Consider the following 72,089-nt stretch of genomic DNA (forward strand, 5'->3'; position numbering starts at 1 on the left):
TCTTTTAAAATTAAACATATTCACGCACTAAATACAAAAGTATATATTTTTCAAAAAGAAAGGTTCAATAATCATAACTTATGTAATAGGTGTACAATCAACCATTTTGGAGAAAATCAAACGAAGCCCCTAATCTATATTTTTTTAAACAATTAAGCTTTTAAACAATTATTACTTTTTAAATATTTGGCCTTTATGTGGTTTTTTTTCTTAATCTCGAGACTCCATCTCTAAAAACTGTTTTGTTTTTGCTTGTTTGTTTTTTGTTGTTTTTCTGATTTTCTTTGATTTTTTTTTTTTTTGGATTTTTTTTTGATGATCGAATGATGACCTTATTATTTGAATTATTGACCAAATAAGGCAAAAAATGTTAACTTTTCAACTTAGACGCCTTTTATTAAATAATTGGTCAATAATACAAATATTTTTTTAGAAGACCGCTGTTGTTAATGTTATTTGCCCGTGTCACAGAAACGCTTTACACCATTCTAAAACACAATGACTCGGAGATAAATAAACTAACACTTCAGGTTCAAAAATACACCTCATGTGTGGTTTTGTGCACGCGAGTGTGGCTATTTGAATTAAAGTCTTAGTGGTAGAAAGTTCCTAATAAATCTTATTGAATACTTCATCAGCTACTCACGCACCAACACGCGTTACAAGCAGATCGCAACGGCTCATGCGTGCATTCAGCTTAGGGCATGTTCGGCATGCGCATAACATGCGTGTAGTGATTCTCGATGGCGTGCACACCTTTGGAGATGCTCGTGATGACACACGTACGTACATTGTGTGATGGGGACCTATTCTATATCACGCAAATAAACCATTCTCTACATTTAAAGGATTGGCCATATTGTCACATGTGCATTGTGCATTGTTGACTCGAAAGATTGTTTGACCTCAACTGTGTATCCCTTTTCTTCACTTTGAGCATCAATAAGCTAATTATTCATTCGCAATTATAGTAATAATTGATTTCATCAGGTCATCTTCAACACGTGATATAAAGTGACAGATGGACATCCGTCGTTCTTTTGCCGTTAATTTCAAATCACCGTTGCTGCACGTGTCACGAGCTTTATGAAACGTACCGTTGACGGGTGCGTGATAACTAGCTATGTAAAGAAGATCTTGTTGTCTTTGTAAATTAATATAGCAGTTTAAAAGATTTGTACATGATTAAAAACGCTGTAATATGTTAAATTGTCTTTTGTAACACACGGAACTATCTGAAATCATCTTAATTTGGATGACAACCATGCCCTGTGTATACCAATAAAATTTGCTGGCATAATTTGGTAAACTTTTTAACTTCATTCGGTAATATTTGTAACTGACACGATTAGATCAGATTAGTTCAAAGGATATATGACACTAATCACACAATGAAGATGACCCCTTCACTCTAAGAAATAAAGGTTAATTCTAAAAAGTTCTAAAGTTATCCTCGCAGAAGAACCCTTAATCTCTAAATAAACCAAATATGGTTCCAAGACCATAAAAGGGCCCCAAAATGTGATACAGAACTTAGACAACCTTTAAGGGTTCTCCAAAATTAAAGAACCTTTTTTAGAGGTTCAAGAGGGAGGGTTCTCCTGAAAGGACAAAAAAGGGTTGTATCTAAAGTGTAAATTGCAAGGGTTTTAAAACCTTAAAAGGCGAGTTTACTTGTAAACTTCGATCCTATTCTACCAAGTAAATCCACATTGTCCCAGTAACACACGAAAGTTAATTTCCTAATGGTCATGATGGTGTCTTGTTGTATAGGTCCACATCAGTTGGTTTTGATGGTTTTTTTTTACTTCATTGACAGATTCATCAGGTTTGTTAATAAAATATTATTCTTAAATTTTGCTTGACAAACCCAAAATTTGTTTTCTCTCAGAAATCCCCCAGTCTGCCGGGAAATTGGATGATCAGTTCTGAAAAAGTCCTCCGATGTGATAAACGACAATATCAGTGAGTGAAATCAAATTTTGGTTTTGTCATGCAAAATTTTAAAATAATATTTAAAAAAATTATTGTTATTATCTTCTTTAATGTCACATGACTGTATTAGAAATCATTAATTAACATTATTATGGCGTGTATGCCTACATCCTGACAAAGGCAAAGCAACTTTATTAACGTAACTAAATGTAAATGCAATTCAAAAGACAAGAGTGACACCCGGGAGTGACGTCAATACCGTAATTATACGTCTAATGTACTGTGCTTCATTATGAAATAATGTCATTGTTAATCAACTATCGGGATCAACTATCTTCAGAGTTCAACAGTTGGTTGCCTTTCACAGATCCTATCTCTAGTGGTAATGGTTTGTAGCGTACTGACAAGGTCTCTTCAGCATGTTCAGTCTGGACAGATGGCTTCGTGTAAGGCGCATGGCTTTATAAGTATATGTGACGGTTACTATATTTTGATTTCAAATATTCCGATATGCCACGTGCTGGTTGTCTGCGGACAAGGTTAGCTGTCTGTTGTATACACCCAATCAAAAGGCAATTAAACGTGTGAATCGAGTCAGTTTTGAAAAAAAACACAAGTTATAAAATAGATAATGTACTTGTATAGATAAGATCTTGAAGTGTTTGTTGATTTTTTTATTTTACCATTTTCATTTTCAATTCTTTTGTTTATATTATGATGACAACATGTTTGTATAAGGCTGTAAACATATCACGTATTTCGTCAGGTCATTATGTAATAGATTAAATTGTTTATGTCAAAAAACAACTGACGATATTAAAGAGGCAGAAATAAAAGAAAAGAACGATAGATGAAGGGCAATTAGAAAATGAGAGAGAAAGGGAGAAGAAAGAAAAGAAAGCAGAAAGAGACAAGCAACGTTATCAATTAATATGATGAATTAAAAGCAATAATGTCAAACACAAGACGGACGGTGTTCAGCTATACCCAGCCTTTCAATCATAATTTAATAATGAAACAATTTCAAACGCATTGGCTTTATACTTGGCGAACCTAATGTTAAAGAATTAACCAAAACCTAGTTTAATAACAGGGTCTGGCATATTTCTAAACCCTGTATATTTTCCGGGTATATTTTCGAACCCACAAATGCTTCAGGGGACAGGTCAAGGTTCATAAAATAAAGAACCATGATCTATAAACAAACATCAAAAGTCATGAAAAAACTGAGCAAATAATCATATACAAACATTTGAAGAGCTTTAATTAAAAATGGTTGATTGTTCTTCAATTAATGCTTTCTAAAACATAAAAGAATAATTACCACCAACTCCACCCACCTCAACCACAATTAGCATTTCAGGTAATGAAGGGTGGTTCAAATTTTTACTGAATGTTTTGATTTATGGTTACAAATTTTGATAATCTCTAGACGGTGTTCAAACCACGTGGCGAGCCCGGGGGTGCCACTCATATACCCATTGCATGTTGTCATCACTGACCAGACACTTTTATTTTTCACCCAAAACACTGACATGCCCAAGGGCTGAAAGGTAACCCTTACCACTGACCTGCTATGAAAAAAGGATACCCAAATCACTGACCACAGCCATGGTGCAAACAAAGGTACCCATATCACTGACCTTACATGTCCCAATGACCCTTTTCACTAACGAAGGTAGAAAGCAATATTTACCTAGTGTATTTCCAATCCCTTTACATACAATTTCTGTTATAATATGAAATAGCCTGGAATATCATCCTTAACACAAAATTGTGGTCATACACAACAAACAAGCTGCAATCATTTCATTGGTATCCAATTAGTACAAGTACATCCTGGGAAGATCATACACCAACAGGTTATTTGTAGCGATGGCAAATGTCACTTCACGATTTCCAAAAGGCATGGTTCCTGTCATATCTTGTTCAGCAGTCAAACGTATGTCGTAATCCATTCCGATTACACAGTATCTGTACCTTTGTACAAAATTCGTAGTCTCTACGCCCGTCTCTACGCAGCCCGCTCGGCAGCATGCACAAACATCACCGAGTTTTAATCATGGTACAAGACCGGGCACAAGACTAATATATTACACTTACAGACCCGGAAGTAAGAAGTTGTTTACAATCAGGAACGAAAACAGCGGCTGACGTCAAATGCTGGACTTTGATTTTTCATGAACCCAAAACGCCGATATCTATCTATTGTAAAAAGGTGCCCTTTTTCCAGAAAACACCAAAATTGAGACTCTTTCGCGTCCCGCGCGGACGTGGCCTATGCTTAAAAAGATACCCTTTTACCGCGAAATTTTGGTCGGTGATGACTTCATTGACGGTTCAACTGGCACCCCCGGGGTGGCGAGTGAAATTAGCTCGTGGACAATTCAATTTACCAACCTATTCTAAGACTTTCGTCACATATTTAACTGTGTGTTCTATAAGGACCTCTTGAGCCAGTACTAGGCATGTTTGTGCGCATAGGAATGCTCTTTTCATGTAGATGTCAAATATGGATTAAGGAATAAATCTAATTAAAATAAAGTTAGATTCTATGGACATAAATGTCATCACCAGCACTACCGTGACATCTCAGAAAGGGTTAAGAATCACTAAGATCTTAAAATCATCCTCATTTGCAGGACACGTGTCTTTAACCCCAATAGGACTGTACATTCACAGTATGACTTTTAAATATACTGGGTATTAAAACTCATGCCCAACAAGTTGAAGTCACCTTTTACGCTATGATTGTTTACTGGAGGTATAACCGAACTACGCAATTTGGTTGAGACATTTAGCTCATATAGTGCATCTAAGAAAGGGTTAAGCATATTATGTGCCCGATTTCTGGTTTGGATCCAATTCTGTTGTTTTAGGCAGCCTACCACATTATCGTGATTACTGACACGTGTATTGCGTTTTATAAGATGTATCAAATATCAGAAATAATTAAATCAAATATGATAAAATGTGTAACAATAAACAAAAAAAGTTGAACTTTTGACAGGTTTTATTATATAGGTCAACCGAACCATGGTTCATTCCATGTATACAAAGAGCGAAAGAGTAACAATCACAAATCTCATGTGAATCAAAGTTAAATTATATATTAGTATTTTATCAGAAATATGTGGGAAACTGAACTCTTTTTGAGAGAGCCAAATACACTCTTAAAACAGCGTGATAAAATTGACCCCGTAAGTAGTCAACTATGCCCTTTACCCCTAAATTGTCAAATACTACCACAAAAATGTCAAAATTTAGGGCTAAGGTGCATAGTTGATTACTTACGGGGTCATTATTTGACCATACTGTTTTAAGAGTGTAAGAGGTCGTGCATTGAATTGGTTTGAATGAGGAATACTACGGGAACCAGCGCCTTTTGTTAAAGGTCATACATGAGTAAAGTGGATAACCTCTATAGGGGGTGAATGAATATCAACTGAAATAACCCATTTTGTTCTCAGCCCAGTTTCGCAGGATACCATGCAAATAAAAATATATATATATATAAAAAATCTATCACATGTACATCAGCTTTAAACATGATAAAGCAAAAATTGACACGTATAATTACTGAATGTTCATAGAAAAACAGGTGAACGACACCAAACATGCCAAAAGCACTATACTGGCCGTCATTTAGTAAGATATATTCAGCAAAATTAAATCAATGAACATATTACAAGTTGAAACAAGTAACTGATAGATGACAAAGAAAGATAACTGCCTTTTATATTGCCAACTACTGTCTACTGAAGACATGACGACAATGGACTTGTCGAATAATATTAAGGGTCATCAATTGGGAAACAATACATCGTTGTATAAATTAAAAGAGTTCTAAGTAATTTTCACCCAGCATTTTATCAGTCTTTCTTAGTCAGTGAGAGTGGTCTAGTTCGTAGACCCATAATCGGATTGACAATCGCATGATTTCGGGTGTCTATCGTCTATCACACGGTAGGACAGTTGAAACAAAAATTCCTATCGTTTATTCCCTTAATAATAGACGAGACTACTCTATAATATCCAAATTAGAATCTCGTAGACTTTCAATTTGGGTGTTTCCATGCATGCAATTGTGTCAATACATCAATAAAATACAAATTGGACCATGGTGAAATTGTACTAATGGATATCAAAATGAAAAACAATAACCTCTAAGCTATCTACTGAAGATAGTAAAATATTAAAGTGGTTGTTACGTGTGCGGTTAACACGGGATTAAATTGAAATTTTAAATAGCCCAGATTACCATTAATACCCGTCACGGAGATGGGGTTAATTTCCGACAGAATCCTGTTTTCATTCTTTCAAAACCTTACTTAAAAACGCATGTCATCAACATCAACAAAAAGTTGTTCTTCCACTTAACCGTTTACAAAATAATTATATAACAATTATACACACAGACTTGTTATGTATGGAATATTTCTTCACGAAGTGCCAAGACTAACCTGAAAGGGGCCTCCATAAACCACACGGGTTAAATATCTCTTGCCGTCATTTAGCCATATCTATCAATATTACATAAATGGGTAGATGAAACAAACAAATTAAGTATAAATTGTTTACCTCCCTACACACAGAAAAATCGGACCTTCATTATGTAAAAAAATACCAAGTATAATGATGTTGTGTATAATTTCGACAATTTTTTACACAGGTTAAGTAAAATTTCATCAAAATGTTTTACCAGTTGTTATGTAATTTTAAAATGCACCTATTCGAAAGGCAAAACATACATTGGCCAGATATTTTGCCGAGTTTATGTAGTTTTTACCTATTTCAGGTAAGAATATAGCGCCGGGTCGGACCGAAAGCAATCATGGCGGACACGACGTCTATGTGATCGTGTAGCGCATGCCTCCTGAAACATCATTCAAATAGGTAGGTTTCGAAGTCATAAGTTGGAACCAAACTGGAGATTCGTTCGATAAGCTCATGTATGGATATCTTTGAGACATTAAAAATGGCTATATATGGGTTCATTTACTAGATTTATCAACATTGGAATTGACATTGCAGCGTACGTATTGCCGCGATCATGATTACGTGCTACGACATTCATTACAGTTACAGTACGATACTGGATACTGTATACTGGGCCCGGACACTGCGTGTATACATGGTATAACAATGTGTGTGTTGAGATAGATAGCGATGTAATACGATGTAGACGTGATAATGCATTGAAATGACTTTTGTAGGTAGTCCTACAGTACCAAATATGGGAATTAGGCTTGAAGCATTTCAGTGGCTTAGTGTATTATTCTAGCATTGTATCGTACATGTAATACATGCGAGAGAGAAATGCTTTACAAATTACATTGAACATTCACTCCCCGGCATTCACTAGATAGCGGGTTGAACTGATAAAAAGGAAAACAAAAACAAAATAAAATATTTCATGCATGAAATTGTATTGTTGAACGAATCTGACAGTTGACCAAGATCTGATGACTTCAAATCTATCATGAATTATGTTTCAGCATAAAATAAAACAGAAAGAAAGAAAGAAAGAAAGAAAGAAAGCAAGCCCCAATCCTACCTAATAATGAAGTATTTTTTTGCTTAACTGGTATGTTTTTTTTACAAATTCAAGGTTGTGTGAAAAATACCTATTTGTTATGGGGTTCATATGCTACATAAATGTTATGTATGTTTTACATAAGTTGTGTAAAAATACATAACAATTATGTAGTAAAATACCTAATAGCCGAGGTAAAAAGATTCTACATAAAAGTTATGTAAATATTTTACTTAATAGCCATAGTATTTTTTTACTTATCTGCTATGTTATTTTTACATAATTCATGGTTATGTAAAAAATACCTATTTGTTTGGGAGTTCATATGCTACCTAATGTTATGTATATTGTACATAACCTGTGTAAAAAATTTTCTGTGTGTAGCCCTTTTTTAAACGCAATTTTCAATCAGGTATTACCCACGCGTTACTTCACAACTCCAACATCTAAAACAGTTTTAAGGAACAAGGCTAACATACAGTCAAGAAGATGGAACTACTAGAACAATACGGAAATTAGAATCTTGTTCAAATTTCCAAAATGAGTAATACATTTGTGTCAAGACATCAATATCAATGAAAATTGTGTGGACCATTCGGTAATTAGACCTAGTTTAACGTACTTATTGGAAAACAATTATTTCTAAGCTATCTACTGAAGACAGCAAAACATTATCTGGGTTGTATTGTGTCCAGTAAACGCGGAATTCGGTTACAATGTTAAAGCAAAATTCATACTACTTCTTGAAGAAAATTATCTCATTATTAGCAATTTCACAGAGTAAATGGTTTTCAAGTGGTATATTTACATGATTCCCATATTTTCTAGCACCAGTCGCGAAGATGTGGAAGATTTCCGGTAAAGTCCCGGGTAAGTAGAAAGCACTCTTACGAAGAAACTTATGCCCACTTAGACGTAAAATGATCCGCTATAATTATATCAGCTGTGTTCACAAATTGCACATAATTATATTTTTATATACTGTAGATCGAAATTTTATAGTAAAGACATGGGAAAATATAAACTTTTTGAACGAGTCCATTAAGATTTATGCGATTTTTCCCGCATCGCCAGAAAAATGTTTCGAAAGATATCGGGCACGACTGATTTTCAAATGTTACGTGGTATTATTATTGGTATTGAAGTCATGCAATTTCTCTATATCACAATAAATCAAAAAGAAACAGTCACTAAATGTTAGTAAAACAAGTGTGGGCCACGCAAAGTATTCAGTGGCGAGTGGCGACGCCAGGAATTAATAGGCATATTATAATATCCAAATTAGAATCTCGTAGACTTTCAATTTGGGTGTTTCCATGCATGCAATTGTGCCAATACATTAATAAAATACAAATTGGACCATGGTGAAATCGTACTAATAGATATCAAAATGAAAAACAATAACCTCTAAGCTATCTACTGAAGATAGTAAAACATTAAAGTGGTTGTTAAGTGTGCGATTAAATTAAAATTTTGTATAACCCAGATTACCATTAGTATCCGTCACGGAGATGGGGTTAATTTCCGGCAGAGTCCTGTTTTCAGTCTTTCAAAACCTTAAAACGGATGTCATCAACATCAACAAAAAGTTGTTCTTCCACTAAACCGTTTACAAATTATATAACAATTATACACACAGACTTGCATAAACCACACGGGTTAAATATTTCTTGTCGTCATTTAGCCATATCTATCAATATTACATAAATGGGTAGATGAATTAAACAAATTAAGTATAAATTATTCATTTCACTAGCCCTTTGAAACGCAATTTTCACTATATAGCAAAAGACACAATCACTAAATGTTAGTAAAACAAGTGTGTACCACGCAAAGTATTTATTAGCGACGCCAGGAATTTGTTCAGGGGTGGGGCATTAGGGGGTAAAAGTGAATGGGGACTGCAAAAAGTGGTCATTATCGTAATTTTGGGTTTTTACTGGGGGCAACTAGGGGGAAAGAGTTCTGACTGGAGTTGCGCCCCTCCCCATGCTCCCATGGCGCCGACACTGTATTACTTCCCGCAATTTAGCAAGATATTATTAATCATTACAATGAGCAAGGCAACAATTTTGTACAAATAAATAAAGTGGTAAAAGGAAAACGAAAGTGAATGACTATGGGCATGTTGAATTACGATTATCATACACGCTTGAATGAATAGCAAGTTCCTTTTACAAACAGTTATAACTCCATCATAATTCAACTTTATCAGGCTAGGTAAAATAATTTCAAGAAACAAGTATTATTACCCAAGACGGAGCTAATTTAAATGGCAGAAAAAAATTGAATCGTATAGACTTTCGGGTGTTTTTTTTTCAACTGTCGTTCAAAATGTCCAGTGATCTGATTGTGTCACTATAATAATGACATTGGCAACTGTGTGTACCGTGTGGGAATTGGCTTACTTGACAGTACAATGTAATAATGGGAAATAATTATTACTGAGCTATCTACTGAAGAATATACGTGTGCCGTTATCACGGGATTAAATTACGATGTTAAAGCGAAATGACTACCACATATTGATTTGATTAACCTATATTATTAGCATTTTCACACAGTTAATAGCTCGAAAGGGACGTATATAATTATAATAGTTCAGATTGCCAGTACCCGTCATGAAGATGGGATTGATTTCCGGTGAAGTCTCGTTTAAGTAGAAAGCACTCCTTAAGAAGAAACTTACGCCCACTTAGAAGTAAATCCAATCCGATATACACAGCTGTGTTCACAAATTTTATCGAAATGTTTTAGTGATAAAAATGAAGTATATAAACATGGAAATAATGTTTTTCCTCTCTTACTTCAACATCCGAAAATATAATTTTACTAAAAAGGTGATTGTAAAATTATGCATGAAAGAAATTCCACGCGTTCCCTTTACCCTGTATAATGAGGCTCACTCGACAAAAGTAGAAAATAATATCAATTCCCGTAAACTTATAATAGCCAAAAGCAAACAAAGCTCATTTGTCTCGTCTTCGCCGTCATTTTTGTACTTCAGCTTTCTCCGCTCTATCAAGCGAGGCGATTCAGGTGCATTGGTCACGTGTACCGTGGGAGTATCCTCAACCGCCGCTCCCACACGCTTTAAGTCGTAGCCTCTCGCGTCGCGTTTGCTTACAACTGAAATTGCGCGGGTAACTTAGCCCTGGCCGTTAACTTAGCCCTTGTCATCTTACACCATTTAAGTGGTCTTCAATTCTTACTTAGCGTGTGTCAAGACCCGGCGGTTAGTTGGGTGAACAAGTGATTATTAGCTGAATTTATCAATCATGTTGTGGGCAAAATCGAAGAGGTTTGTGATTGAACTGAAACATTATGAGGGGAGTCGAGCATTGTACGTTTTTTTATTTTTATATCTTAATTTAGTAAAATTCTGACCACTCATACTCCTTTTATATTCATGTTATCACGTTAAAAAGGAAATAAATTTCATCGTCCTTTCACAAGTAGCCTACTACTCTTGCAACTATTATGATGGTAATGGATAATGATGATCTCCATAAGCATCGTCAATATAAAAGTAAATTTTTTTATTGAATTTATTGTTTAAAAGTTGTGCAGCTAACAGTACAGTCATTTAGCTTATTTTTATTCTGACCAACGGTTTTCTGTATTATAAAAATTCGAACCTCATCTTACCAATTTGCTTAAAAAATGAGATTTTATACCACCAGAAACCTCTGGCTATTATTATTGTGTGCAAAACATTTCTTGCAGATTCAGTTTCAAATTTGTATTCTGTTAACAGAATGAAATTACAATTGCTATCATGAGCAATGTAATACACATAATCACACTTATATAACTTTCAAAATCGGAATCAATTGATATCTTCGAAATATATACGGGGTTTTTTGTGCATATCTATTGAAAGAAAACATATAAAGAGGATGATAGAATTACAAAATACTTTTTAATGCACTTCATTGAACACATTACCACTTACCACTTTTGCTACATTCAAGATGAAAGCTTTTTCTCCAAACTTGAATTAGAAACACAAAATAATATTTCAATAAAAACAACGTTAAGGAATAAAAATCGTAATAAATGTATGTTTATGATTAACCACTTACCCGTATATTGCGTGCTTTATCGCATTTTGTATTGAAAAAAGCTTTGTTTCATATTCCAACTTAAAAGAAACATACAAAAACAAAAGTTACCATTTCTATATAATTATCTATCGTCAATTTTGTCACATTACATGGCGTCACTTCCAACATTCACTTTTTTCAATCCCACATCATTTGATAAGCGCTATACGCAAGTCGCGTGTTTCACACGTGTGGCGTTCATAGGAAATAGATGTAGTCTACATGGCTTGGGAACACGTGCGTTTGCTCTATTTAGTCTACATTCGCCTATGACGATAAAACGCACCTAATGCGCGTGCCATGGAGCAACAAATCGAAATATTAGCAAAGATAAAAAAATTGAAATGCAAATATGTCAACCCATCATTGATTGACTTTTGGTATACTTCGCTTGATTTTGGAAGGACGCGCATATCAATCATATTTTTCTTTCTTTGCAGTATATAAGTCAACATTTTCATTATCGACTCATTTTTGAGGTTTCCCTCGCGATTTGAAATATACATAATATGATTCATGTTTTGATTTCGCAAGATAAATATCTATTCATCTACACCTAATCGTGTATTTTTACAGTCGTTAATATTGTCATAATTTATCACATAAATGAAACCGTTGAACTTTCCCACTTCGCTATTTTAAACCAGATTTATTTGTTTCTATAATCATTGGTACGCAATATATGAAAGAATTATTAGCAATAATGACAATAATAAAGCAAGTAAGGAAATGGTCAGGCAGACAAACAAATAATACAAAGTATTCTACGTTCATATTACAATCCGCTTTCCTCTTTATCATAAGGAAGCACCTTATCGTCATGGGCAACCTGTATAGCTGAATACCAGTTACTTGCTTCTAAATATGACACATTTAAGGCTTCCAAGTTCCCGTAATATAAGATTTTTTAGTTAAAACCATTTGGTAGCACATTTTCATTGACATAACTGGTCTAATTTACAATGTCACACATTTTGTTTGCGTTTAGTCCCAATGGCTAAGTTGCCCTTTGGTCTATTCAACTGAATGTACGAAAGTGCAACTTTCAGAACTACATTATCTTCTTATGAGTTATTGAGACCGAACACAACGATGTTTGACATTAGCAATATAAAATCTAATCTACACAAACTATCCTGATGAATCTCTTCAAGGATGTTTGACATTGTAGATTGGAGCAGGTGTGTTAAAAACATACGTTACCAATAATGTTGATAATCGTGAACGACTTCTTGAGTTATTCTAAAAACTCGTGAACCCGATTACGGGATATCAACCTGTTGGGTACTGCCACAGAACAGGTTCATTTACTAGCATGACAGTAATGAGATATTTTGTTTATCTATATAATTGCCAGTGAATAGAACTGAATGACACTTGTCTGACAGCAGTATAACAGGTCGTCTTCTTTTGATCGACGACACGAGTTACACGGCCTACCCTTTATTTGTTCTTTTTATCACTTCAACCGAAAATGGCGCATTTTCGTATGTTTTATCCTTTGTCTTATCTAAACCGATCACCCGCCAAATTTTAGTACCGAATTTCATTTCCCACGGAAGCAAAAATCTGATAAATAAAAACATTGCTAAAATCGAGCGACGTTGTTTTTTCATTTTCTGAATAATAACTTCTTTTGTCTAAACTTTGACGGTTTGGGTAACCTGCTGCACCACCGACGTACCAGTGGCGCAACAAATATAGATGCACAAGTTTGAACCGTCGCTCATCAAACTTTATAAAAGAATCATGCACAAGTTGCACATAACCATACACACCATTGGAATTACTTATCTTATTCAAAACTTTCCGCCATATTAGCTCCCGGTGTGATTGCCATGGAAACCAGTCAATTTTTATAAAAGCACAATAAATCTTAACGTGCCATTTGAGTGTACAAGTACAATAGCCTGTATGATGATGTGCTCATGCGGAAAACATTAATGGCAGATTTTTCTGCTAAGGGAGAGTATTTTAGTGTGGGAAAGGCCCTCTGACTAGCACCTGCAATTGCATGTAGTAGTGGTGCTTTTACAAAAACAGGTATTAGCTAGATAATAAAATGATGTATGATGATCGGTTGTTGTAATGACTATTGTGTTTTATGGACATTTTAATTGCATGGCATCTGAGCCAAGTTGTTTTGGTTGGTGTTTTATTTGTGTTTGTGGCATGTTGCATTGTAATAGAACTTATATAGTTAAAAAAATAATTGCAGCTAGTGGCTCTCAAATCATTTTTTCAACAAAGCAAAGTATTACGCGTAATGAGATGCTGAAAAAAGAATAATGATAATTATAAAGGTATATTTGCGAAGTCACCTTGTGGGTTAGTCATGACATAATGGTTGTTTAGTTTCCCTCTCCCTCGCACTCTCCCTTTTATCATATTCATTGGCTGATTTCTTAGTTAGGACTTGAAGATCATACACAACTTTTTTGTGAATAAAAGAAGAAAACCAAAAAGAATCGATTCGAATTTACATCGACTTGATATTATGCATTTTTTATTGATAAAGTGTCAAACTAATTATTGTTTGAAGCTTCTTTGGACATTCGTGTATTTACTTACCACAAAAAACCATCGGCTTACCGTTCGCATCAATTTGACTATTTGTTATAAATGTGATCTAAATAAAGTAGCATAATCAAACATAAAAGAAAGTTGACATGGTGAAAAGACGTTTTTGAAATACTTAGTATCAAATAAATGCTTATTAAATTTCTTTAATAAAAATGAAAATAGCATAACCCATGATTCTGGTAATCATATTACTACGCTAGGCCATCCCAATAGTTTTATTTTTGTTAGAAATTACTTTCCCTCAAAACTGTATTACATAATAATAATTATGAGGCATATTTTGGAAAAGTGATATGTATGTTTATTTTGCCCCTTCCCCTGCTTACAAGCCTGCACCTGCATGTAGTAGGCAGTCCAAATGTCACCCCTTCCTTTATACTCCATAGGTTTGATCATGCTACAACACATTCAATAGACGTGTGCAGTGCAGTGTTCTACGCTACAAAGATTGGTCCCAGAAAAGCAGGAACTCAAGGTTTAAAACAATTACTAATAATATTTTTGCTGAAAATACAAGAAAAAAAAATTGACGAAATATGTCGAGTAATATAATCCTTTTAAAGAAAGTTAGATCAAATTAAATATCTTGAAATTGCCCTTGTAATTTGTAAATATAGACCAGTTCTTTCAAAATACACACACTGAATATGTCTGAAATGTTAATGCTGTCTACTGTAAAGCATTCTACCGCATTTGAACTCAAGTTTTTTTTTTAAATGCTGATAATATTTTTGCTGAAAATACAAAAAAAAGTTTGACGAAATATGTAGAATAATATATTCCTTTTAAAGAAAGTTAGATAAATCAAATATGTTGAAATTCCCCTTATAATTGGTCAAATATAGGTGTAATTTCTTCCAAAATACACACTAATATATTAATGCTGTCTACCGTAGAAAGCACTCTGCCTGGCGTATTCGCCACTTGCAGTTCCGCCATTATGCACTATGTGCGGGAGAGCCTCGAACTGGCAGCATACATGAATGGGAATTGAACCAGTCATATAACATTCTGTGTAAGGTTACGTAATTCTTCCTTTCATGTATGCTGCCAGTTCGAGGCTCTCCCGCATATAGTGCATAATGGCGGAACCGTGCAAGTGGCGAATATGACATTTGAACTCAAGTTTTTAAAAACATCGTGATAATATTTTTGCTGAAAATACGAAAGAAGTTTGATGAAATATGTTCAGTAATTATAATCCTTTCAGAGAAAGTTAGATAAATTTTAATTTTTAAAAATATCTTGAAATGGGCTATCCCAGAAAATAGATGCACACCCCCTATAGAGGAGTTCGGATATCCGGACTTTTTGTCCAGTCGTGATTGTTGGAAATCCAGACTTTTAAAGTGTCCAAAGGCAAAAAAATCCGGCAGAAAAATAGTTCAAAATCAAAAGTCCTCAACTTGAGAGCTCATTTGGGACATTTCCGCGATTTTTCATTCATTTAATTGGATTTCCAGGCTTTTTCAAGAGATATTGGCAACTGGAATTCCAGTCGTTTTCAGAAAGCAGACTTGGAAATCTGGACATTTCTTTGATTGAAAATTTACTCCTCTATAGGGGTGTGCGCTTATTTTTTGGAATAGCCCAATACATCCAAAATACACATACTAAAATATTAATGCTGTCTACCGTAGATAGCATTCTGTCTACCGTGGCATTTTGACCAGCTCTCTTGTTGTTGGTTTACATTCATCATGTTCAGTGTTGCATGGCTTTCATAAATTTATTTCGAGGGTCTCAAAACTGCTATAGCAATATTATGTATGATATTGTACTCTTTAATACTGAGCTTTGTTCTTTAATTTGTTTTGTAGGAAACATTACAAAGCTCCCTCAATATAATTTCGAGACTTTGAACTTGACAGAATTTACAGAGTGTAACGAGGGCGCTTGTCTGTTTCGTAGTTCCGTTTCGTTCAGTTTGTGAAATTTCACCACCAGTTTAATAATGTCGTACAAAATTTTTATGTTGTTAGATAGGCTAATTATCTTTGAGCGAAACAAAAGTATCCAGTAAATATAATTACTAACTATTATTAGTTATTACCACTGGTGGTGGATTCAAAAATTCGTATCCAATACAAAAAATCAAATGTTTGAAAAGCGATTGGTTAAGCAATTATTCCCATACACAGAGAAACATAACTATTTTTTTAGCAAAATGTATTAAAAAATAAGATTTTTCTTTTGTGATAATTTGCATTATTTATCACAATATCACTCACTATTCATGACGATATCACCCAATCAAATTTCAAATTCCTAACCTAATTTAAAGATCTTTTGAAGGATTGAATTAAGCGAGAAAACTCTAACATAATAAAATATAACCCCAGACCCTATCTGTGTTTTTGAAACAAGCGCTTGAGTTCCTACTCTTCAGGGACCAATCTTTGTAGCGTAGAACACTGTACTGCACACGTCTATTGAATGTGTTGCAGCATGATCAAACCTATGGAGTATAAAGGAAGGGGTGACATTTGGACTGCCTACTACATGCAGGTGCAGGTTTGTAAGCAGGGGAAGGGGCAAAATAAACATGATCATTCAATACATTAGATTAGTCAGTGCAGACGCATAGTAAGGCTTTCAGCAGTCAGGCACGCTTTTTTTTCTGGGATGATTGTACGTTTTTACTTTTTGTGTCCTTAAATTGTCGATAACTAAATTGTAATAGGCTATATCAAAAGCTCAGTTACCATATAATTTGCTTTGCCATGCTATCATGAGAAATGTAGATATCTTTGTCAAATCATTTGCAGCCGAGTTTACGTGAAATATCACTCATGTATTTAGTTAAAGAGCAGTTCGGATTAGCCTATATAGCCTACTAGTACCTTCTCAAATTGAATGCAATTCGTGTGCCTAATGTGTATGCCCAATGTTGACAGAATGAGTTACTAAAATCATACCACAAAACAGAGTAATAAAACATGGACTAATGCAAGAATTTAATGATTATAGGCCTATAGCTTACATAATGTATTATGTTCAATGAGTTCTTTTTTTTATTTCAAGCAAATTTCGGCAGCCACATGTTCATGTTCTGTTCATGCTGTTATTACCAACACCCATGAACTACACCAGTGACTCCGGAACTGGGGAGGGGGCTTGGCCCTGTCCCTCAATAATTTTGGTGAGGGCCCAAGTACCGTAGGTCCCTAATAATCTGACTGGTAAAATGCATAATTTCAGGGTTCAATTCATAATTTGAAGGTAAAAGTCATAAATCAAAATGTAAGGTACAATTCATGAAAAAATCTAGGCCTATGCATTTCAAAAGCTTCCGCGCTTCATCCCTTCAGCGTTTAGCAAATCCCCCCCCGATATTCAAAATCTTCAGGAGCATCCGCACACTTCAGAATGAAAGAATCTCATGATCCTCGTCAGCTGTTGATAGAATGTATAGAGTTCAGTTAAAAACTTTGCAAGTCCAAGACGTTACAACAATAAAACCAGACCATACTCCAGCCCTCTAAAGCCAGCAACAATGGAAAAAATAAACAAACAAATAAAATACAGGCCGTTCCTTGTTTAAGGGAATCACTCCTTCATTGATCTGCAGAGAGTTTAACCCTCTGTAGAGTTAATTCTAACAAATTGTAGGCACGCGTGAGACACGGCCAGCGAAACACGACCCTTGCTGACACGTGCTCCACATTCCCTTTATTATGGACGTGTGACATTTAGTTTCCTATTGCATGGACTTGGACGGAGAAAAATGAAAACTCTGACCATTGGCTGCTCTATCTGGGTTAATCAAATTCAGCACTGTTAGAAAATTTCTTACATTTACGGATTTTGTTAAACACAATACATTTTCCCTACCATGTCCACAAAACTGAATAGCCTACTGATCGCACATCATACTAAGCACATACGCGTACCAACAGTATACCAACCAACCCACCCCACACATATATCCCTCTGATAAGGGCTCATCCCAATTATTATGGCGTACTTAAATACCCTGTGAAAGACTAAGCCTGAAATGCTTTAATTACTGTAATTTTTTTAATTTTGAGTATCCCCGGTTTTATCTGTTTATTCGCCAATTCCGGCCCCATAGAGCTCTACAGAAGTGGCTGGTGGTTTTCTTTCATTTAACCTCATTATTTCGACTTAAAATGATCAGAAAACCTCCTTGACAGTTGTTACTAATATAATATTATGTAATAATTTTTGGCAAAGAATATCACAATTAAAATTTGACCGAAATCATTATGGCTTTGCGGAACTTTAATGTGATTGAGTGGAATAAATAGTTTTGAGAGGGGCGGCGTGTACTAGCATAGATTTTAAAATCTATGGTACTAGTTGTGGAAGTTTTGTTGAGGGTTTTCAAGTACATTAACTTATTAAAATAAGTTAATGTACTTGAAATCGGAATATTTTGCTGAATTGTATCACAAAAAAAATCTGCAATCATGATAACTGATAATGTTCTGACCAAAAACCATGTCTATTCATAACTTAGCTATAGATTAATCAGTTTTCCGAATGAACAATCAAATAAGCAATCTGATAAACATAATATTACCAGCTTTTACTGTTGAAATGTTAAAGGGGCACTTCGTAATCCACAGCCACACCCCACACTTACTTACTCCGAAAAAGTTTAGATTTTTATACCACCAGAAGCCTAGGACTACATCATGATTGTGTGCAACTTTCTCGCAGACTCGGTCTTTCGTCCAATTTGTATATTCGAAACCTACAATACAGAAGGTGTACTACCCTGCAAAAACAGCAGAGCAACACTTTAATAAACACTTGGACACTTAATAAAGTGAAATAAAGGTATAGGGGTGTTAATTTATAAACACTTAAATAACACTAAAACAAGTAAAACAATATGAAGATGTTTATGTTTTAACACAAGATAGTGTTAAAAGTGTGCTTTTTAACACTATCTTGTGTTAAAAACATAAACATCTTCATAATTTTTAATGTGTTTTAGTTTTAAAAGGGCATTTCGTGATCCACAGTCTCATCCCCCCACTTTTCTCTAAAAAAAGTTGAGATTTTTATACCACTGGATACCTCTGGCTACATAATGTTTATGTACCAAAATTTCTTGCAGATTAATTCGTTTAGCAAAAATATCGCCAAATTTGAATTTCGTTCTGGTATACCAGAACGAAATTACAACGGTGGCCAATGGAGCAGTGTAATACACATAATCATGCATAACTCACAAACGCAAAATCGGATTCAACTGAAATTTTGGGAATAAGCTTTTTTCGTGGATATCTACTGAAAAATGTCATAAAAAGAGAATGCTAGGATCACGAAATCCTCCTTTAATATAGTGCTGTTTTTGAAGCGTATAGTTAAATTATGGGGCACTGTAAGTGTAATATATTTACCGTATATTTAATTATGAGTAACTCAAATTCAAAGTTCAAATCAACTGACAGTTTGAAAATAAGTTTCTTTCGTGGATATCTATCATGTCTATTGAACCATACCATAAAAAATGAATACTGAAATCACAATACCCCTTTAATTATTGATGGAAAAATCTTGAGAACCATTTGTATGTAAGCCTATTTATGTATATTAAATGTGCACACAACCTGGTACTAATTTATCAGACACAACAACTGGCACACATCTGGAATCTGAGCTGGGTATCAGAACAACTCCATCACTTTCAGCTCACCATGCTTACTCGATGTTTGTCTAATTTAGTTTCACGAGTTAAGAAAAGTTTACATGAAAAGCTATGAACTAATTCTGACTGTTTCCTGAGTTTTGTCATCTTTTCTGTGGCCGAGTTCTGTTGTTTTCTACAATTGCTTTTGTTGTGATCCAGTATTATAGTAATAGCTATGGTAAATCTTGTAAACTTCACTGGTATAATACATATTTTGCTACAGGATAACCGCAACTGACATGCTGCGTAGAAAGCTATTGAAGAAAGGAGCAGGAGAGCAGACACGCTATTTTAAAGCAATAATTGGAGGTTTGTAGCTAAATTGCATCGGTTCATATAGACCAGAGTATTTAATAGTACATTCAGACACTAAATGATTTTTCAAGTCATTTACCCCCACGTAGGTCAAAGGGTTAGACTGGGTCATAGGTTAAACATATAAAACAATAATACTTGCAGTCGTTATAGTGTATTTATGACTTGACACTTGAAAACCGTCTCGAAGTTGACTTAAAATCAGTGAAATCAAGATTAGATTCTACCTGGAAACACGCATTCTCCTGCCTACCGCTTTTGATGCAACGTCAACCATCATGCAACATCTCAATAAATGATGAGTATTATTATGGAAACCAAACTTTGGCATATAGTGATCGTGAGCTTGTGTGCACTTTTTTGTCATGAAACCCATACGTCACCGACAATACCAGATGAAAACGATTTGCAATCATGTATTCATAACGGAAATTCAATTTCACATGGAGACACTTTCGAGGAAAACAAATGCGTTATTTGTGAATGCTTCAATTCTACGATTCGGTGCGATGAGATAGCTTGTTTCCAGTTATTCTGTTCAAGACCGATGAGTTATAAAAACGAGTGTTGCGATGTGTGCCCTTTCGGTAAGTAGTACTTGACGAATAAATTTTATATGTATTTATCAAAGTGAAGTTAAATTCCGAAAACACATTATTTTAGTGCCAGAACTTCTGATGAGTGTTGTAATGAATGTTTACAATGCGCTATAACTAATCACAGATACAACCCTTATCAAATCTAAAAGCACAGATAAGGTGGCTGGGCTGATGGATTTACCTTTTGCTCACCCCTGGACACGGGTCTAATCGAATGTCACACCCCACCCACCCCACCACTACAGCCTGTCTCAAAAAAATTGTGCAAGTGAAAACCACCCTGTTTGGTAATTAGAAAATACCGTTGTGATATGATGCTTACATCAACGTCAAGGGTACAGTCTTAGTATTTTGTTAATAAATCATAGACAGTAACACCATGGCTGTCCAAAGATTAAAAAAAGGGTACAGTCTTAGCTCTCAAATGCCGTTTGTTCTGTTCAATTTGCTTGCTTTAATCTCAAGATATGTTTAGTTAACAACGATAGGGTAAAATCACAATTGTGCCACTTTTACTAGGGAAGAGAGATGTACATGTAAATCAATGATAGCCAATGATGATGCGTCTAATGCACTCCCCCTTCTGGGCTCGTGCATTAGACGCATCAACATCAGCGCGCGTGCATTATTTTGTCTAATTTCTCTTAATTAACCTATAAGTGTGCAATATTTGTCTTTTAACATGTCTTGAGTGACAAAGAAAACAGTATTTACCATGATCAAATCATTGACATGCACATGTATTTAATTTTACAGCAGAATGTGAAATATTTATTTATCTTTTAATCTGTTTTAAGTGGGAAAAGAGAATCATTATAACTGTATCATGATAAAACAGTAAAAAGCAATTTTGTATTGTTGTGTAATTGATGCATTCTTTTGATTTCACGAAGGAGCTCTTGATTAACCCGATGCTATCATTGATTTACATGTACAGCCCTCTTCCCTAGTAAAAGTGGCAAATTTGTGATTTTACCCTTTCGTTGTTAACTAAACATATCTCGAGATTAAAAAAAGCAAATTGAACAGAACAAACGGCGTTTGAGAGCTAAGACTATGCCCTATTTTATAATTGCCACAGAGGGCGCTTTTTACTTGCACAATTTTTTTGGAGACAGGCTGTATACAAATGTGCGCGAATGTGTAATTTTAATGCTACTAAAATGGGACAAAATTATGACAATTGGGGCTAAAACCGGGACAAAGGAAGATTCACATTACAACGTGTTTCCACTTCCTCTTCCACTGTCTTCCTTCCGTTTTGAAAAAAATGTTTAAAAAGGATTTTGTATTATTCGTTTTCTTTTTAAAATTGTGAGCCCCTCAGATCATGACCCCTGGGCCCAGGCCCACTGTGCCCTAAAGTAAATCAGGCGAAGATGAAGATATAAATGATGATGCGGTAAGTGATGATACAATCACAGTTTCAAATTAGCGAATAAAAAGCGCAACAACATAATATTTCATGCTTTAATAAGTAATGTTTATAGGCTACCATCAGGGGAACTTTAGTTGGTTTCATTTATACTCTGGTTCAAAAGTGATGTCCGATTATATAATACGGTGGGTAGAAAACGAGTAAGAAATAATATATTCCTTTATTATACAATCGTGAGTTTGTTTCAAACTTGAGTAAAAAATAAAAATGACAGTGGCATACAATTTTGTGTATTAAATAAATTCTGTCTCGGCTAGCAGAGGCACTTTAGTTGGATTCATTTAATGTTCGGGTTCAAAAGTTATATCCGAATATAAAAGGGTCTAGAAAACAGGTTTTGCCACTTTCACCCAAATCGACATATTATATCAGGCTTGTTGTACCACGGAAATGGTTTTGTATAGTTACCGTACAGAGCGCATCAAAGAAAACAAAAGAAAAACAATGAAAACATTTCTTATTCTTACATATATTTTGAAATGGTTGAAATGAATAAATAAATTTATTATGTTTAGAGCTCATGGCAAAAACTGCGGCTGATATTTCTTTCTATATGTTTTCGCAGTAGAAACCGATTTTTATGACAGTGATAGTTTTTGTTCTCCTTGATACGAACTGCCCGATATATGTACAATGCCGATCAATTTCCCAAGTACAACAAGCTTGACATCCTCAATTATGGTGAAAGTGGCATAACCATATTCTAGACCCCTTTATATTCAGATAACTTTTGAACCCGAGCATTAAATGAATCCATCTAAAGTGTTCTGTTAGCCTAGACAGTACTTATATAATTATGCAAAATTGTATGCCACAGTCATTTTTTATTTTTTACTCAAGTTTGAAACAAAGTCGCAATTGTAAAATAAAGGAATATATTATATTCATAAATATAATGGCCAGATGCAACAATTATATCATAATTTATTTTTGTTCCATTCAATAGATGCATAACATTTGTTATAATAACGTGTGATGTCAAGTTTAATTTTAAAACATTATTGTCTGCAGATGTTCCGGTCTATGACGTCAGTATTCGTAATGACACGGTTCGAGCAGTCAAAGCAGGCATTGTCAACACCATCAAAGTCTTCTTGGATATCGCAGTGAACGACCATGGACAGCCCGTTGAAGGTATTAATCTCTGGAAAGTTGGGATGTGGGCCAGTGCTAATCCTGATGGAAGCGGAAAGAAAATAGGTTTTGTCGATCAGGTAAGGATAAAGATAGGGATGAGGTAAAGATATTGAAACTCTAAGATACTGTGTTGACATATTACTAGTCTATTACTAGTGTAGTAAGATTTGCCCTCGAGGGTAATGCCGGGGTAATAGACCGATAAGAATTTTGTTAAAGGTTGATGCAGCTTGGCATTTCATAGCAAGAGTAATGATCAAGTTATGTTTTACATCACACTAAGTGAACCATGATTATGTTTTGATTGCTTCCACGACGTGTAAAATTACAGTTGGAAAGGTTACAACTTATTATAAGACTGTTAAACCTTCATCAGGATCTAACAAAATAGCAAGGAGTATAAATGAATACTGTCCTTTGTGGTGGCTCAGAAAAGAGCTAGCAAAAATGAAAGCCGAAACCTTGACGGTAGTTATAATAAACAGATGTGATTAAAGAGCTTAGTAAAGGTTTCTGTTTCCACAAATTGTTCAAACTTTACTGAGAAAGAAACCAAGTAAGTCTTCATTCCCTGAAAGTCACTATTTTTTCCATTTTGTAATGTTGATCAAATTCATGTTATCATAAAATGTGAACCACATGTTCATGGGTATATGTTTACTGTCTCTATGTGATTGACGTATACATTTTGATTTCTTATACACACAGGTCTTGGCCGAGAATAAATTAGAAAGTTCTCAACCACTTCATAGATTTGTAGATTTCGGTGGCATTGGACTCACTTTCCAAACGGAATACAATCTAGACGCATCCAACTTATCTTGTGAAGAGCTCAAGTATTTATGTGCTTCGTTCAACAAAAACGAATTAGCAATTACACGACATGGAATACATTTTGTACCATTTAATGTATATGGCGTAAGAGGCGAATTTGACCAATCGTTTATCGCTGATAAACTTGTTGGATGCCGAGCCTTTACACAGTGTGACGGTAAGCTCCCAACTAAGTGCAAAGCGCATGTCCCCTTTAGATATGAAATGCTCTGAATCAGACGCAATGGTTTCTGACCTTGAGGATGAGAGCTCAAAATCTTCAGACAGATTGAAAGAAAATGTTATTGCCGTGCGAAATACAAGTTATAGAGCTTTATAGCAGAAAATTTACGCGAGGAGCAAGATTAATCAAGGAACCGAAATCTGTAAGCTACTGCAGCCCGCGTTAATTAGATTTTAGTCAATACTGGTATATTCTCAATGATTTTGCCGGCATTGTTATTAACTCATAGTGATAGCGGTCAGTCATTACTTCAAACAATAATTCAATACTTCAAGTGGGATTATCGTGGCCACTCAAATATGGTAGTTTTGTTATAGTGCTTTTTGTTGGCATTGCGTACGGGCATATTCATGCACACAAAGACAGTTTTGGGTCTGACTTACGCAATCTTTCAGTCCGAGATACTTTCCGTCTGACGCAATTGCGTTGGTATCTAAAGGGAACTCTCGCCTTATAATTTGTTTTTCTTCATACAAAATCCACAATATTATTACATAATAAACGCTGAAAACAAGCATGACAAGAGAGTCGAATATTCCTTTTAGTCAGCTATAGCATTGGTTCCCGTGTTATAGACAGCGCTATTTAAATGGATGTACTGATCAATTGTGAAAAATAAAGATGACTAATCAACTTGTTTGAAATTAGCATGCACATATAAAAAATAGTTGCTCATTTCCCAAGGAAGCATGCAGAACTTCTTCTTCCTGTTTTCACGAGCGCGAGTCTGTGACTGGCTGTCCTAACCTATCTGACAGATATCCACGTAACCGGAATTCACTTCTTCCACTATCCAACTTCGTTTTTCTTGATAAAATTATTAGCCTCCTCATTTCTATAACGATTTGATAAATTTATTCACTTTTCTACGACAGATCGCCTAATTCAAGATGTCAGTGAAGGACTTCGAAGTTGTTTTTACAATGGTACCATAATCACCCACGAAGATAGATTGAAGGCGGATAGATGTACTACATGCTCATGCGACGATGGCACCGTCAGATGTGATAAACAATCTTGCCGACCACTTCGATGCAACCCAGGGAAGCCTATCTATGTTGACGACGAGTGTTGCTCTTTTTGCCCCTTCCGTAAGAAAGCAAATCAAAATAGTTACTTGTTTGTAATTCACAATATATCTTATAATTTCAAATAAGTCGCTTAAAATATTGTCTGCAATTTGCCTGAAATTGCATCTAAACGGTCTCTTTTCGTTTATAGAGTCACACAGTATACAGACATTGCACAAAAGTTGTATTGCGTTGTAAGTTTCTTCAGAATGTATTTTGCAAACGATACATACCGGGAAGACTTGTTAATACTCAAGTTTAGTTTACGATGGGCAGGAAAATGAAAATTAACCATTTTTGAATCATCTAAAATGAAAATTTATTGAAATATCTGGTCTTGGATTTTATCAGCAAAGTTTTTAAAAAAAGCCGAGGTAATTTCAAAACAAAGAACTTTGAAAGTATAGGCCATCCTCCGGGAGCGTATCAGTAAAACCAATGCTAAATGAAACACTTATATTTTTATATTTTCTTTCCATTATTTCTGAAATAATTTAACACAACTGTTTTCCGACTCATTCCAGTGGTTCCCGTTTATGGAGTAGCAATTGACCCGGTAAAGGCAGTCAAAGCAGGTACCATAGACGACATGAGTATTGGCTTGCATCTTCGTGTAAATGAAGGTGGACATTGGCTTATAGAAGGCAGTGGTCTGTGGAAAGTAGGAGTTTGGGCCAGTACAAATTCTGACGGAAGTGGAAACAAAATAGGTTTCATAGAACAGGTAAGCGTCAATAAAAACGTGATTGGGCTATTGCAGTTTACATCCATAATTTTACCCCCCTATGGAAGACATGACCTTAACCTGCCACACAGGGAGTTTGGATTTCAAATGAGGTTACCTGAATGGGTGACTCCATTTGAAATTATACTCCCTTCTATGGGGTGTGTAGATTTCAACTGGAATTGCCCAATTTGCAAAATGAGATTCAAAGATAGTAGAGAGTTGTCTACAAAGATGGTGAGCTGAGAATCCTGACTTGCATTCTGTCTTTTATATTTCAATGGTGTTGACCAAAATACTCATTTCAGTTTTATGGGACCCGGTACTCGGTAGTACAAGTGTTCTGTTGCCCGGGCATTTATTGAATGAAATGACACTCATCTGAATTACTATATCAAGTCAATACTGTTTTTGAAAAAATGCTAATAAATCAGTCTTATCCTTTAATCCTTCTGATATCTACCATGAAAATGAAACTAAGGAGGATCAAGCGACAGCGAAAACCAGCCAGATTTGATGTAAGCAAGATCAATGACCAATACAGAGTGGAAGTTAAGAACCAGTTCCAGAGTCTAATGGAGACTGACTCCGAAGAATTTACTCCAGAAGAACTGTGGCAAAACATCAAGAAAGCAGTGACAGAAACAGCTCAAGGGACTCTTCCCAGATGTAAGAGCAAGAAAAAACCCTGGCTCACAGAAGAGGTCTTCAAATTGGCTGATCAAAGAAGAAAGGTTAAGAACAAAGATCAACGTGGAGAGTATCGTGAGTTGAACAGGAAAATCCAGCCACAAATCAGAAGAGATAAAACTTCTTTCATTACCAAGAAATGTGCTGAAGTGGAAAAGGATAGTGTATCAGGCAACACCAAAGATATGTATAAAAATATCAAAGCACTGACTTCCAGACCCGTTCCAAGACTCAACGTACTGAAGGATGAAAATGGAACCATCCTAACGGAGGTTGGAGAAATTAAATCAAGATGGAAACAATACTGTGAAAAATTATATGCATCTCAAGAAGACAAGGCAGAGGTGGAAGATGGGGTTGAAAGCAAAAACACTGACAGTGAACCAGAGATCCTGATGAGCGAGGTAAACCAAGCAATGAAGAGGCTCAAGAATGGTAAATCACCAGGAATTGACAACATCCAGGCAGAACTGTTGAAAGAGAGTGAAGGGAAGGTGTTGCAATAATTCACAGACTATGTAACAAGATTTGGCAGAGTAAAGAATGGCCAGAGGACTGGAAAAAAGCAGTATTCTTACCTTTACCAAAGAAGGGAGACACAAAGGAATGTGCTAACAACCGCACCATCGCCTTAATTTCACATGCTAGTAAAGTCCTCATCCATATCATTGCTGAGAGAATTAGAAATCATCTTGAGAATGAATTACCACCAGAGCAGGCTGGCTTTAGAAGGGGAAGAGGGACAAGAAACCAAATTGGGAATTTGAGGAATTTAATGGAGAAAAATAGGGAATTCCAGCAACCATTATACCTTTGCTTCATTGACTACTCAAAGGCATTTGATTGTGTGCATCATAGGCAGATATGGAGAATAATGAAAGAAATAGGGTTCTCCGAGCATGTGACCGATCTGATTTGCTCATTATATCACAACCAAGAAGCCACCGTTAGAACAGAGAGTGGAGACAGTGAGTGGTTCACTATTGGCCAAGGCGTTCGTCAAGGATGCATTCTGTCACCGTACAACATATATGCAGAGTACATCATGAGGAGAGCATTTGTTGGTGTTACAGGTCAGGTGTCAGTCGGAGGACGAAAGATAAACAACCTCAGATACGCTGACGACACCACCCTTATTGCAAAGTCATCAGATGAGCTTCAGGACCTCATAGACAGAGTAAAAGCAAGCAGTGAGGAATTTGGGCTGCATCTCTATGTCAAGAAAACAAAGATAATGATCTGTGGAGGAGATACAAATCAGCAAGTGAAGGTGAATGGAGAAGATGTGGAACAAGTTGACACTTTCAACTTTCTGGGATCACTTATAGACAATGCAGGGGGCAGTTCACAGGAAATCAGAAGACGCCTAGCCATGGCAAGATCATCGGCAATTGCGTTGACAGATATATGGAAAGACAGAGGCATTTCTAAATCTACCAAGATTCATATTATGGATGCTCTGGTTTTCCCGATTGCCTTGTATGGCTGTGAAACGTGGGCGGTTGGAATGACAGATAAAAAAAAGATCATGGCGTTTGAAATGTAGTGCTGGCGGAAGATGCTGAGAATATCGTGGAAAGAACATAAGACCAACGAATTTGTAAGAAACCAAATTGGAGACCATGCTTCCATGTGCCAAAAAATAGATCGTTTTAAACTGGTGTATTTTGACCACATTTCTAGAAGAGATGGTGACAGCATTGAGAAGATAATTATGCAAGGTCACGTAGAAGGCAGTCGTAGAAGAGGTAGACAGAAGCTTAGATGGACTGATGGAATTAAACAATTAACAGGCCTTTCTCTCGTCGCAGCCCACCGTCTGGCTCAAGACAGAAGCTGCTGGAATACCATCATCAACAGGGTCACAAAGGGTCAGTCATGACCCATAGGACCACGACGACGATCCTTTAATAGTTTTGAGTATTGTACATGGAAATGATTTGTGCCCATTCAGTTTTCGATAGTTAATGACGAGACTGCCCTTCCACATGAAGCACGGAATCTATTTGAAACATGCAAGATTTATAGCATTGAATGTCGACTGTCGATTGCATTAATATCAGCTGAAGTGTCTCTTAAATTGCATTTTGATGTAACAAACTAACAATCCTCTCCATATAAGGCTAGAAACTGTGGGTACCAATCATATTGATACGGTTATATGAATAGACTATTCACTATTCAAACAATCGTATTAAATATGATATGATGTGATAGTCTAATAGAATATCCGATTCTCATCAACAGGTCTTAACTCGCTCTCAAGCTTCAGATTCACTCTTAAACTTCGCATCATTCACAATTAATGGTATTTACTTTCGCATCAACACAACTGGTGCTAGCTGCAAAGAAGTCAAATACCTGTGTGCTTCATTCAATAAAGGCGACTCTCCAGAACTACTTTACAGATCTCGTGTATGGTCTGCGTCTGACGTAGGATTTGATATCCTTGGTGTTGAGGCTGCCAATGATTATACTCCTAATGCCGGTAGGCTTACCACGTGCCGCAGGTTTACAAGCTGCAAAGGTATCTATCGTATGTCCGTAGGAAAACTCTATTACCAGTAGTTAAGAACTTAAAGTAAATATGATGATTTTCAGGATTTTCGGACTTTTTAGACAATTAATCCACACGCTCAGTTCTTTTCGTTTGCCACGACTGCCATTTCAAAAAGACGAGAGCTGTTGACACACTTAAATTGAATTACAATTAATAAAATAAACGCATTAACCCTGCCCTAGTCTAAGGAATGAGTAGATGTTTAATACCCTTCCCTGTCGCCGTAACACTCAAACGTAACCGCCAAATGGCTCCATGTAATTATCAGAGCATCCTTTGTGCTCAATACACCGAAATTAAGGCCGCCAAAATTAGAGGGTGGCACGGGGTTGAGGGCTGTCACCATAGCTTACATTGGTGAAACTACATTACTGACCATTTCAAGATATGCGTATTTTTGTGTGTCAGCAGCAGTCGGCACTGGCGATTGCGAATCTACACTGCTGACCATTTCAAGACATGAATTTGCGTTTGTCACCCAAAACTGGTAAAACCATGATACTGGTGACCATTTCAAGATATGAGTTTTGTGTGTGTCACCATTTACTTGTAAAACTACACTGCTGACCATTTCAATACATAAGTTTCATGTATGTTACCTTTCGTTAAACTTTCTATTAGTCCAAAACCGATTTTTGTTATTTATTACTGGAAATGATAGGAAACCATATCATGTAAACATAATTATGCAGGACGTTTCATGCTTACGATTTTAAAACGTTGTACAAAAATGGACGATAAAGGTGTATATTGGGCCTCAACGTGACACACTCAAAATTTATGTGTTGAAATGTTGGCAGGGTATAGTAGTTTTACCAGTGAATGGTGACACGCAAAGAATGCATGTCTTGAAATGGTCAGCAGTGTAGTTTTAATCTTGAAATGGTCAGCAGTGTAGTTTTACCAGTGTATGGTGACACACACTAAACCCCTGTCTTGAAATGGTAAGCAGTGTAGTTTTAGTCTTGAAATGGTCAGCAGTGTAGTTTTACCAGTGTATGGTGATACACACAAAACCCCTGTCTTGAAATGGTCAGTAGTGTAGTTTTATCAGTGTATGGCGATACACACAAAACGCATGTCTTGAAATGGTTAGTTGTGTAGTTTTATAAGTGAATGGCGACACAAAAAAACTCCTGTCTTTAAATGGTCAGCAGTGTGGTTTTACCAGTGAATGGTGACACAAACAAAAATCACATCTTGAAATGGTCAGCAGTGTAGTTTTACCAGTGTATGGTGACACACACAAAACTCCTGTCTTGAAATGCTCAGCAGTGAAATTTTACCAGTGTATGGTGACACACACAAAATTCATGTCTTGATATGGTCAGCAGTGTAGTTTTACCAGTGTATGGCGACACACAAAAACTCCTGTCTTTAAATGGTCAGCAGTGTGGTTTTACCAGTGAATGGTGACACAAACAAAATTCCCGTCTTGAAATGGTCAGTAGTTTTACCAGTGTATGGTGACACACACAAAACTCATGGCTTGAAATGGTCAGCAATGTAGTTTTACCAGTGAATGGTGACACACACAAAACTCCTGTCTTGAAATGCTCAGCAGTGTAGTTTTACCAGTGAATGGTGACACTCACAAAACTCCTGTCTTGAAATGGTCAGAGATATAGTTGTACCCGTGTATGGTGACACACACACAAATCATGTGTTGTAATGGTCAGTTGTGTAGTTTTACCAGCATATGGTGACACACACAAAACTCATGCCTTGAAATGGTCAGCATGCAGCAGTGTAGATTTACCAGTGTATGGTGACATAAACAAAACGCAGGTCTTGAAATAGTTAGCAGTGTAGTTTTACAAGTGAATGGCGACACACAAAACCTTGAAATACCCAGTAGTGTAGTTTCACCAGAGTATGGAGACACACCCAAAATCTTTTGACTTAAAATGCTCAGTAGTGCAGTTTTATCAGTGTATGGTAACACACACTAAACTCATGCCTTGAAATGGTCAGCAGTGTAGTTTTACCAGTGCATGGTGACACACACAAAACTTCTATCTTGAAATGGTCAGCAGTGTTGTTTTACCACGGACTGGTGACACACACAAAACTCTCTTGAAATGGTCAGTTATGACAATTACATGATTCATCTAGTAGTGTAGGTTTACCAGTGACTGACATCAATTGCCAAACAAACAAAACACCCCAAAAAACAACAACAACAAAACCATATACATATACATTTCTCTGGGAAGTGGTCACACATAAAATATTTGCGTTTTAAAATAGTGTACATGTAGATTCACTAGTGACTGGGGACCAAATTTATCAAATTACTGTCCATTACTCATGTTTTCTCATCCACAGATCATGAACCAGGGAATAGTGGTTTACCATCTGGCGACCAGTTGCCATGCTCATTCCGTGGTAATGCTATTTATCATGGGGAAACGGTCAATATAGATTCATGTATGTCATGTGAATGTAATAACTCGACACATCTCTGCTTTATAGAATCTTGTCCTTCCTTATTCTGTACCACACCATTAAATTTTGACGATGAATGCTGTGGTATTTGTCCATATGGTAAGTTATGTAACCTGGGCGATAAGGCCAAATCCTTGAATCATTTTTGATGTTAAGGGCGTACTACACCCATATATTGGTTTGATTGGTCTAAATAAATATTTTTTCATTTATAGCTAGGCGATATATGCACGGATCATGTGAAATAAAAAAATATTAAAAAAAAGAAAAAAAAAGTGCTTTTAAACAATTGTAGTAAGTCATTTTAGCCCTATATATATTTTGTTTACTGTATCCTAGTTACTCAGATGCGTGTTTCATAACAAACCATGATTTATTCTATTCAGCATGTTCAAGTAGGGTACATGAATAGAATACATTAAATCCTTTGTTATACTCTCTATAGAAAATCTAGTGGTGCATGCAAAATATATAAACACTTACACAATGGATGTATAGTCATTAGTCAATAATATTATAATGTGTTGTTAGGAGAAGAAAAGGCTATTAGGTCACCGTATGTCAGGTTATAGGTCAATTGGTTCAGGTCAAATTTAAGCATCAATTTTGAATACACATGTGAGAGTTTGTGATATCATAATGAGGAATAATTTTGATATTCTGTCTTTAACTGGATATATATCGAGAAGTGCAAGGTGGATATACTAATATACCTTGGGATGTAAATGGTGAGTACAATTTAGAATGCCTAGTTGCGATGGATTTCACAAATAAATATAAAATAGTTACCAAAATCACAAACGTTAAGCTACCCAATATGGTAGTATAGGTGACAAGAAATACAATTTTTTTTTTCTTTGTTGTAGTATGGTTGTGGTAACCTGTTACCTGTGGCTTAATTAAGTTTCAGTGAAATAATGTCGCAAGTTAAAAATACAAAATATAGCTCAACATTGAAAATAGAAGCATTTTAACCAGTTCCTTTTTGATAGTTGTGGAGCACCAAGTTCATGAAGTCATAAAAGAAATCAGGAACCACTTATTCCCATTTTACATATCAACTTTATTTCCCTAACGTGTTAGCAACACATATCCAAAATTTTATCGAAATCCGTTGATAGTAAGCTTTCCAAAATGAAGTGAATTTAAATCATCAGTGATGTACCACCTTTTGGCTTCTACTTTTAAAAGCATGTAAGCTACGTTGATACCGATGCCACCAATAAAACGAGAAGATTTGCCCTTCATTTTGCATACCACTTTGTCCATTTTTTTTGTAATTTCTTCACAAAATGCAAAAAATGCAAAAAAAAAAAAAAATCAATGGGTGTAGTACCCCCTTAAATGAATTAAATTTGTGGCTCAACGTTTTGCTACAGTTTTGTTATCAACACATTTACGAAGAATTGCTAGTACAAAACAAAAAACAAAGAAAAACTCGAATGTTAGTAATTAACTAAATCAATCAACAATCAACTTTTTTAAAATTCACTTGGTTTGCGATTATTTCGCACATCATAACTTTTCCCAGTCCTTTGGTTATCATAGTTATATAGACCAATGAAATCATTATGATCGAGAAACTCAATAAAGCAACCACTGTTTCATTCCGGGGTTTCATTGCATTTCAAAATCAACAAAGTAACTGCACTGTCTTTTAATTTTGATGCTGCATTTTCATCTTCAGATGTTCCTGTCTCCATTGTTAAGCTTCTCGGTGTTCCATCGATATTCCCTGAAACTAGAAACGACATTACTTTAGATTTGCAAGTCTCTGTGAATAACCGTGGCCAGCAGATAGAAGGCAAACACCTATGGAAAGTAGCAATGTGGGCCAGTAGCAAGGCTGATGGGAGTGGAAATAAAATAGGATACATCGAACAAGTAGGTTGTCGTTCATATTTATTTCTGATGTAATTATTGGCAATTTTGATAATATCCGCTAGGTTACAATTTGCTCAAAAAGTCTAGCTTCAAATTTGCTCACTGATTAGCTTGGCACTCTAGCTTTGAATGCGTAGCTTCGAATGTGAAGCTATAGTGAGCGAATTTGAAGCTAGACTTTTTGAGCAAATTGTAACCTGTCACTGAAAGGCCCATATGATCAGAAGTACTTGATGGATCCATACGTCCGATCAGTTTATGTGAGCAACATTTTGTTATTTTCTTCATGACCCTCAATAATATTAATTAGATAGATAACGGTATTGTTAATTTTCTTTTGTTGTTTAATCTGCTAGGTATTAACTGACGACCAAGCTTCAAAGCCACTCATCTCTCAACCATTTGGTAAAATTCAATTTACCATTCCTGGTATCTCTTTCCCCTTGGACACAACCGGTATCACCTGTGCACAAACGCAATATCTGTGTGCTTCATTCAATAAAGGGGATTTCCCAGAGCCAACCTTTAGGTCACATGTGTTTTCACCATCGGATGTCAAATTTGAAATATATGGTTTTGAATCTGACTCAAGTTTCAATTCTTCTAGACTTGTTGGGTGCAGGGCATTCAGGTCTTGTGGACATCCTAAAACTGTATATGATCGTAAGCATGGTAAGTTAAACCTGTCTTGTACTATTATTTGTGTAAGTACCACTTTTAACAGTGTGCTTGAATGTGGGTACTTATACAAATGGCCAAACAGGTATGCTCCCCTGGACAGAGGCCTGATTTTGGACTGTGCAGCTTCAAAAGACCCCTGAATCATAGACACTAGAGAGAGCTCTGAAAGATATTTAATTTTTAAAGATCACTCTCATTCCTAAAAACTCTGATAGACACTGTTTCTGTTTAATATAATCCCCTAAAGAGTCAACAATTTTAGTTTGCAGCTCCACAGATTCCCTTGTACTGGTATGTCTTCAGCTCCCAAAGCCCCATCATTTCCAGTTCCACTGGGAGCATACATGTATATAAAATATTATGTAGTTGACAGTAGTTCCCAGATTTTTAAGTTCACAACTTTTTTTCACATCATGTCCCTTTCAATAGTTCAAATAAGCTTAATACATGCATAAAATTGTTATGGGAGCATATGCATGGGTTTCTGAAATCTCTACAGGGGTTATATTTTTATTGGAATCTTTTTTCAAGTTAAAATAGGCATAATTTCATGGTACATAGATCTGTTAGGCACCAGAGCTAAATTTGTTTGAACTTTGGATCAACCGTCGATGCTGCTTCGATGCTTGTTATTAATGAAATACCAACTACTTAACAACAGCAAATAAATTTATACTTAATAACAAATAAGGATCAACCAAGCATCGATCCTCGATTGAAAGTTCAAACAAAATTTGTTTCTATTGCCTTACAGATCCTGACACAGGAATTTTTACAGCTTTTTCAGATCCAGAGCCCCCGTATTACTGCTACAGGCTAATCCTGCATTTTGTATGAACATGAAACTGAACCAATTATCATGGCCCCATCTCCATTCAGCTTTATGAATTAATTGAATGTAGGATTAACACTGTGTATACCGTAAAACCCGTCTACAAGCATATATAGTGTTTTTTATAAAAGCTTAATTAATTCGAAGCAAGCGTTAATATACCAATACAATTGATCAGACTTAAAATAATACTTGTTTGTATATGCTTGGATCCGTAATTTATTTGCTCAAACTCCATAATGGACCGTACTTTCAGTCATCTGGGATTTAATCAATTAGATGATAATTAAATCTGGTCAACCAGGAAAACTCACTTTTTGGTTAGATGGAATCACCGACATTTCGACCAAAACCTTTGGCCTTCAGCTGGGTGGATGATTTAGGGTCATCCGAGGTCAAGCAATCATCATGGGGATGTTTCAGAGAAATTAAAGAGGATCTACCGCGATCATGGCATCACTGAGTTTTTCTGGTTGACCAGATTTAATTATCATTTAATTGAATGTAGGATTGTAACATAGATTGAGGTGACAGTTTCTATTTATACATTTATACTGTCCTTCAAAAGAAACAAAAATATGAACCTTAGATTATTAGACCAGTTGTTACTTGTTGCTTATTCATCATACAATTTATTGGTTTTATTTCCTTTCCTTACAGATCAAAACAGAAATCATAGAATATGGCAATCGGAAAAAGCGAGGGCAGGACGTCGTGAGCAGAATGTTGGAAATGGAAATCGCCGTCAAAAGCAAAGAATAGCCAAAATGCGGTTTATCAATTGATACACAACATAACATTTGGACAAACATAAGACTCTTTATATTACTACAATGTACATTTATTTATACCACACAGGCTAGATGTCTGTGGTATAGTGGCACTATACCACAGACATCTAGCCTGTGTTATTGTTAAAAAATGTTTTGTGCAGATGTGTGAATTTGGTTTAGAGCCCATACTTATTTACCTGTGTGCAGCTTTCCCGGCCAAGCTGCAACTTGCTACAGGTTACTGCAGCCACAAGCTTCCAATGAATGAGGGATTCCCCAGCCAAGCTGGGGGGAAAGCTACTCACTGGTATTGATGTGTTTATTTCCACGATTTTTGCTGAGACTTTCTCTTGCTCAGAAGCTATCTTAATGCTTATCTTTAATACACTTTGACACTTAATTATTGTCGTACACTTTTTATACAATTTCACTATTTTTTCCTATCTGACGACATAGCCGATCATGATTGCATTTGTAACAACACACAAACGTGCATGGATGGATCCCTGGGCATTGTTCTCACCGTATGACAATACAATACAATGATCCATTATGTATAAATTTTTAAATGTACATGTTCGTAACTATGCAAAACATATTGTTATGCTTAAGTACAAATTGAATACCTGAGTGGAAGAAGGGCCCAACTCCCAATTGTTTACAAAAATGAGTATAAACTGCAAGATTGAGACAATTGAGGCAAGCAGCATTATTAAGATTCTGCTTTTGAAGGGATGCAGTGCCTAGAAAATTGATGATGAAATGAAAGTTATCTTCGGTGGTGATTGTGATATGTCACTGTCGCTTTTTGGAAAAGGAATTTTTATTTCATCACAGATTTTCTGGGCACTGTAACCCTTAAAGTGGAACTTAATCATGCTGCATGCCTCAATTTTCTCCATTTTGCTGGTTATGCGGTTACATAGGCAGGTAGTGACATCTAGCACCTGTAAAAAAAAAAGTAAACATACTTATGAGACCATTTTTGCACCATAGTGTACATAAGGACCAGTGATTGCACTGACAAAATTTCATTGATATAGCTCTTTCACTTCTGGGCGATTTCTAAAACTTTTTGATACCCCCTCGTATTGCCAGCAGACTGTTCTTCCTTGTGTGTGAAAGATGAGCCAAAATCCACTCCCTAAATAGTCTTCCACATACATGTACACTTAATCATGGTTTTCATGAAATTTGCTTTTCACTACAATAAACTTTCTTGCTAACATAATAACATGCTTCTACTTGTGCAATTAATGGATTATTATCAAATTTCTGTAGCTATTTATAACACATCTGCTTACGGAACTGGCACTTGCAGTGTATTAGTGGAAGAAGGGCCCAACTCCAGCTCGTATTAAGACCTGTACCATTGCCATGGAAACATCATATATAATTTCGACAAACAAACATGGTGTTATTGGGGTTAAAAGAAAGATGCATAGGGCAATTTTGGGGATCATCTGGCCCAATGGTAAATCCGGCCCTGCTCTCCATTATCGTCCCTTATTTAACTTTTTGTGCTCGGGGCCCCTGAACACTCTGGGCTCATGGACTTCGTCCACCCTGTTCCAGGCTTGTTTGCTACGCCCCTGTATTCATGTAAATTGCTGTATGCATTAAGCACCCGTAATTGAATAAAATGACAACGAGAGACTACTATATTGTACCTCGTATTTTAAAAGTTAACTGGGAAGAAAATGATTTAAAGTACTTAAAGTACAGATATACTTTCATTATTATTCGACAGATTCTTGTTTTAATCTGAACTAATCAGAACTTGCCACAAATAAATGTAGGAAATTGAGCATACTATTACTTCTATTCCTCCAGACATGCATCACAATTATTTTTTGTGATTCAGGTATACTTCTACAACACCCATTTTTTGAGGGCAATGTCTATTTAGTGAATTATTGCATGACATGTCCCTAAAGCACAAATTGTGCAAAATTTATAAAAACCCAAAATAGTTGATTCTTTTACAAAAATACCCACAAATTAAAAAACAGCCTAGTATTTAAGAATTGCACATTAAAGTTTTGGAACAGAGATAATGTATGCCATGCAATAGTTCACTAAATAAATCTTTGTCTTTAAATTACATAATTTGAGCTTTGAGTTTAATGTCCGCTTAATACACAATGGTAATAATCATCCAGCAAACACAAAAAACTTTTCAAATAGCTGCACTATTCAGCACTAATGTTGTCCCTTGTTAGAAAATATTTAAATGTTGAGTTATAATGAATATAGGCTACATGTAAAGGTTGTACAATATTTTGTTGTTATAAGTTGCCTCCTCATGTTTCTTCAATGCTGACAAAACACTTTTTTTTTCAAAATGTGTTGCAAAACACTTGATCAGTGTGTTTTGATTAAACAGGCTTTGGAAAAATAATTTTAAGTTAGGAACAGCTGTAGCTCGGACCCTGATCCAAAATATTTTAAGGCCTCTGGGAGGAAAAAAATGGCAACATTCTATTTAGTATAGATATTCCAAAAATCCATAATGTTTGTGGATTGGCAATTTTCCATATGTATTCTTACTAACATGATTTTGTCAATTGATGGTGCACTAATGGTGTCCCACTCCCAGAGAGTGATGATCAACAAAGCAAAGTAAATTTAACGAAAATAAAATATTCTTGCCAACCTACCGGGTACTGATCATACTTGTACTTTTCGAGCGACAGGGATTCCTAGCTAAACCATTATATTTCCAGGCCTTACAGTACTCTTTTTTTTATAACCCAACATACATGTACAAATGTACAACTAAAAATCCTTTCTCCTGATGAATAACTGTTCTGTTATCTGTCCACTTTCATCTGTCCAAAATCTATCGCACCAACAAGATCTGCATCTGCTTCCAGTATACTGAATTCTTTGGTTGCTCCAATAAAATGGTCAGATACTTCCAGATCTTTCAGTCGTATGTTAACTTGTGCTCCTCTGTGGTATTTTCTGTGATGTTATAAAAGAACAAAGGGTACAAATTTATTACTGGCATGCTGCAGTGCATGTGTACATGGTATTCTGTACAAACAAATAAATGTACCACATGTGGAAATCCAAATTAAAAAAAATACACAATTTTAGCCATCAATAAATTACAATAGCATTATGCTTGAAATGTTCTTTCTTTGCTTTCTATTGACTTCTTACCTGTCCACTAGATTATTGTACTTTTGATTTGAAAGGGATCAAGTGGTTTTGTACAGTGATGTCAACACTGCACCTTAGGCGCACAATTGGGCTACTTGGCGATGACTTGCCACTATAGTCAAAAAAGCATGCCTCTACTTGCCTAAATTTGGGCTACTTTGCCGGTCTCAGGCCGCGGCAGTACTTTTTCTTTGATGTATTTTCCTTTCAATTTAGCCGAATTTGTTATAAAGGTTTTGAGTCCATGAAGCTCCAAATTGCAATTACAATGAGTTTTGTGACCATTTATTGATCGGTCAGTAACTTCCCAGTAAGTACCGGAAGTTTTAAAGTCAAGTGCTTTTCCGCCAAATTGGGTGTTTTGCATTCTAAATTCTGGTAAATCTGCTTTTTTGGAAGCTTAAAAATTGGGCTACTTGAGCATCCTTTACCGTGGCCTGGTGAGTCAATGTGCCTGTTTTGACAACACTTGTTTTTATGCATTTTTATCTTAGGTGGTACTACACCCCTGATAAATTTTGTGACTAATTTTGCATTTTTCTCAAAAAATTACTACACACTGGTACCGTAACAAAAGTTATGTATATTATAGGGGTAAGGAATCCAATTACGGTACTTCACTGAAATTTCAGCAATTCAAGACAAGCGGTTCATTATGTTAAGGGGGGACTACAACCCTTGATAAATTTTGTGAATAATTTTGCATTTTTCTCAAACAATAACTACACACTGGTAACAAAAGTAATGTATTATTATAGGGGCTCCAATTACTTCATTGAAATTTCAGTGATTGATTCAAGACAAGTGGTTCATATATATGTTAAGAATGAGGTACATTCTAGTGGTACCTCTTTTCCTATCATAAATTTATAACAACATTTTAATTAACAACATTTTTAAAGCGCAAAATACAAAGGTTTCTATAATAACGTACCATAGGGGGCCTACTGCTTGTCTTGATCACTGAAATTCCAGTGTAGTAACTGGAACAAACATTTTGTGGAGGGAGCGGAACCAAACTCATGAACTGGCAGCTCTGGAGACTACTTATTTCGCGAACAACTTCCGGGGTCGGGTCAAGTCTGTCAATGTCAATGGAAATTCTCCCGGTAAGGCGATGTGTGATCTTAAAACACGAGAGCGAAATTACAAATTATCGTACAGTGTCAGCAAGTTTACATTCACGTAATTTGTTATAGAGAATAACATTTACATAAATCTTTAAGGGGTACTATGTACACCCCTGGCCAATTTTGTGCCTATTTTTGCATTTTTCTCAAAAATTATGGCATATTGGTGACAAGTAACCCAGATAGCAAGACAACGTTATTTAACGTTGGCAATGGTCGCTTATCGGCATGGTCGCGCGTCGGTAAGTCGACGCCAAGCCAACGTTGGACCAACATTGACATGCCAACCTTTAGTCATGGTTGGTATGGGAACGCCAGGCCAACGTTGGGTCAACGCTGTTATGCCAACCTTATATTATGGTCGGTATGCCAACGTCAAGCCAACGTAGCCAGCCAACCTTAAAATGACGGTCGGCATGACAACGTTGGGCCAACATTGTTTTGCCAACCTAAAATGATGGTCGGTATGCCAACGTCGAGCCAACGTAGCTAGCCAACCTTAAAATGACGGTCGGTATGCCAACGTTTGACCAACGTTGTTGTGCCAACCTTAAATGATGGTCGATATGTCAACGTCGAGCCAACAGAGCAAGCCAACCTTAAAATGATGGTCGGTACACTGAGGATGGGCCAACGTTGTTGTGCCAACCTTAAAATGATAGTCGGTATGCCAACGTTGCACCAACGTAGACAGTCAGTCGTAAAATGACGGTTGTTACGTGGAGGTTGTTCCAATGTCGTCGCACAAACGGTTGGAATCCCAACATTGGACCAACGATGGTATAAACTGTTGTTCAAGTCATGGAAATGATCACGTATTTAAAGAGTGATAAAGCCCCATTCGATATACTTATAATAATATCAAATAATAATAATATTAATAATAATAATAATAATAATAACAATAATAATAATAATGATAATGATAATAATAATGATGATGATAATAATGATAATGCTTATACCCTACTAGGTATGTAATTATAATACATGTAATAACAATATTGCTTTGGAATTAAATCAACAATAAGAATTATATTTTTATATTATTTCTTTTTTTTATTCTTTTTTTTTTTAAATCAACATTTAAATAGCAAATGTTATCAATATTGACAGTAAATTTGACCAATATCCCTAAAAAGATGCACTTTGGCAGGTTTAGTCATGAAAATATAGCTTATATTAACTTCAAACACTTATCCAACTATGTAATCTCAGTTAGCTCAATTGGTAGAGCATCAGACTTATAAACAGAAGGTCCCTGGTTCGAATCCCGGTAGGTACTAAGGTAAGTGACTTGTGTAAAATTAAGGTAGTTAATTTGTCTTCGTTGTAAAATAGAGAGTAGGGCAATTTAAGACTTAAAGTAAGCACAGTAAGTAACTGATTTTTTCCGGGTTTTTTTTTCTCATTGGGCTTGTTTGCCAATGGTTGGATCAACGTTGGCTATTGGTTGGATCAACGTTGGCTATTGGTTGGATCAACGTTGGCTATTGGTTGGATCAACGTTGGCTATTGGTTGGATCAACGTTGGCTATTGGTTGGATCAACGTTGGCTATTGGTTGGATCAACGTTGGCTATTGGTTGGATCAACGTTGGCTATTGGTTGGATCAACGTTGGCTATTGGTTGGATCAACGTTGGCTATTGGTTGGATCAACGTTGGCTATTGGTTGGATCAACGTTGGCTATTGGTTGGATCAACGTTGGCTATTGGTTGGATCAACGTTGGCTATTGGTTGGATCAACGTTGGCTATTGGTTGGATCAACGTTGGCTATTGGTTGGATCAACGTTGGCTATTGGTTGGATCAACGTTGGCTATTGGTTGGATCAACGTTGGCTATTGGTTGGATCAACGTTGGTCAAATAACGTTGGCCCAACATCAAAGATTTGATGTTGGCCCAACGATGCAAATTACATTTGTATTGCGGTTGGGTCAGTTGGATCGACATTGGCCCAACGTTGTGGTGGATGGCTGCCCGGCCAAAATCACGTTGGACCAACGTCGAAAAGCAACGTTGGCCCAACGTAGCAAGGTCAGTTCGCCCACGTTGGACCAACGTTGGGCCAACGTAGTGTTGCTATCTGGGAAGATACCGGTACGTATATATAGGGGCAAGGACTACAATTACTGCACTGAAAATTCAGCAACTCAAGGCAAGTAGTTATTGATTTATTGATCAAATATTGGTTTTCCCTCATTTTTGACTATAACTCCAAAACTGTTGTCTGTATTGAAATAAAATTTTCAGTACCGGTACCGTACAGTAGTTGTACATGTCTACATTGCATCTTACTTGTCACCAATGCGCTATAATTTTTGAGAAAAATGCAAAAATAGGCACAAAATTGGCCAGGTGTACTAGTACCACCTTAAAATCTCATCAGAAAATTGGAAGGAAATATAATCAAATATTTGCATCAAACTGATATGCGATGCGATGCAATATAAACCGGCAACCAGAAGCCTTGTAAAATTGTATTGCCTGTTGCCCAACACATTAACATACGTACGGACGCACAAAAATATTGTGGGATGCACGTTTCCCGACCAGGTTTTACAGTTGTGCGTCCGATCATACGCAGAGCTTTTGACATGTTTGAAGCCTAGCGGGAGCCTTGTCTTGTGTACTGCGCAGGTCAGCAACCAATTAGTATGCATGCCTAATTTGCCCTGACATGACATCAGACGCAAACTTAATCTTTGTAATTCGGTTTTCAATCAAAGTCTGTTTTGGTACATCATCACACAGTACATTCGTCATTAATTAATACATTGTTGCACACTTACTCTGCATTCTCTGTTGGTCGTTTGCAAACACAGTGAAATTTAGATCCAAAATCGATATAGAGATCATCGTCAACCACGTGAAAGATTTTGCCAACCACAAGCTGACCTTTAACGGCACCAACATGAATGTGTGAAGAGTTACGTAACATTGTTGCAAAATCAGCAGGCTCTTGTTTTTGCTCTGGTTCTATTTTTTCAAGTTGTAAAGCTGCGTGTTTTGCAAAAGCTTCAGCATAAGATAATGGTTGCGAAGGAGTTTCTGCAGTTTTTACGGGAGACCCGTCATCGGAAACCGGTTTACCTTCGTCACCTACATTTGTTTCAGTTGTTGATGATTCCGCTGAGCAGAATCTCCAATGAACAGGCGAATAATTGAAGAATTTTCGGCAGAAACCTAGCCGTCGTGACATTCGCATGGGCGCAGCCATTTTTGTGACCCCGAATGACCTTTCATCGATACAGCCAATGAAATGTGTTCTTTTAATCTGCCCTTTCCGAGTCGCGATAGAAGATGTAATTTGATTGGTGTAAAACTTTTATTTACATTTTGTCAAAGGTTAGAGGTCAAGCGCAACATGGAGAAATCTACTAGAGCAGCCGACTTGCAGTCAGCTCAAAAGTCTAAGCGAGAACATGAAACAGAGAATGTTTCAGCATCGGCAAAGAAAACAAAAAGCAACTATGCTGTTGATCACACTGTCACTGATATGAGAAAAATTATAGAGTTTATGAGCCTTGTTGGGGAACTTAAGGTAGGCAGTAGGTAGTCCGAATAATCAGACCCAGAACAAAATATTAATTTCTGACATGATACTGTACTGGGTCTGAACTGTTTCCATATGAAATCTTGATGGCAAATTGGACAATAGAAGCACATGGTTCTACGTGACAGCTTTTTAATCCCTATTCATGTTACGTGAATCACGCTATTATGGACCATCCTTCTGATACTTGAGGAGTGTTAGGACAAGCGGAACGGTCTTTTGTCTACCTCTCTGTTTGTAAACAAACCAGGAGGTCGAAATCGTCCTCCTCGCCGAATACGAAAGTCAGCGTAATAGTACGGCACTAGGCAGTAGGTAAGGTAAGCTTTATAAAGCCATGCATCATACATGTCATGCATACATGTATCATTTCCACACAAAATTATAGGTTAATAATAACAGTATTTCTTTGTTTGCCATATTAAAAATGTTAGCTTTTATTATCAGATATGTCCCCTTGTAATTTTGAGCCGAACAACTGAGGTAAAGAGTTAGAAAAGAAATTTGGAATTTACTACCAGCGCCAATGTCGGTTTGTGTTACGCCACTAAAACTATAGTATAGATACCATATTGTTTGTAATAAACGCCCCGGGGGCGTTGCAATTTTCCAAAAGGGGGGCGTTTATTGAAGGCGAATTGTCAGTGAAAAAAACTTAAAAATCGGGTTAAATTTCCCGATGGTGCTCGTGCTCCTGTTAAAAGGAGGGATTTACAACTATACATGATGGCGGCGCCCACGGAAAACGACGTTTTTATGGGAAATACAACAAAATTACACCAGTAAGTGCATGAAATTAGTGAAATTCTACCATAATTAGGCAATGAAATTAGGGGGGTCACATCATTATTTTATCTACAATATAAATGTTTGGCATTAAGTTTTTCAGAAGCATCTTGCAAAAAGATGAAGATAGCAATTTAAATGGTTCAAATTGGATAAAGCGTTTTCGAGTTATGCCAATTTAAAATTTCCGAAAAATTGCTGTTTTTCAGCATGATTTGGATAAAACGCATGTTTTCGACAATATGGCATGTTTGAAGACTAAAAAATCAAAATTATATGCTTCCTATGTCTGATTTTCACTTTAAGTTGCTGTATAACTGAGTCTTTCAACATAGATATGTCAAGAGGTACATCATTTGCTTCAGTTTTTGAAAAAGATTACTCCAAATATGGACTAAAACACCAAAATCAAGGATCGTCGCACTCTCATTTAACCCCTTGCAGAATAAAATTGCAGGTTTACGACAATCTCAGATTAAAAATATGAATTGTGAATGGCTGCATTTACACTAAGCCAACTCTAACCCTTGGGTTGAAACACAAAAACAACAACAAAAGCTTCATGTGCATCAAAATATTGTGAGAAATTGCCTCCAAAGTGGGAAAAATCTAGAAAATCAAGGAAATTGCCGCTCAATGTAAAAAAGTGCTACAGAATGAAACAGCAAGTTACGGACACCCTCGGAATAAAAATATCAACTTTGTACATCCATATTCAAGGTAAAACAACTCTAGGACTTCAAGTTGGACCACTGCAGTAGATAAAAACAACAAGTTGGTCATAATATGTTGATACCCTTACCTAAATACATACCCTTCAAATAACCTTCACATAGTCTTCCAAATTATAGTCTTCAAATGCTGTTTGAATACTATACATATAATAGCCTTCAAATCATTACAATGCAGTTGAATACAGCAAATAGTATTCAAAGACTATAGAATAGTCTTCGAATACTATTTAGTCTGCAGATAGTCTTCTATAGAGCCGAAATATGTAAATGAGGGTTGAAGACTATACTGAATAGTATTTGAAGGCTATACAATGAATAGCATCCGAAGGCTATATGAATAGTATTCGACGTATCGCAGGCTATAATGAATAGTATCCGAAGACTATGAATAGTATTCAGAAGGATTTTGAATGAAGACTGTTGCAGATTTGAAGATTAATGAAGGCTACCACATCCGGGATTCCCAACATGGATCTTTTAGGGGTCACAGCTACAATCAATGAACACAACAGCACAAATTGAATTGAGCTTGATGGACAATTTAATTCTTCTTTTTACCTCACCTTTTTCACTCTTAAGTGTGCTTGAATATACCTAGTTTCTGTATGCATCATGTGCATGTCCATAATCATGTAGTGCTAGCCTGTACATGTACAGCTGTCAACAAAACAATTGAACCTGATCAGTAAAGTGCAGTGCACAATTTAAATATATTTTATAACATAAGAATCAACATACAGGTTTTGTATGTGCTCTACTGATCAGGATCTCTATCTTAATATCTTTACAATGGAAATTTTCATGTTTATACCTACAGCAAAAATAAAAGCACTTGATATAGCTTTGAACTGTCCTGTATTTAAAATTTTAGCTTACAAATTTAAAAACGAGGAAATAGGTACAAAAGCATCAAAATTGCTTCTTTCACAGAAAGATACAAATTATTGAATTTGGTTCATCTCAGGTTCGGTAGTGACGGATGTGCATATCAGGTTCGGTAGTGACGGATGTGCATATTTCGCTCTCCACAGTATCGAATATCGCGCATAAATTTAAATGCCCTGAGTGTACGTACAGGGGCGGCTTGTCGACACACTTTGCGACGCAACCGCAAAAGAGCATTGACGTCACTACCGAAATTGAGGCGAACCAAATTATAATTAGTGGATGTATTTTTTTGAATGCGTACTCAAGTCATGAACACAGACGCGGACACCACGACATTGAAAAAGTATGCTCGTGTTGAGACCACTGCGTGTCGTGCGTGACGCTGTAGTGTACGCCTTCAAAAAACTCAGCCATGAATAATATTTATGTACAAATGGTATTTGAGTGTTTACAAAGTTTAAAATTCTTTCACATGAACAAAAGAAAATACTTGTTCTCTTTATAGATCCTAGCAAACAATTTCATGGGATTTCCATACACATACCTGCCAACTCTATTTTTACTCAAAATAAAAAAGCATAGAGAGTGATTTTACCATGACTGTGTCCCTATTTTTGCCAAAATATGACTATAGTGATGTATAGGAAATTAACAAATGTCCCTATTTTGTCTCCCATAAAGGGTTTACAGGTATGTATACATGGTACTTCCTACACCTTTCTAGAACACTGTTTACATACCAGCTACAGTACAACCTGTACGTAGTCCATGCACTAATTCTGTTGATACACACAGAAAACATTGATTTATACATGTTTTTAAGAAGCTGATAACACAAGCTGAATAAAACCTTTGGATCCATAGAATTCATAAGCTAAAGTATATTTTTTGAATACAAACATGATCAGTATGGAGAATTGTTGCATACATGTATTAACATGGCAAGACCTGTTCTCTAACAGTTTCATGATAAAATTACCAAACTGGATTAATGTTTCACATTACAGGAGCTGAAATTGTTCAGAGAATCCTGAGATCATCTCGCTGCATGATGACCCAGTGCGCGGAGCAGTGCAGAACCAGTTTCTTTGATCATACGCAGCATATCCAATCATTGTGATTGTGTCCCACTCGCAGGTTTTTACATGTTACACGATACACATGGCTCAAATCTCTGAACATTATGAGAAAAACTTTATAGTGCTGAAAAGAAACTCACCTCGAGCTGCATCTTGGAACAATACAGTTCTAATTTTCAGTTGATCACTTGCATTCAGTCTTTTATTCCTTAATTACTCAGGATCGTACATCTTCAACCTTAACCACATCCTATTTCCTATGATAAACCGATTCCATAACTGGACCAACTGCTATGAATCGCTGGTCAAGTAAATAGTACACTTAACAATCACAGATACAGCTAGCTATCAACAAAAATGACCAATTTACATGTGCCTCAAAAGATCAACATCATTAATGCTGGTTTCATTGTGCTTGCTGCATTGTGCAACTAATTTGCCACAGATCGTCAAGCAGCAAGTTGATAAATTAATCACCATGCCGGTTTGCTCAAAACAGGTTGCAGACAGCCATCTGATGTGCTGTGGCAACTATGCAGTCACAGAGCAATATGGCAACCACTGTATGAAACCAGCATAAGTGTCTTTAGAGGTTTATAGTAACAAGTATCAAGTGCAAAAATTTACTAGAGGTTAATTAGGTTTTACAGATGTCAAAATTCACCTGAAAATAAAATAATATGTTGATATCCACTCCAGAAATGGAAAAATATGAAAACTTCACAAGTAAGGTCAACAATTTCTATATGGGAAAATACACAGGAAAATGGCCAAAAAACAAATGTTTCAATATATTGCCATTTTTGAACCCAACATCCTAGAAATTTCTTGTTTACGTCAAAAGAAAGATATTTTTGTGGAGATTCGGAAAAAGGAGTCTCAATTTGATTGCACATGTGGCACACAGTAGGGTAACTCATCATCTACAGTCATCATATCAAAATTTCACCTTGGACGGCGTTTCCTATGGGAAAATACACACGTTTCGGGCAAAAAACATCAAATTTTAATTTATCGTGAGAAAAAACAAGTTGTGCCAAAATAAAGATACATTTCTCATGGTTCAGAAAAAGTAACTTTAAAATTCACTACATCGTTGGCACCGGTCGAAAAACTCACTTTCTAAAGGCAATTTCTTAATTTCTTCTGCGGATCCAGACACTGGTCTTTGCTGATAAATAATCGGGTGCTTTCACAGAGCCGCCGTGTAAAATTCAAAAGGTCAATAGACCTAAAAAATATTTTTTTTGTAACTACACATATACTAAATAAATATTTCAAAATGTTTAGGTCTGTAGGAAGAAAACAATTTGATATTTTTTTATGCTCAAAACATGCCATTGTTCATTTATGGGTCGTATGCAGACACCTAATGAGCAAATGTGTGACCCCCCTAATGAAATGGATGGGAGTTGAGTCATAATAGGTTTTTTCCGTGCAATTTAGCGATCGTGACTGACATGACTGATGCAAATTTTAAGCTTACCTACACGATATGGCATGGAAATGTTTGCATTTTTGGCAATTTTTCACAGAAAAATTGGAGGGGGGCGTTTATTAGAGGGGGAGCGTTTATTACAAACAATACGGTAGGTATGCTAGGTAAATTCAAATTTGTCATCAAACTGCATCATTTTATATATCAAATTAAAGCCCTTGAGTAAAGAAAGCCAAAACTGAAAACCTATTTGTCATATGCACTTTCCTTAGCAAAGTTACATCTTAATTGTCAAAGATTGACTTTCATCAAAAAGATTCTGCTAGCGAAATTCCCCAAACCATCATTTCGGTGGTGTTTCTAGATCTTAGTCTCATGATGATAGCAGCTTTTTTTAATGGAACTGCTATCAAAATCCCTCTAAAATTCCATGTGCGATTGTCTTATATATCACCATAAAAAATCATATATTTAGGCCAAGTGAAGTATAGAAAACATATTTATGTAGGTTTCCTTGACCAGCCTGTCCAATCTGTTCTTTTAAATGTCTATGTAAATATGTATTGTGTTTGGGCCCCGGTCTAGGCGAATTTGGCTGACTAGCAAATGTGTTAACTAAGGTTTGCCTGGCATACCTACATGTACTAACTATATTCCGTCCTGCATGCCATGTACCGTCATGACTGTACTGTGCCATGAACATCATGTACGTGTTCGACTAATATTTCCATTGTAATAATAAAATGACGGTTCTTGGGTTTTATTCAAAATCTCGGATTTTGACAAAACTACACTGTAGACAGCAACTATAGTCTTGATTTTTGCAGGATATGTTAGTTTAATAAAGTACAATATAATCATGTAAAAGACAGAATTTTGAAAAATATTGAGGACGTTCCCCTCAGCAAATGTTATAAAAATATTGCTTTCTACTGATCACTTCTTCTTTTCAAATACTGGCCAACATCCCTGGTGGAATCAAGCGGTCATGATCATCAGTGTTACTGTTAGGGTTAATCACATGCCTGTAACTTTAAACTTTAAAGAGGTGTGGTCCAATTTTTAATGTTCTGTTTTCTTTCTTAGATTGACACCTACCATTAAAACAATATGTTTCCAAATTTTGGGTTGCATTGGCATTTCCACAAAATGTTAAGTTTTCACTATCACTAGTGGTCGGTTAAAAAATCTTGATGCTTCAAATTTCTTAGGGAACATGCTTATTTGATGCAGTATGATCTCCTGAGCATTTTGACACCATTTTCATCCAAATCGGCCAAAAAATGAGTTGGTGCCGGCCAATGGACAGGGGGGTCTGTGGGGGGGGTCTGAAAATCAATATTTTTGACAATAATCATTATTATATGCCTAATTCTGTTAAAGTTGGTGCTGATTTGTATGTAATTGATGTCTAGAATTCCATTTTAGAAAGTTGCATAAAAATTGGAGTTGTCGTTTTCTTAAAATGGCTGTTTTACGTCCAAATATGGATGTGAGGGCGCTTTGCATAAAACACGCAAACGATCTTTCAAACGGAAATTTCAATGATGTATGTATGAAGACAATCATAGTTAGTACCTGCTCAAGAAATTTGAGCGGTTTTCATAGTACGGTTTGATTTTGGGAGCCATTTGAATATTTCATAGAATGCTCCCATTTAACTGTACAGGGGTCAATGCACTTTAAAACGTGTACGTTTCAATGGAAGGCTTCCTGAGAATACAAAAAATAGTACCACGGTCAAACAAAAAGCAATATACCGTAACCACCCGGGTATAAGCCCACCTTCAGGTATAAGCCCACCCCCTATTTTTCAAAACATTCTGGGAACAAGGGTACACTCGGCTATAAGCCCAGTACTAAATTTTGGCCAAGTTCTTAAATTAAATCAATACTTTTCTCTCACATTTAAGAACAAATAAAAAAAAAATCAACTGATTAACATTCCACACTTAGAATGTTAAGAAATTGACATAGGAGATAGAAATTACTGGTACATTGGGCATATGGGGATGATTTTTCTTATTTCTAAATTCAAGTACTAGCCCCTCCCCGGGTATAAGCCCACCCCCATTTTGAAGTGAAATCTGCCATCAAGGGGGGTGGGCTTATACCCGAGTGGTTACGGTACTGCCCAAATTTCTTGAGGATATGCCACATGTGATTATCTTCAAACTGGCATCATTAAAATTTCTTGTGAAAAGAACATGTGCGTGTTTTATGCAAAGCGCCCTCACATCCATATTTGGACGTTAAACAGCCATTTTAAGAAAACGACAACTCCAATTTTTATGCAACTTTCATAAATGGAATTCTAGACTTCAATTACATACAAATCAGCACCAACTGTAACAGAATTAGGCATATGATAATGATTATTGTCAAAAATATTGATTTTCAGACCCCCCACAGACCCCCCTGTCAAAATACTTGTTTTGGCGGCACCAACTCATTTTTGGCCGATTTGGATGAAAATGGCGTCAAAATGCTCAGGAGATCATACTGCATCAAATAAGCCTGTTCCCTAAGAAATATGAAACATCACCCTTTTTAAAAGGCTGTTTAACCTACCCCTACTATCACTATGTTTTCTAACCTTCAGCAGTTTTGATGAGAAGCAAAAATGTAACAATAAGGGATAGTAGGCCTACATACACTTCTAGTGTGATTACTATTACCATAAATCACTACCTACGTTTTTGTTCACACCATATCTTGGATTTCACTGGAGTGGAATGATGAGAAAAATATGAGTTTTCTTCTGATACCAAAATCAGATGAAAATTTGATAAAAAAGTGGAGGTTGAGGCTGTTGATCTCCGAATCGGATATCTGACAACGGATATCCGTATTATACCAATGGCAGTTGATTGGGTCCTTTAAAGGACCTTTAAATATAAACTTAAAACTTATGTAATAATGTGCAATTTGCATATAATGTTAAGTTTTCACTATCACTATCACTATGTTTTCTAACCTTCAGAGAGTCCCCAGAACAGGATGGGTGAGAAACGAAGTGAAAGAACCAGAGAGTGTATCAGATCATATGTATCGTATGGCTGTGATGTCAATGCTTATAACACCACAGGAATCACTGGATAGAAATAGGTAGGTCATTTTGTGATATTTTATATATTACCAAATTGTCTCAGTATTTGGTTAGATATTATATATGTACAATGTATATACATCAAATATAATTTCCCATTTTTCAGCAGTTTAATCTTTGTACAATGTATGCTGGTATAATATTTAAATTTAGTTGTGAACCTATAGTGTACTTCAACCATCGCTAGACCGGGAAGTTTTTCTGAATGTTGCTTGAAACCCTAATTCCTGTTCAATCTAACAATAAATGTACAGATATAAACCATATAGAAATGTGGAAATACTTTGGCAAACAGGCTCTGCACTTGTCCATAATTTAAGGCTATTAAAGCTGCATGTCAGTTGCATTTAGATGTTTTCAGCTCTGTATCTTAAAGTGTACATGTATTGGTACTTCTCTACATGAGTGATATCAATTTTAAAAGTGAACATTATTGACACCTGCCATTCAGAGGAGGCTTAAATGCATTCCTACAATGCACTATGATTGGGAAATGTGATCAATATAACCTAATTTTAAAGGCAAAGTCCCCATTGCCACACACACAAAATGGTAATTTTAAAACTGGAACCAACAAGCTAATAGTTGAGACTTATGACTGATATTTGATTTTCTTACAGGAAACATTCATATTGTCCCACTGCATTAATTTTATTCATAAGTCTCGATGTTTTGAATGTTAAATAATAGGTTGAAAACACCAGATATTTGCACACAATCCCAATGCAAGGTATGATCAACTGTACCACATGTGTACAAAAGCCAGACATACATGGTCAGAAACCCCATTGGGTTGTGGGAATGTCTTTAAACATCCTCTGCCTGCCATTCAGGGAGGAATGTGTTTATGCTTAAATTATATACATAGGTATGAGTCTTAATATTTTCTGTTTGTGTAGATGTATCAAGATAGCCTTGGTCCATGACATGGCAGAGTGCATTGTGGGAGATCTTACACCGTGGTGTGGGGTACCTAAAGAAGAGAAACACAAGCTGGAAGAGGTAAGTGATGTATTGTAGGAATTCATGAGTTGTCAGCAGGGTTGTAGCTACGCTGGGCGGTGGCGGGCGGCCCTGCCCGGCACTCTTAATTTCCACCCGGCACTCAAGTTAATTTTGAGCCCAAATACCCGGCACTCCAGTCTCAAATGTTTCAAAATCAATGAACAGTCAGTATAAAAATTAGCCATTCTTATCAAAATTTCAATTTTTTTTCCATTTCATGTAAATTTTACCCAGCACTAAATTTTGCCTAGCGATAACCCTGGTTGTCAGTCACTTCAGTATAAGGTCTGAACAAAAGAGTGATTTTTATGTCACTCACAGGGTGTTGGCAAAAATCTGACAGAAAAAAGAGGAAATGGGAAAAGAAAAAATGAAAAATTTAGGGAAATAAAGTAAAAATAAACAAAGGCAAGAAAAGGTAAATAATTCTTAAGTGTTGTTTGTAAACTGCAACAAAACTGCAAAGTAAAGTAAAGGAAAGGAAAAACTGATTTATTGAATTAAATCGTGTGATTAGCAACACAGGGAAAAATATTTTAACTTGAAAATGTCAAGTAGATTTTCATTCAAAATAGTATTTAAAGGGAAGTTGTGGACAAGCCAATTGCATGTTACATATTTAATCTTGCTGTCAATTTTCAATTAAACAGTATGACATTTATAGTACAACACAAAATTAATTGGCCATGCAAAATTGGATTGATACACTCACTCGAGTGACCCGGGTCATTCGAGTGACCCGAGTGTGACTCGATATTCACCCAGATTACCTGTGTTTGGCCAGTTCATTCATTTTGTCCTGTATTTTTTATTTTTAACTAGACCTAATTACAATGTTTTTTTTTCTCTAATTCTATTTTCAGGCAGCAATGAAAAGACTATCAGGACTTGTTAGTGAAGAAACAGGGAAAGAGTTATTTGAATTATGGGAGGTAAGAATACTGGAATGGAAAAAGGAAAAGAAGAAACATTGTTGTAACAGCAAATTAAACCCTGTTGGCAGATGCCTGCAGTGTCCAAAACAAGGAAGAATGAATGGAGGTTGTCCTGTGGACAATTTTAAAGCAGTTGTAGCTCAAAACTGTGCGTGATAACCTGATCGTGATAACCACCAAGAAACTGATCTGGTATTTCTCTTTTCATTGATGATTTGTAATCTGCACAGATTTAAGTCGGTATCAAAATCAGTTGATTCAAATAAATTTGGTTGAATTTAGGAGAAAATGTAAAAATGCAGTATAAGCTACACCAAGAGGTGCAGTATTAAGCTTCCTGGTCAATTTTCAGCTACAAACAAAAGACAACTTTTAAAATCTGAACAAACTTGGTTATATGAGAATCAAATTCAAACATGATCATATTTTTCCTAAAATAGGGCCTATATTGTGATTCTTATCATTCAGAATATGTGAAGTAAACATCTTGAAACACTTATTGTCAAACTAGACAGCTTGCTAGTTGGGGAGAAAATGCTGTTTGCTATTGTTTTTAACAAACTTTTTATTGTTAAAGGAAAGTCAGTAACATCGATTACTTGACATCATGTGACACTCAAGAGGAATGAGTCTACTGTCGCTAATATTTATTTTAAGTTATTGATAAAAACAGGCAATGCATGTATATGTATCACTCATAATTTTGTAACCAGAAGTCCGATTTAATGGAGTTTGAACCACACTTTAGCAGTTTTAATGTCCATATGAATAATGAACAAAAATTAAAATTAAAAATTGTCAACTTTATACTCCTCTACATCAATTAATCATGTCAGATATGTGTGTGAGCTATTTCTTGATTTTTTTTCTTTGATTTTTGAGAATTTGATTCTATGTTCGTTTTGTATTTTTATCACAGGAATATGAATACCAGAAAAGTGATGAAGCTCGATTTGTCAAAGACCTCGATAGATTTGAAATGATTCTCCAAGCATATGAGTATGAAAAGCAGCAAAAGGGAAATAAAGGACTTCAGGAATTCTTTGAATCTACAAAAGGTAGGCCTATGATTACTATATTTTTTAAATTGTCATCAGGTGTTGCATGCATTTGGCCATTACGACAAATGCAGCATGATAGCATGACCTATTCCAGGTGAAATCCTATGGAAGACACAACCTTAAAGCCTTAATGTACGATTTCCTTCAAATTTATAATTTGTTATTATATGCTCTAAATGCTGAAATAATGCTAGTAATAATTATCGGGAAGGGTTTCTGTCCATTTTGAGCTGAAATAACAAGGTAAAGTGAAAGAAACCCTGCTGGTTAATTTGGCCGTTTAACACACAGTTCTATAGGAGGACATAATGTCATAATTCTTTGAATTATGATATTATGTCGAACTTTGCTCTGTTGACCTACAAATACAACAAATCTGGCTGATTCTATTTAGGTGCAAGTTGGGACATGTGTAAACATTACAAATATGCCAAAAAATCAGGTTTGAAAAAAATTAACCAATTTCATATTATAAGATCATACATTATGGTTTTAATCTTCCATACAAGGAGCGTGAATTTCAAATGGGTTACCTGAATGGATGACTCCATTTGAAATCTACACCCCCTGTGTAAGGTCATTGTTTCCATAGGTGGTGTATGGATTTCATCTGGAATAGGCCGATGTGTATGAATTGGCCCTAAATTCCTCATATTTTCCTCCCTCTGCATTGTAAGCAGACATATGGTACTAACTGAACCTGATAAAGTTACAGGTAAAACAACTCATTGTAACTCCTTAATTACCCCAATCTTATGGGTAATAAATTTACTCATAAAAATACCCAGGGGGGGGGGCACTGGTCATTGACAAGGGGGTATCATGCGTAGCCAAAAATTTACATAAGAAGGGTCTTTTTTCACGAACAGGCACTGTACGTACGTATCGTGAATAGGGTGTCAAACACATGGAAATCACAGAAAAAGGGTATATTTATCACAACAGATTTACGTATTTAGGGTCCGTCTAGACTCCATTCCTTCATAAGTTTCATGGCCTTCATGTTTACACTTGTTATACTTGTTTAGGGGTGTATTTGCAGTCCTTACAAATACTTGTTTAGAGTGCTTTTGACACTCCATGGCCACGCATGATACCCCCTTGTTAATGACCAGTGCTCCGGAAAAATACCTACATTGCATTTTGTGAAATTAGCCATGTAAATTGGTGAAACTACAAGAAGTTGCTGCCTGGTTATGATTGCACAATATTAGTTTTGACTATTGTACAGTTTTCAATGTACTCAGTTATTTTTTGTAGCTTTTGCCAATGAAATATTAAATAATTTTCCTATAAATGTTTCTCTTTCTATTTCCCAGGTAAATTTAAGCATCCAACAGTGCAAAGCTGGGTTGAGGGTCTCCATCAAGTGAGAAATGAATCGGCAGAAACATCAGAACAAAATTCACCTTCCAATAATGAACTGAAAGAAGACAAAGTGCAAGAATCTAGCTGACAACTGCTTTGTCTTTAGTATAGTATGAACAGTATAGGTATCTCTTACTTAAGGGGGCACGCAGTGTTGTATCTTTAAAAGTAATGAAAGTATAGAAAAATATACATTTTCAGAAAGGAAATGATACAAGGAATCCAACTAGCACGGCAGATTTCTGCGAAAATGAGCAGTTTTTGAGAAAAGTTAAAGTTATTTTCCATGCAAAAAAATATACTTTAAAATATCCCAAATTTTGGTCAAAATTGAAAAATGGTCCAATTTTGACCTTTTTTGGCCCATATTTTTAAAATGAAGAAAAAAATTCAAAAATGTGAGAAAACTGAATCTAGTTTTGTGTCCACAAATATGCAATTTCCATCAAGTTGGATATTTAGGGTAAGTTGTTATGGTGGACCGAAAAAATTTGGCGCTTTTCTCAAAAACTGCTCATTTTTGCAGGAATCCGCCATGCTAGTTTCCTTTCTGAAAATATATACTTTTATATACTTATCATCATTACTTTTAAAGATACAATACAAAACAATGTCTAAAATTTCCCACTTTGAGTGATCCTGTGTGCCACCTTAAAGCTAATTTTATTCATGTACTGACTAACTGTCCAGTAGATGATGAGATGTTAGTTTGCTTGGGATGACAAAGCATAATCTCTTGTGCTGATACCACAAACATCATGGCATACAAGTGGATACTCATACGTAGTGGTAGATAAAATGAATCAAGAGTTTAACTTTGACACTATTTTTCGCTCACCTGAAACATTTTCACTAGTTCAACTATGACATCATATGATTTTACGACACTGCATCGGAACATCCTATGACATACAGTGTACTGTCAATCACATGACGTCATCAGTGAGGAATATCCGGATTGTAGACAAGATATCATCACAGTATCACCATCTGCTGAAGATGCTAGTCGAACTAGTGAAAACATTCCAGGTGAGCGAAAAATAGTGTAGTGTCGTAGATAAACTCTTGATTCATCATGGTATATGCTAGGGTTGTAAGTCCAAGTCAACTGTAGTCGCAGTAACCAGTAATTGAATACATGAATTCAAAACCCACCCAAGTCCATGGGAAGTGATTTTGAGAAAAAAACCTGTGTATCATTTTAATTCCTTCAGTTAGATTTACCTGTTCAATATGGTAAGTTTTACGTGCAAATGAGCGGGTTAAATTGTATTAGGTATGACGATAAGCATTTCAGGGACTTCGTGGGGTTCATTTTAAATGCTGGACTTGGGTGGTTTTTTGAATATACAAAAACAACAATTTTGGAATGAGATTACCACTAGTAAGATAATACAAAATAAAGCACACAGGTATGTATAATTATAATAAGCATTCTGCCATGTAATATAAACCACACACTTTCCTTGATTAAACCCTTTATTTTTCAAAAGTCACTCTCCAGCAATGAATGTGTTACAAGTGGACTTTTATACATACTGGATTTCAATCAATGTGTTACAAGACTCAACTCATGGACTTGGGTGATTCTTTCATACATGCTATTTTTCACATGCTCAATAGACACAGAGGATGAATTTGAGTTGATCTTTCATGCATATGACAGGCCTATGTATAGCAACAATTTCCCATGCTTAACTCAATTTGGCCAAAGTATGGACTTGGGTGGGTTTTGTATTCATATATTCAATTACTAACAGTAGTCGCAACCATTGTCAGTTACCTGGTGTTTCTCAGCAATTGGTTCTGAGTGCATTCATGCAGGTATGAAAGGACCAAACAGCTCTTTTTCTTACAATACTTTTCTTTCCACATTGATCATCACCAAATAGCTATTGGTGGAAAGGAACCTCTTACAACTGCTGATAGACCAGGGATTCTCAACTGATGACGCGCGCGTCACTTAATGTAGCACATCGATGCAAGCCAAGTTGCGATTTACCGCATGAAAAAAAAAATAATAAATTTAAAAAAAAGCAATTAAAAAAGAGCTAGAGATAAAGATAGGCCTATCTATATCATGAAATAGCGATAAAATATATCAGCCGTCCTAGGCCATTTACAATGCATAAAACCCATGAGCTTACAGGGAGCCTCTGCCCCAAAGAGCATTTTTCGCTGGAAATCCCATGAGTTGTGGCTGCACGAATGTCTACCAATCTCTAATTTATTTTGACATCATGATTTTAATTATTCCAACATGTCGACATGAAAAAAAAATCATCTCGACAGCAGCATTTAATACTGAAACATGATATCAATATTTATTGATATTTATTTTTATATCAATGTTGATATAAACTTTTGTAACACATACACGAGGCCCACCAATTTGGTACTTATCAAAGGTTAAAGAATGACTACCCTATTTGTTCCATTAACCATCTATGCCCCTATAAGCACCCACCCAGTGACTTTACAACAAGCAAACTGTAGTATTACTTTATCAACTGCCCATGCAAATCTGAATCATAGTCTGAAACATATGACACACTGATGATGAATATTTTTTGCCTTTTTTACATATTGTCGGCATAAGCAATGTAAAAAATAAGCGCCCACCCAAAATGACTTTGTTAAGCGCCCTGAGCGGTTAATGGAACGAATACGGCAATTTAGAAATGTAAGCACCACTGAGCTTAAAACAAATATCTTTACAGCAGTATGCAGATTGATATTAGACTCTATCATATTGACATAAGTTTAAAAAGTTACCTTTTCAGAGTCTGTTTTGAGCAGAGGAATAGCTTGCGATGGTATCACATTGTGTGCATTCAGTGTATTGTTTACACACCTCCAGTCACATGACCAGATGAAAAAAGGTACCTTTTAAAGCTTAAATTTCTTGACATTTTACAGTGTTTTGTGAAATGATAACAACTTTATAAAAGTCTTTTCCGTTGATCTCAGATCAGCAAACCATGTACTGTAGGCCATATTCTTCTTCATCGCATAGGGTTTTGTCATGTGAACGACCTTTTTTAAGACTGCATATCATCTTTGCCTTGCATTTAGTATCACATGCTGATGTAACGTAAGACTTGAAGTAGTACCTGTACAAATGTTAACAATAATTATTGATTCAATAAATTTGGAGTCACATACAGAGCTATAAAATTAATACCATTTTAAACAAAATTGTTTCACTTACAGAGCTGTAACTTACACAATGTTACTCAAAAGATTAGCATGTCGAATTCACCAACATTAAAACTCTCAAGTGTCTTCTTTATAATAAATACCCTTTGAGGAAAATTAATTTAGCAATAAGTTATAGTTTGAGGCTAAATCCAAAACCAGTATTGTATAGCTCTGTATAAGAAACACTTATCCGTTTTCGTATAAAACAGTATGTGATGTGACCAACAAAAATTTATCAGTTTTTACTTTGACTCATTTTGAAACGTTTTTGTTCTTTAGGATATCTATAATGGAAATAAAAAGTAAAATTGTGTCAACATTTCTTTGCTTGAATAAATTAGGAGATGATAACTCATTTTGAAATGTTATTGTTCTTTAACCCTAACACGCCTGAGTACTACAAAATACTACTTGATATATGCGCTGTTCCTGCGTGCATCCCACAAGGTGTGATGACGCAATTGCCCTAAGTGATATATAGGCACGGTTTCGCAGGCCAGCGAAGCCCAAGACCCATGGCAAAGTGTCGCCGAGCCAGTGGTTGGCATGCGAGGGGTCTCGGGCTCGAACCCCACCCAGAGCAAACAACTTCTTTCTATGTTTTCTCTCTTTATTCCTTCCTTCTTTCCCTTCCCCCAAAAGCCCCTGGCGGGTTAGGGTTAGGTAACCACTATCGAAACTCAATATAGGCTCAGTTAATGGACAAATGAGTCATAGTAAGAAGTGATGAAAATTACCATCTTCATTCTTCAACATATATCACTTCCAAACTAGAGGTGAACAAAAGTTATTATTATTTGTCAAGGGAAAGATGTTTATACATTTATATACTTTTTATTTCTATTAGTAGGGATGTCCACTGTCAATACAATGTGCTACTAGAACGATTTCCCATTTACTGTTGTGTACATCCACCCATGTATTGTCAATGGAAACAAAAATCAATATAGGAAGTCCCATGGTATGCAATACTTGCATTGGCCCGATTTAGACCTGAAACAGGTTGTTTCAACAAATTCCTGATTCCACCAGAAAACATTAACCAAACTCTTTCCTGATTAGTCAGTAAATAGAGAAGACCTTCCTTTATCAAGGGATCAACTTTTTTTTAAAGAAAAATTTAATGAGATGAGAACTACAACAGGTTGACGTGACATTATTCTGTGCATCAGGTCTGAAACGCAATTATCTCCGAATTTGGATTGATTCAGACAAGCAATCTTACGTACTCATAAAATTTAACCATTTTTGAAGACAAAATGTGCAGGATGTTAAGAAATTAAAGAACGTTTAAGGGCAGAGTAATGGGAGAGAACATGGACCTTTTCGAACTTCATTATTTCAGAATTGTATGTCCAAAGTATATAAGACTATACATTTTTGGAAAGGAAATGAGTCAAGGAATCCAGTGGTGACGTCAGATTTGTTCAAAAATCTCAAGTTTTTGAAAAAATCACAAAAATTCACTTTTTTACCCCAATTTTTGTGTGAAAACTTAGAAAAAAATCCGTTCGGAGTAAAAAAAATTCAGTTAGCTTTTCATGAAGAAGAGACATGAACTTAGGGAAGGTTTTTGTATTTTTTTGAAATTCGTTTCTTTTTTCGAAATATTGAAAAAAACATGTGAAAAAAGCCATTTTGTCATTCTATTAAGCTAAAAATTGCACATAATGGTGTATAGTTTTGTTTAAAACAAATATTTTGAAAAAATGAAAAAACCTTCCCTAGACTTTGATGAACTCTAAAGGATAGTGCAAAAGTTTACCCTTTGCTTGCATATTTTTCGAGTTATCTTGTCACAAAAATCGCGCATAATATTGTCAAAAGTGAACTCGGAGAAATAGACGTTTTAGTAAAAAATGTCAAAATTATGCACAAAACGCCCTTAAATTTTAAAACGGTAAGACTTTCACACTTGTAAAAGCTGTATCTGGTGCATGGTCTAAATATGCATCTTTTTGCACCAATGAATCTATAATCTCTGCTTTCAGTGCGCCAAAATTCAAAATAATTAAAAAATCTAAGTGGCATTTTGACTGCAAATTTGTGTTTTGTTTACACCACATTTGCTGGCGTTAACAACATACCGAATGCGCCTTGACTGCGTTGGACATACGCCAAGGTTATGCCACACACGCTGACGCGAATCGCTGCAGTAATCACAATATTTCGCATTCGCGAATTTCTGACTCATTATTTCCCGCCAATTTACTAAGCTGTCTTGAGCCATGTGACTTTTTAGAGTTGAAAAGAGTGAAATAAATCAAGCAAAAATACGAATAAATATTAGCAAGTTGTATTTTATCAGTTTCAAGTGAAAGAATACATCTTAGTGTTGATAAATATCAAAAAATCTCAAATTCGGTCGTGGACGAATGTGTCTTCCATTACTCTGGCCTTAAGCCTATCAAAACCCATTACAAATTATGCACTTCTGACTACCATGTCCATTTCATACGCTATTCATCATGGCTTCCATGCACACACAGTATATTGCTCAATGTAGTAAAGATAACCTTTGAGTAGGAGCAAATTTCTCAAATTTGGTAGTGAATAATGTTACCAAACTTATGCCATGATAAAATATAATCATTTTTGAAGATAAAATGTGCTGACCGTAAAATTTTGAACAATGTTTAAGACTGCTGCTATTCAATTGAAATAATGCACTTATTGTTCATCTCCTCTATGGAGATATTTTCCATGGCAGCTATCTATGATAATGCTTGAGGTTCCACCAAACAAACCATGGGTTTTGAGGTCTTGTATTTTTTGTTGTATGTCAACAAAATCACTTAAATTTTCAGGATGATCTTATTTCATGTTGTTATAAGCAAATATAATGTTCCAGATAACGCTAGTTAATAAATACATTAAGAAAAAGTACCTTAAAATTGCACTTTCTGTTAGTATTCCTTTTTGGACTTAAACTTTTTAACATGTTCAAGCAGCCCTATATAAAACCGTGACACTTTCGAAAGGCCATATCTCTGGAATGAAACGTCCGATTAAGATTATTTAAACGCCAAAATGTTTCTTTCATCAATTCCCAGCCAATAAGTTAGGTCTGAATCAATTTAAAAGTGCTTCAATTTTTAGTGGACATACCTACTATTAGGGACCATATTTCTGAATCGGGTAATAAAAAGTATAATATTTTATCTAGAAGCAGTAGTGAATCTTACTGGTAATATTTCTGGAAAAGTGCATTGTCATTTTCTAACTTGTTAACAACGTTATTCCATTCACTTGGTAGCAATGATGACATGCCATAAGCCATCTGAGGAACAAGATATGAAAAATATGTTGAAAATGGCAGTTAATATTGTAATGCAATGAAATTCAATAAATCATGAAGAGCATTTTTTAATGCACAAAAAGTCACTTGTTTAACTGGTTACATGTTATTTCTATTTATAATTTATGAAATACTTAATCGTGCAGAAGTTTGTAGAATTTTGAATGATTGAATGACAGTTGATTAATTCAGATCTAGAAGTTATAAATTATATTTATTTATACTCTTCAAAAAAAAGTTAGTAAGGAAGAATCAATTCACCTTTGCAGAGTACTCCAATTTCCACACAGGTTTATCTGTTAAATTTGCTTCAGTAATGTACAATATATAGGTTTGGTGATCTAATATCATCTGTAAAATAAGTATACAATATTTCAATGATTAGCATTCTAAGACAGATACTGCCTTTTGAAATTTGATGAAGAGCTTTCTCCTCAAGAAGAGCTAAGAAGGGCTTTAGAGTAATTGTTTGGACCAGTGACCAGTAAAGTTTTTAAGAGTTAGTGAATGATAATCATCAGAAAACAAACAAGTAAAAGTAAAGAATATGGTTTGTGGATGATAATGTTTTTCATTATTTTATTCTCTTAATCCAGAAAAGGAGCCAAATTCAAACCAAGTATTATTGGAATGATCGTCAGTTGATGATTCCATCACCTATCTTTTCTATTATTCCAGCAAGACAAGCATAATGCAACAATATATTGATAATGTTTCCTATCAATATTCTAGCTGTCTTTTGCACATTTCCGCTAACTTAACCCTCTCCACGCAGGTGTCGACTGCAGATGACAGGTGTCGACTGCAGACGACAAGTTTCAAATTTTCTTTAAAAAAAAAAAATCAGAATTGTACATGGTCATGAATATTTGGAATCGGCATGAAAAATGCATCAAAATGAGTACAAACAAATCCAGTATTGGTTCAGTGGTTCTTAAGGTAGCTCTTGATATTTTGAGAAAATATCTCAAAACTTGGGATTTCTTACGTTGAAGCCTATGGCTATACTAGCACATATTAAAACATATCCAGAAGCTTACCCACGATGTTCCTGTGTAGTTGCCATCAACCTCATAAACTCTATAGCTAGGGTTCACCTGCCCATTTGGCGTAACACTTCCAGCGATGTAATCTACACTCAGGGGTCGAGACATTGTCTTTTCATCATAGAATATTTCAAAGGTATCTTTGTGTTTGTGCCCGAAAAACTGACCAGTAATAGTATTTTCATATCTGCAAATTCAGGTAAACAAAAGTTAGTCCATTGGCAAAATACAGTGCCAGTAACTTCTATATGGTTAAATCAAAAACCTGAATTCGTAAAATTTGTATGAAGACCTAAGTTGTAATAGCTAAAAAACCATTCAGTACTTGGATGTTTGAATTGTTCATGAAATAGAAAGTGCCCCTCAATTAATGCGAATTGGTTTTTTTTCAAAGATCTGCTATAATGTATATTGCTGATAGTGTGTGATTTTTTTTAGCCCTTTTTATTGCCACCATGCATCATGTTTGCCTAACAGTTGCTATCAGCAATTTACTTTATTGATAATGATGGACTAAGCGTCTAACTTCTTCACAAGTGTTAGAAAGTGATCCTTGATAATGACATCTTTCATACAAATTGACAAGCGTGCCCATCCTGAATCCCTGGGAGGTCTATCATGAGTTGCAGAAAGTTAAGGCGTACAAATCTTGTGGCCCTGACGGCATCCCACCCAAGATCATAAGGGAGTTTGCGTATATATGAGTTGAGCGGTCCCATGACTGAAATACTTAACTCCTCTTTTGCTGAAGGCATTGTCCCCCATCAGTGGAGGTCTGCAATTGTTATCCCGGTTCCAAAACAATATCCCCTTGTATTGACAAACTTAGACCCATATCATTAACTGATATATTTGCTAAAATTGCTGAGGGTTTCATCTCAAAATGGATTCTTGAGGATATTGCTGACAATATTGACATAAACCAGTTTGGTAACATCAGTGGCATTTCTACATCTCATTATCTGATTAATCTTATTCATACAATGTTCCTTGGTTCTGATTCACCTCAAAATATAGGCACTGTGGTCCTTACTGACTTCTCCAAGGCCTTTGACCTTGTTAATCATAATATTGCGATTGACAAGTTATTGGCCTTGGGTGTCAGGGGGGCTATAGTGCCTTGGGCCATCAATTTTCTCAGTGACCGTCGTCAATGTGTAAGATATAATAAAACATTGTCCGATTATGCTCAGTTGCATGCAGGTGTTCCTCAGGGCACCAAAATTAGTCCTATCACCTTCCAGGCGGTCATCAATGATCATGCGGCTCAGGGCTGCTGCTCTCATTACTGGAAATATGTTGATGATCTTACCTTTGCGGAGAACCGCAACTGTAATGAGGGCAGCAGTCTTCAGGCTGATCTTGATGAGTTCCTGGATTGGTCCTTGAGAAATCAACTTAAATTAAATCCTGACAAATGCCAAGCTATTTACATCTGTTACATGAGAAATCCACCTCCACTCAGTGGCCTTAAAATTGGTAACACTTCTCTGAAGTATGTTCATCATGCCAAAGTTCTTGGTATTTACATCCAGGCGGATCTCAAATGGGATACTCAAGTTAATCATATATGCCAAAATATACCAAAAGATTGTTTATTCTTAGTAAGTTAAAACGTTTTGGTTTCAACACCACTGAATTGATCACCATTTATTCCAGGCGGCATAGGACACGCAACACGGACGTACGAGGCTGGCGAAGATACAGGGCTGACAGCCCCATTCACAATACACGGTTAGCGATTATAAATGGACAATTAACATATTTGCAGTGGGGTACTTTGCAGAACCCCAGCGGTTTTAGAGTAAGATAATTTTGCTTTGACACCACATAACAAATTTAGAATTGTTTGTGAAGATTTCATGATTATGTGTTAATCCAATGGCGACGTATAAAATAGCGATATCGCATCCACCATCATCTGATTTATTCTTGTTATGTTCGCCCTCTCCTGGAATATGCCGATGTGATCTGGCATTCTTCTCTTACTGCTAAACAAGCCTTGATGATTGAACGTATCCAGAAGAGGGCCTGCAAGATTATATTAGGTTATAACAAGTTCATTTCTTACAAACATGCTCTCAGTACTTGCAACTTGGACCCCCTTTCCACTAGGAGGGAAAGTCACTGCCTTACTTTTGCTCAGTCGATTCCATCATGAGAACGCACTAGCGGGCTTCTCCCTCGTAGAAGGAAGGAGGTCCATGGTAGGAGTCTCAGGAATGATGATGAATTTTCCAGGCTGACAATGCGCACTGAAAGATTCGCCAACAGCCCGGTACCCTACTATATCCATCTTCTCAATAAGTAGGTTGTCTCGCCTCTGGCTTCCATCCTCTTCATTCTCCTCAGACTCCATCCAAAGTTGTTGCTGTTTTTTTGATTGCTCACATTTTGATATGTCTCATCTAATTGGTCTGTTTTTGTATAATCTTGTATTTATGTATATTTATATTTATATTGTATTTTTGTAAAACGGTACTCAATTCAGCCTTTGGCTGCGATGCATCTGTTTAATAAAACCTAAACCTAAACTTAAACAATCATATGACATGTTGTTCCTCTGAATGACTAAAAAGATCATATATTTCAAATATGGTAGATTTTTAACATTGGATGTCTATCCATGATGATTTTTAATAAAATTATTTAGGATACTACCTATTAACAATTCTATAATAATTCCAACTCCATGCTTTGAGACATGTTCCCCCTGGTGGTATATGTCCTAGGATGTGAACTTTCTCTTTGTTATCTTCAGCCTTTTGTAGGACATTGATTAACCATTGTAATTGACCTGCTGGATCTGTCTCATTGATATAAAGCCACCTGCACAGATGAAATAAAGTTATCGAATAAAAGCAATCTTGGTTTTATTTTCAAGTAAGTAAGTATTTAACAGACTGGCATTTACTTTAACAATTTATGTTGAAACTACTCACCTGCCTATGATAAAGTCTAAATTACGTGTTTCAATAGTCGCCTGTTTTTACAAATCATAAATTTAGTGTTATCTTTATAAATACACACGTTCTGATATATTTGTCCAAAATGTCATCGAAGGACAAAACATGAATGTTATGTGTGTCACCAGTCACAGGTAAAACTACACAGAACAGTGTAACAGGAATTTCGCATGTCTCCCACCCAGTCACTGGTAAAATAAAACTGTTCATTGTATTACAAAACGTGAATGTTATGTAAATTATGTCACCAGTCACTGGTAAAACTATACTGTCCATTGTATTACAAAACGTGAATGTTATGTGTGTCACCAGTCACTGGTAAAACTACACTGTCCATTGTATTACAAAACGTGAATGTTATGTGTGTCACCAGTCACTGGTAAAACTATACTGTCCATTGTATTACAAAACGTGAATGTTATGTGTGTCACCAGTCACTGGTAAAACTACACTGTCCATTGTATTACAAAACGTGAATGTTATGTGCGTCATCAGTCACTGGTAAAACTACACTGTCCATTGTATTACAAAACGTGAATGTTATGTGTGTCACCAGTCACTGGTTAAACTACACTGTTCATTGTATTACAAATTGTGAATGTTATGTGTGTCACCAGTCACTGGTAAAACTATACTGTCCATTGTATTACAAAACGTGAATGTTATGTGTGTCACCAGTCACTGGTAAAACTATACTGTCCATTGTATTACAAAACGTGAATGTTATATGTGTCACCAGTCACTGGTAAAACTACACTGTCCATTGTATTACAAAACGTGAATGTTATGTGCGTCATCAGTCACTGGTAAAACTACACTGTCCATTGTATTACAAAACGTGAATGTTATGTGTGTCACCAGTCACTGGTAAAATAACACTGTTCAATGTATTACAAAACGTGAATGTTATGTGTGTCACCAGTCACTGGTAAAACTACACTGTCCATTGTTAACATAGTTCGTTTTATGCAAATCCAAGAAAAATGAAGATGTTAAACTCACATTTTTAGTGACGTTTCACCACTACACTAGTGGTTTCTTCAGACTGGCAACCCATCACATCTGACTGCTTCCTTTTATAGGCAACAGGAACCTCTATAGAGGGCGTGATGAGTTGGTCAAAGATGTTGTTGAGTGAGTAGGCCCCCCTCGTCCTTGTTTAGAGTGTCTTTTCCTTTTCGGCGTATCCAGATGGCTTCTTTCAGCCACCTAGTGGTCTTGTCAGCTTCTCTGTCGATGACTTTTGAGTCCTCCCAATTGATGGAATGATTGGTGGAGACAACGTGATCAGTGATAGCTGACTTGTGAATGTCTGTGATAGATGACGTGCGGCTGGCTCTTGTGTAGGGCTTCGTTTCAAATTTTTTCACCTCTTTTTGGTGTTCTTTGAGGCGAACGCCGAATGGGCGGCCGGTTTCTCCGATGTAGGTCCCGATGTAACTCACTCGTCCATTGTTGATGAGCATATCGTTGCGTGTGAGAGAGCGTGTTGGAAGCTTCCCAAACCTGAAGCAGCACAATTACGTGCCGAAATAGTTGGAACTTTAAAATCCGCGAAATTGCCACCCTCAAATATCAGTAAAGATGAGCGAGTCGCGATTAATCAGCTACAAAAGAGGAGTCCATCATGGTCCTGGGAGCTGATAAAGGACGGGCAACGGTTGTCATGGACAAAACGGAGTACCAACAAAAAATGTGTGCCCTCCTCAGTGATTCTAAGACCTATGAAAAATTAGATCGCGACCCCACACCAAAACACAAAAGAGAGCTGGTTTCAATCCTTCATAGGCTCGAAAAAGACGATAAGATCAAGAAAGCGGACAAACAATTCCTGTATCCCACCTCGGAAAACGTACCTCGAATTTATGGTAGTCCCAAAATTCACAAAGACGGTACCCCGCTTCGTCCTATAGTGGACTTTACAGGTTCCATAGGTTATAATGTGGCCAAATCTCTTGCTGATATTTTGAGCCCTATTGTTGGCCAATCTGGGCACCATGTTCTAAACTCAAAAAGTCTTGCTGAAGATCTCAAAGATGTTACCCTTGAGGAAGATGAGATTCTTAACTCGCACGATGTGGTGGCGCTTTTTACCAGTACACCCATTGATCTCACTCTTCATATACTCAGAGAAAGACTTAACGAGGACAAAGATCTCAAAAACAGAACACTCCTCTCTACTGATGACATTATAGAACTGACTAAATTTTGCCTAGCTACGGTTGCGTACTTCAGCTACTCCGGTCAGATTTACCGCCAATGTTTCGGCATGGCCATGGGTATCCCCTCAGCCCCCTTGCTTGTAATATCTTTATGGAGTGGCTTGAGCAGAAAGCTATTTCCACAGCCCCGGATAGCTGTCGCCCACGTCTCTGGAAGAGATACGTTGATGACGTGTTAGAAATTATACGCAGAGGACAAGTTGACAATCTAACTGATCACTTAAATTCAATTGATCCCACCGGCAGCATTAAATTTACCTATGAACAAGAGCAGGACGGTTCTATTCCTTTCCTTGATACCCTGATCACAAGAAAACCAGACGGGTCAGTGAAACTTACCATATACAGGAAGAAAACCCACACCGATCAGTACCTTCAGTTCTCCTCCCACCACCCTCTCCATCAAAAGTTAGGAGTTGTCAGAACTTTACTAGACCGGAGTGAATCGCTAGTCACCGAGGAAACGGACAGACAGAAAGAGGAGACCAATATACGCGAAGCGTTATCTGGCTGTGGTTACCCAGATTGGAAAAAAAAAAAGTCAAACAAAATAGAGCCACTCCAAAAACAAAGACTACCTCAAAGAATAAAGATGACAGTGAAAAGTCTAAAGGTATGGTTGTAGTTCCCTATGTAGAGGGGCTCACCGAGCGAATATCAAGAGTTTTCAAAAAACATGGCTTCTCTACCGCTATGAAACCTCACCGCACCATCCGCAGTATGCTTGTTCACCCTAAGGACAAATTACTCCCTCAACAAAAAGCAGAGGCGATATATGAAATTCCCTGCGGAGATTGTGCTGGGACCTACATCGGAGAAACCGGCCGCCCATTCGGCGTTCGCCTCAAAGAACACCAAAAAGAGGTGAAAAAATTTGAAACGAAGCCCTACACAAGAGCCAGCCGCACGTCATCTATCACAGACATTCACAAGTCAGCTATCACTGATCACGTTGTCTCCACCAATCATTCCATCAATTGGGAGGACTCAAAAGTCATCGACAGAGAAGCTGACAAGACCACTAGGTGGCTGAAAGAAGCCATCTGGATACGCCGAAAAGGAAAAGACACTCTAAACAAGGACGAGGGGGCCTACTCACTCAACAACATCTTTGACCAACTCATCACGCCCTCTATAGAGGTTCCTGTTGCCTATAAAAGGAAGCAGTCAGATGTGATGGGTTGCCAGTCTGAAGAAACCACTAGTGTAGTGGTGAAACGTCACTAAAAATGTGAGTTTAACATCTTCATTTTTCTTGGATTTGCATAAAACGAACTATGTTAACAGTGAAATCTAACAATCCAAATGAACTTGTTCAAAGATTACACTGTCCATTGTATTACAAAACGTGAATGTTATGTGTGTCACCAGTCACTGGTAAAACTACACTGTCCATTGTATTACAAAACGTGAATGTTATGTGTGTCACCCAGTCACTGGTAAGACTACTTTGTTAAATGAATAACGAAAGGAAATGTTATGTGTGTCACCAGTCACTGGTAAAACCACACTGTTCATTGTATTATAAAACGTGAATGTTATGTGTGTCATCAGTCACATATCATATCATTTTATCATTTTATTTGCCAGTAAAAACACATACATATAAATATTGCACAATGTCAAAATTACACACATATAAATTGCACATGCAAAAAATATAAAATGGAAACCATGGAAGGTCAAATAGCAAGACATTGAATCGACCCATGTTGGAGAAACTAGAAAGATGGCATGCCTTAACCAGGAACAAAAACAAAGGACAGGACAACAACAACAACAACAAAACCGCATTTTTATAGCGCCTTACGCATACACCTCAAGGCGCTGAACAAAAGTAAGACAAAACCAATACATTACTAAAAACCCCTTAATACCTTAATCGTACAGATTACACAAAAATATATATGAAAATACATACTGGCATTAATTAAAAGTACACAAGATAATATGTTAAAAACCTGCAGCAGAATATATACAAAGCAGGCTCCAATGCACAAAGTCAATGTTCAAATAATGCAGATTGCACAAAAGATAAATTAAAATAAATCATTGTCGAACAGAAATGTCTTCAGAGCCGATTTGAACTGAGATATCAAGTCTATTGCACGGATGTGAGTGGGCAGCTGATTCCATAATTTTGGTGCTGAAACCGAAAAGGCACGATTGCCATATGTATACGTGCGTACGGAACCGAGTGGGGGTGGTTTTAGCAGACGTTGACTTGAAGAACGTAGTGAGCGCGTCGGTGTGTAGATGGTAACCAGATCAGTAAGATAAAGAGGTGCAAGTCCGTGGATGATCTTGAATGTCAGAAGAAGAGTTTTAAACATGATCCGTTTGCGTACCGGCAACCAATGGAGTTGGCGAAGAATGGGACTCATGTGGACGCGACCCCTAACACAGGTGACTAGCCGAGCTGCGGCGTTTTGGATTCTCTGTAACCTATCAAGTTCGAATTGAGGAAGTCCGTATAACAAGCTGTTGCAGCTATCTAAACGCGAAGTTACAAATGAGTGAACAAGCGTTTCAACAGACGCCTGATCGAGGTGTTTTCTTAACTTGCCGATGTTGTAGAGAGCAAAGGAGGCACTACGGCAGATGCTGCTTACATGCTGGGACAGAGTCATGTGATCATCAATGATGACGCCCAGATTCCGTGCAGTAGAAGAAGCAGGTACATTTGCATCACCCACACACACTGTGACGCTGTCGGTATCATGAATACAGGAGAACCCCTGGCAGGGATACATGAATACAGGAGAACCCCTGGCAGGGATAGCCAGATAGTGACACATTTAGAAGTCGCTTTCAAAGTTGCTAAACCTAATTGGTTCCCACAGGAACACAGACAAGCAACACAGGGGAACGGGGCAAAGGATGCAACATGCCTATATACTCTCCATAAGAGGCTGCATAATAAGCACAACCATAATAAGCCCAATTGAATAGTCCGGTTAATGTACTTACCAATTCCCTTTCCCGCACATATTCATGTTCAAAGAAACAACACGCAGTCCAGGCATGGCCAAGGTGCTGTAGTAGCCTCCTCTGAAATGAAAAG

The 72,089-nt window shown here is 36.3% G+C and overlaps 4 protein-coding genes across 4 annotated transcripts in view; 2 read left to right on the forward strand and 2 right to left on the reverse strand.

Annotated features, from left to right (window-relative positions):
* The first annotated feature begins 20,302 nt into the window (after positions 1 to 20,302).
* Positions 20,303 to 36,698, forward strand: LOC140151113 (uncharacterized). Its single transcript, XM_072173336.1, has 10 exons — positions 20,303 to 20,727; positions 23,189 to 23,391; positions 24,023 to 24,305; positions 25,247 to 25,462; positions 25,966 to 26,165; positions 29,103 to 29,382; positions 31,744 to 31,962; positions 33,551 to 33,747; positions 34,104 to 34,419; positions 35,921 to 36,698. The coding sequence occupies exons 1-10, from the start codon at positions 20,436 to 20,438 to the stop codon at positions 36,043 to 36,045; spliced, it is 2,331 nt and encodes a 776-aa protein (XP_072029437.1). The 5' UTR covers positions 20,303 to 20,435; the 3' UTR covers positions 36,046 to 36,698.
* A 742-nt stretch (positions 36,699 to 37,440) lies between these two features.
* On the reverse strand, positions 37,441 to 43,574 carry LOC140151115 (small ribosomal subunit protein bS1m-like). Its single transcript, XM_072173339.1, has 2 exons — positions 43,126 to 43,574; positions 37,441 to 39,000 (listed from the first exon to the last, which is right to left on the reverse strand). The coding sequence occupies exons 1-2, from the start codon at positions 43,551 to 43,553 to the stop codon at positions 38,847 to 38,849; spliced, it is 582 nt and encodes a 193-aa protein (XP_072029440.1). The 5' UTR covers positions 43,554 to 43,574; the 3' UTR covers positions 37,441 to 38,846.
* Positions 43,575 to 43,658: 84 nt separating this feature from the next.
* On the forward strand, positions 43,659 to 56,473 carry LOC140151114 (5'-deoxynucleotidase HDDC2-like). Its single transcript, XM_072173338.1, has 6 exons — positions 43,659 to 43,877; positions 51,798 to 51,922; positions 52,823 to 52,925; positions 53,792 to 53,860; positions 54,783 to 54,921; positions 56,244 to 56,473. The coding sequence occupies exons 1-6, from the start codon at positions 43,701 to 43,703 to the stop codon at positions 56,378 to 56,380; spliced, it is 750 nt and encodes a 249-aa protein (XP_072029439.1). The 5' UTR covers positions 43,659 to 43,700; the 3' UTR covers positions 56,381 to 56,473.
* Positions 56,474 to 59,215: 2,742 nt separating this feature from the next.
* LOC140150278 (sphingomyelin phosphodiesterase-like) overlaps positions 59,216 to 72,089 on the reverse strand; it is a 16,583-nt gene continuing 3,709 nt past the window's right edge. Inside the window, exons 7-12 of the mRNA XM_072172282.1 lie at positions 71,996 to 72,076; positions 66,499 to 66,666; positions 63,832 to 64,024; positions 63,053 to 63,148; positions 62,679 to 62,773; positions 59,216 to 59,405 (exon numbers count right to left, since the gene is read on the reverse strand). Of these exons, the coding sequence (XP_072028383.1) occupies positions 59,264 to 59,405; positions 62,679 to 62,773; positions 63,053 to 63,148; positions 63,832 to 64,024; positions 66,499 to 66,666; positions 71,996 to 72,076 (775 nt within the window). The 3' untranslated portion in view covers positions 59,216 to 59,263. The remainder of the gene's footprint in view (positions 59,406 to 62,678; positions 62,774 to 63,052; positions 63,149 to 63,831; positions 64,025 to 66,498; positions 66,667 to 71,995; positions 72,077 to 72,089) is intronic.

Source organism: Amphiura filiformis, chromosome 4 (genome assembly GCF_039555335.1).
Source record: "Amphiura filiformis chromosome 4, Afil_fr2py, whole genome shotgun sequence".
Lineage (NCBI taxonomy): Eukaryota > Metazoa > Echinodermata > Ophiuroidea > Amphilepidida > Amphiuridae > Amphiura > Amphiura filiformis.

What these genes read in the sequence shown, in the direction of transcription:
- LOC140151114 (XM_072173338.1), top strand. Translation starts at nt 43,701, where the DNA reads ATGGAGAAATCTACTAGAGCAGCCGACTTGCAGTCAGCTCAAAAGTCT. An exon ending in GAATCACTGGATAGAAATAG is followed by an intron (nt 51,923 to 52,822) that starts GTAGGTCATTTT and finishes CTGTTTGTGTAG; the next exon opens with ATGTATCAAGATAGCCTTGG. An exon ending in AGTTATTTGAATTATGGGAG is followed by an intron (nt 53,861 to 54,782) that starts GTAAGAATACTG and finishes TTTTTATCACAG; the next exon opens with GAATATGAATACCAGAAAAG.
- LOC140151113 (XM_072173336.1), top strand. Translation starts at nt 20,436, where the DNA reads ATGATGAGTATTATTATGGAAACCAAACTTTGGCATATAGTGATCGTG. An exon ending in AGCCTTTACACAGTGTGACG is followed by an intron (nt 24,306 to 25,246) that starts GTAAGCTCCCAA and finishes TTTCTACGACAG; the next exon opens with ATCGCCTAATTCAAGATGTC. An exon ending in CTGTGGTATTTGTCCATATG is followed by an intron (nt 31,963 to 33,550) that starts GTAAGTTATGTA and finishes TTTCATCTTCAG; the next exon opens with ATGTTCCTGTCTCCATTGTT.
- LOC140151115 (XM_072173339.1), bottom strand. Translation starts at nt 43,553, where the DNA reads ATGGCTGCGCCCATGCGAATGTCACGACGGCTAGGTTTCTGCCGAAAA. An exon ending in CGACCAACAGAGAATGCAGA is followed by an intron (nt 39,001 to 43,125) that starts GTAAGTGTGCAA and finishes ATAACATCACAG; the next exon opens with AAAATACCACAGAGGAGCAC.